Genomic DNA, 51,241 nt, shown 5'->3' with positions numbered 1-51,241 from the left:
ATCTGTATAATACTGTGGGGTTTTTCCACCATATTCCAAAGCTGCAGTTTTGACACTAATAAGACACTATTATGCTTGTCATTTATGATCTAAATAAAACTCTATGCTAATTTTGTACTGCTTCTGTTACATTTGTCACCTTTTAAATAGCCTTAAATTAAACCTTCAAATGTTTTTTGGAGAAGTTTCTGTACAGCAGATCATTACTGCCACCTGCTGTCGCAGTGCTGCTGAGATTTTGTATATACATTTCAAGGCTGCACCACAAAAAATAATCCTGTTTAAGAACCTTTGCAATAACCTACTTAATAATCTGAGATGAAGTTTTGTTAGATGACCATTTACAGGGTTTAGAGGTCAAATTAACTTGATGGAAGTGTCCAAAAATTGATCAACGGCCCTAAATGTTACTGCACACACCAGCAAATTATTATTATTTGCCAAAGAGAGTTTTTCAGCACAATATTTATTATGTTATATATTATGTTTATTACTACATAAAATATAGCAAGAATGATAATCATAGAATACCTATGCATTGCTGATTTCCAGTGAACAGGAAGCCAGCCAGGAAGCGATATGACTGAAAAATCATAGTTCTAGGTTCAATTCCTATTTACTGTCATTGTATTTAATGCAAAATTCTTTAGAAACTATATTTGTGAAATTTAACAGTTGATTTACAAGCCTCACCAAATGGCCTACATACAACTACATACAGAAATATTCATTCTCCTTGTAATGCAAGTGACGACTATAGTGAAACATGGATGTTGCATGTGGTAGTCAACAAGGGCATGTTAACAATGTAAAAATCAGGGGTAAAGGAAATCCTTATTTACATAGAAAGGGAAGTGATTGTCCTTTTGTAATATTTTCTATGTGCCTTGTACTAGATTTTATTTCACTTTGTTCTAGCAGGTCAAGTCCAAGAAAACAGTGCTGTGATGAAATGTGCATGTAGTTATACGAAATTATTATGATATAGAAGCCTTATGCTGTTATATTGACTATTTACAAATCTATTATAGTTACATATAACCAAATAAGTAAATAAAAAACTAAATAAAAAAGCAGTGTTTCCAATGTGTTGTCCATGTGACAGAACAAATATCATATAACATTAAACATAATATATTTTTCATTTAGTGAATATTTAGTACATTTCACTACTCCATCCACCCACATCAAGTGAAGTCAAGAAGCTTTTATTGTCATTTCAACCATATATATCTGTTGCACTACACAGTGAAATGAGACAACGTTTCTCCAGGACAAGGGTGCTACTGTACGTAAAGCAAAGACAGAGCTAAGGACTTAAGTAAGTAGTCCTAGATACATAAAGTTCATCTGTACAACCTAATGCAAACAGAGCAAGACAAGAGAAAAATACAAGACATTACACAAAAGACAATAAACAAAAACAGTGCCGACCAGTGTAAATACTGTATGTCAAGGTCCAATCAATATTGCGTGTGCAGAAATACTGGAATGAACACAGTATTATAGCAGCAATTACCTGAGATATTGTAAAATATTGTGCAAAACAGCAATCGACTGAAATGTGAGACAGTGTGCAAAACAGCATGTAAACAGTTTGATGGATGTATATTGGAAAAGTGTGTAACTGGTGTAGGTCTTTGCAGTCCATACAGTTGATGTATGTATGTTTTGTGCTCAGTACAGTTCAGTTATTATGGAGTCTGATGGAGAAGAGTAAGGGGGGAAAATGACTCTCTATCACATATAAAGATGGCACTTTTTGTGAATAGGACACTTACTATAGAGATATAGTGCATGGTCACCTGTACCACGGGGTACCTGCTGCTCACATATCCTGGTCACCGCATTATGCAGTTCATTATGCATGTATTATTTATTGCCATTAAATAGTAACTAAATAACTTAATAAGTAAAGAGAGATGATTGTTAAATTGATGTGTTTGCGTTTTTGTGTCCAAATTTTGCTAGTTAAACTAACAGGGTGATAAAGTGCGGTGTATATACATTTGTTTTCTCATTGCACGCGCGTGTAAAATAAATACCTACAGTATAAATACACAAAAGCAGATTTTCACACTTATCACGAGTGCGCACGTGTAAGTGCTCCTCTGCGCAGGTCTTCTGAACATGCGCAGTAGTGTGTAAACACAAAGGCGCTCCCTAGCTGAAAAAAAAAAATGACAGGCGTGAAGTCATGAGCAATGAAACAAACATTATTTTTTTGTTTTTACGACAACTTCTCCATGCGACTTCATTTCAGATAACCAAAGTATACGTTGTTCACACGTCTGTATCCGTCCGACTCTGAGGTACGGTTTTAACTCGTTTGTTTAAAACTTTTGTCTGACTTCTGCATGCTAACTGCACATGCTAACTGCACATGCTAACCGCACATGCTAACATGCTAACTGCACATGCTAACTCCAAAACAAACCATGTGAATGCTTCCTAAAACTGTATAACAGTTGAACAGTTCAAAAGATGTTTTAATAACAGCTTAAGAAACACTTCTGGAATATAACAATAGGTTAATAATAGTTTAAGAAACACAGACTAGCAATTTTAGAGGGATTTCGATATGATCCAAACGTTTTAGAAGATTTAGACTCTTATTATAGGTTGTTTCAAGAAGTATTTATTAGCATTTATTGTCTAAATGACGTCTTTATTGTCTAAATGACGTCCCAGTGCTTGTCCTGCTTATTGTTGGCTTCTTGTTATCATCCACTAATCATATGTTGTGTAATAATATGACTTTTCCTTTAATATTGTTTAGGTTTGAATATAATGGACACAGTCTTGAGCAGGCTGGCAACCCTGAACCCAGATGAGCTGCGAGAGGAGATCACAAGGGCAGGATTAAAATGTGGACCCATAACTGCGACGACAAGGGGCATTTTTGAGAAAAAGCTTGCCCGAGCTCTTTTAGGGGATCAGCCTGGAGCCAGGCCAGAGGTCGATGCTGGAGATCCCAATAGCTCTTTGGATAAGAATCAGTCTCCAGCAGCAAGTTCAGATGTGCTGAGGACGGATGAAGACGCTACCCAACCGGCGTCTTCTGAATCTCCCACTTTATTTTACGGGGTTTTGCCTCCTCTAGATGATTCGCTGCATAACAATGGTGTGTACTCAAGATACAGTATTGAAGCCCATACCTATTTTTACACATGTAATATAGAGGATGTTATGATATGCAAGCAGGATTGTATTGTTTTTCTTAACAGGTGTCATCCACGTTTATGACAACAAGCAGAAAGCACTAAAAGCAGTCATGACGATGAAAGGTTCGAGATTTAAAGCTTTTTATAACAGAAACGATGCTGAAAACTTTGCCAAGGGCTTGTGTGATGGTGCCGTGACACCCAGCAAGAATTCACCAGACAAACACCATTCTACATTTACAGGTGGGTTTATTCCTCAGACACATCCTGAATACTGCAACAGACAGAGTAAATAGAGGTCTGAAAAAAATAATGTTAATTAATAAACATTATACTTTATTATTATGGAAAACTTGCTGACTAATAATACAAAAGGAATTAGTCTAGGAATTAGAAGGACCTTACTAGGTTTTACTTATTGTTAAATACATTAATATTTTTATTAGGTGCCCAAAGCCACAGCATAATTAACTTGTGTTGTTTGCAACTAATTATATCTGTCATGTGATGAGAAACTAATTTGGTAGGGTGAAAAAATAGATCTTTAAAAATAATTGTTTCATTTGCCTGTCTATGCTTTACACGAACACACATTATTTTTTTTTTGCTTGTTTGTTTGTTTTTTTCAACTCCGGTTGAAAATATTGGCAGTAGACAGGAGAATTTATTTGCATAATGCTTAACAGACCCATTAATATAGCTTTCAAAAAACTTTGATATATATTTGCCAAGGAAAGATGTTCATTAATTTAATCTTTGCTATGGCCTGGTATCAATTTTTTTATTATTAGACAGACAAGACGCATGAATTGGCAAAGTAGCTAAAATATAACGTTACTTGGCAGTGTGCAAGATTTAATTGTCAAAATATTAAATAGTCAAGAGACAGATAAAAACAAAAAAAAAAAGTACAATAGGGTGCAAATTCTTCTTAAGACTATGAATACATTATCATCTGACTTTGCCTTTAATGAATACAAGCAGCTCTGGTTAGCGTGGTCTCATTTGTGGAATGCTTCAAAAGCCTTCTAGTTTTTGTTTATCAATAGCAAACTCAGCCTTGCTGTGTAACATCCATTTAATTAGCAGAGAAACTGCCAACTCTGGAAACAGCCTGTTTGGAAAAGGCTAATGAATTCAGAAGTCCACGCATACAAGACCTGACAACGAAACTTAGAAGAGCTGTGGAGAAAGGAGACGAAGAGGCTTTTAAAAAGCTTGTTTGGGAAAACCCAAGATACCTTATTGGATCTGGAGACAACCCAACTATTGTGCAGGTAGAGGGTAGTGTTTTTAAAAACCCACACCACTTTTATACAGGTTGTGTAATGGTCTTACAGATGTAATAATATACATTTTGTAGGAAGGCTGCAGATACAACGTCCTGCATGTAGCAGCAAAAGAGAACCAAGCAGAGATGACGGGCGTAATATTGGAGACACTACAAAATCCAGAGTTCATGCGTCTCATGTATCCTGATGATCAGGAAGACATGCTCTGGAAACGAATCAGCTACATCTTGGACCTGTACCTTAACACACCTGATAAAGGAGTTAGTACTTTACAGATATTGTGTTTTCTTTCTGAATGAACTCTGGAGTTATCAGGCTTTGTTTATGGTGGTGTTTTTACAGAGCAATGAAACGCCGCTTCACTTTGCTTGTAAATTTGGATGCCCAGACGTAGTGAACGTTCTTTGTTCACATCCAGACATTGATAAGAACTGCAGGAACAAGTATGGACAGATGCCGTTTAGTGTAAGTAAAGAATATTTTTTCGTGTTGAAATACATCAGAAAAGATCCCTGTTCCAGTTCCATCTGTCATATTCATAGAGATTTTATATATATATATTATATGACTTGTCCATATTCACACACGTCACTGCAGCATATAATTTTTGCCTATTTTTATCTCAAGGACAGTCGTAGGAAAGCATTTGACCACATGTCGCACTGCGCATGATCGTACAATGTGACAAGTAAAATTTGAGGTTATAGTTGAGGGAAGATTTTGTGAGAGCTTTGTGTCTTTTCTGCTGTCTGTCACTATATTGTTTTTACTGTAACAGGTGATCTGTGAAAGGAAAAACAAGAATAAAGAAACTAAAGAAAAGATTCAAGAATATTTGGAGGGTAAGTTTGGAAGTGGTGCTAAGCTTATACTACAATATGTTAAAGAAAAGAAAAAAAAAACATTTACTGATTATTATTCTTTGTCCCAGATCGTTTTTTCGTTCCCTTACTGAGAGCCACAGATAACACTCTTAACCCAGTGATCGGTGCACCCTGGGTTCCTGGCGCCTCTAAGTATCGGGATGTGTCAATAATCCCTGGTCTGATGGAGGATCCTAAAAACCCATTGATGACTATCAGGGCATTCGTAGGCCCTCTGAATTTATCAAAGGTTACTTCAGCCCTACACAGCCTACTTCTTGCTTCTGGTCTGTTTGGAGTTGTCTAACCAAGCTCCTTTGTGCAGGCAGAAGAGTTTCACAAGCTGTGGAAAACACCGCCTCGTGATCGAGCAAAATACTTTCATCATATTTTAAAATCCGATCCTGATCGAGGAGCTGAGAGAGTAGGACGGTAGGAATGTGGTTTTTAAAATATATATTATAGAGAAACCATTATTAAAGGGAAAACTCCACACTGACACACACGTATATGTCGAAATTTTTGTTATATGCCGTGTTTTGTTCAATTCTTACGCAGTGTATATATGACAGAAAAGTGAAGGGATCGTAATTTGAACGTGTTCACTCTGGTGAGCTCTTAATCCCTTAGTTGAAATGATTTGAATGCATATTAATGTCATTTTTGTTGACAGGGAATTAGCGCATGAGATGGGGTACCCCTGGGCTGAATACTGGGACTTCCTGAATTGTTTCACTGACCTCTCCACAGAGGAAGGATTGAACATGTTGGAGGATTACTTGATCAGATCCACCCAGCAGAAGCATGATACAGAGAACAGCTTTTTACATTTAAAAAGTCCTGGTGCACCTGCTGGTGAGCGACAAATTCACTTCTGTTCTGGTGTTCACGCGTTAGACGCCATTTTCCAATGGTTTGTTTAGGATGTAACTGAAAGCGTCTCTCAGAACATTTTGGATTTGTAAAACTGTACGTGACCAAAATGCTGACAGTAAAAGGCACTCTATTAAAGAAGTAACTATTCTATTAAAGTAACTTGGTCTAAATGCATGGTCACACAACTATTTGTAAAATCTTATAGAGAGGTTGAACTTTGAGGTCAGTGAGGGAGCAGCTGTTTATAGCCAACACAGGATAAGTGATAAGAAAAAGTAAAACGTCGTTCAGTGAAATGAGTCAAAAATATTTTGCTTTGGTAAATTGCTCTGGGATAAAAGGAATAACAGTTTAGGACATATTTTGGAAAACAATATTCAACCAATCTGTACCAGATACAAGAACTTCACATTCAATCAATCCATCACTGATTAGTTCCTTTAACAGCACGTCTCACTATCTCTCATTTTTCTCTCTCATTATAAGGAACAATTATTGTCCAAATAGTTTTACTTTTATTATAATTTTTTTCCCTTTTATCTTTCTTTTAATTTTTAATGTTCCTTTTTCCCACAATTCCATTGTTTTTCCTTTTCTTTTTTTTCGTTTCTTTTTTGTTCTTTTCTTTGTTCTGCCCCTTATTTTGCCCATCGCATTTCTTTTTTTTTTTCTTTCTTTTTTTAAAAATATTTTTCAGATTATTATGCAATCAATTTAAATTGTTTACAGGTTAATATATTTACCATAGACGTATATATATATATATTTTTAAACAGCTTATGAAAAGCCATCTAATATCAACACACTGCTCGATGATCATCTGCCTCCTGGGACGCCAGCATGTCGAGACAACTGGACTGAAGGAAACAGGTTTCCGGTGTGTGACCTCAGGAATGAATTTGAGAGGGTTGCCTTGGATCGGTCTTCTGGTGCTGAGGATACGGCAGATTCGGGATTAGGTTGTCTCACTGCGTCTGGTTCTGACGGATCTGACGGAGGCTCTTTAGGAGCATGGGATTGGACAGAGAGCGAGGAGGACGACTCCAGCTCAGAGGAGTACCACACAGCTGACGAGGACACTGACATCATTCGCCAGACCAACAGCAGTGGAGGAACGTGTACACCAGCACATGAGTGTCTGGACCACACCAGTCCCTTGAGCTGTGAGGAGGAAGATCTGTGCAGTTCTGTGTCTTCCTGCTCCTCTTACAAATCCTCTCACAGTACACCTGAACACATCAAGGAGTTTCAGCCACAGGTTTTTCTTGCCGAGTGAGTTATTGACTCATACGACTAATCTGTGTAGTGTTCTGAAAAAAAAAAAAAAAAAAGAAAGGGAAATAAAAAAGATAAAAAACAATTTAAAAAATATTAATAACAACTAAATTCCTTTACTTTTCCTGGTCCTATTTTTAAGTTGTTGTTTTTGGTGGTGTTTTTATTTTTGTATTATTTATTTATTCTTTTCCTTTCCCTTATTTTTTCCTACCTTAAAATGTAAATGAATTTTGTAATCTTTAAGTAACACGAGTGAGTGTGCGAGTTAGAATGCGAGTGTGTGTGCGTATTTTAAACACTTGTAAGGGAACATCAGAGAATTTACTACAAAATTGGTCGTGCTGTTTTGTTTAGTGAATCTCCCAGTAAGCTGGACAGCGAGGTGTTGTTAGCAGTGACCGAAACTGACATGGACGAGCAGCGTTTTCCCCTCATTAACAGATGGAGGAACATCGTTTGCTCTTATCCTGAATCTCAGAGGCACCGGTATGTAAAGTCAGTAGAACTTATTTTCCTTTGTGCAATCATCTTTGTTAAACCATAGAGTTTAATTCTGGTTTTGTCGCCTAGATGGCCGAGCGTTACGGTGACGATCAGACACACAGGGAATCAGACGTCAACTCCACGCAGACTTACACACAGCTGGCTAACGGGCTCGCCCAGCTTCCTCAGCATAAACAAGTTGATCCCTGCTTCATGTGTGTATAGCGGCTCACCCAACAAACACTAAACATGCACTTAAACATTTATCCTATAGCGCACTTTCTGCTTTGCTTATGCAAGACGAGTTATTTAATCGCACTGGTTCAACTCTTCTAGAAGTATTTGTTTAGTTCAATTATGATATTTTTGTCCCCATTACCTTTGAACGTGGTCTTGGCAAATCCTGCTCACCTCTCCTGTGGCACCGGAGATCTACCATCCAGATCAGTTGGTAGCTCAGCTCATTAAATACACACACTATCGAGTTATCTGGCTGTCTTTCGTAACCTGTACCTATTTAATAATCATTTTTTCTAGTAGGTTCTCTACTGTGGTAGGTTATTCAAAGCCCCGTGCATAACTCAAGAAGTTTCTTTGCTGAAATGTTTGTATTGCAGAGTTCATGTGTTACACTTTATTTGGTGTTTTTGTATTTAATGAATAATTCACGCCACATTGCCTGACTGTTCACTGTGTATCATAAATAATATATTGGCTTGAGGAATTGCACTACAATTTTTCTACTTTGTCAATATTTTCCAAAGAGAGTAAGCATTATATTAAATGAAAAATAAACTGATTACACAGGCTTCCTTTGTCACAAGTTATGTATTTTCATGTCCTTTACAGTACAGAGTTTTATCCAGATTGTAGGCATCACTATGACAGATCAAACATTGAGTTCAGCACATTTAGCTGAAGAAAGACTTTTATATGCTCATGAGTCTAATAAGATTCTATTAGATGTGATGCTGGAGCTTGCTATAAAATTAATGTGTACTGTGAGAGTCTTCACCATTCTTTAATGGACTGGAAACAAAATCCAGAGCACTGGACATAAGGTAAGAATAGCATTTCACTACATGTTGTACTGTGTATGGTTGTGTATGTGACTTTGAATGAAACTTGGATGGGAACAGACACATTTACATCTAGAGTAATTAAGCTTGCTTAATTAAGAGTACAGAGGGGGTAAAAACATGTGAAACTATGCACAAAGATAACCCTGGAGTTGATGGTGCCAGTGCTGCCTGCTATTAGTAGTTGTTATTATTATTATTATTAGTGGTGGTAGTAGTAGGAGGAGGAGGAGGAGGAGGAGTAGAAATCTCCTAATGACTTATCTAAATGATATATAACAGTGAAAGCTATTTTCACCCACAGGTTTTGAGAATGTCTTGCATATTAAGACACAATCTGGCAACCCTTTTCTCCACACTGCAGTGCTGCGATTTGACATTTGAGCCGCCAGAGGGCGCTAAGGGGACCCATTCTGCTCATCAGCTTATATAATAAAGACAAATGTACAAAAATTGAACGTAACTTAAAGACAAGGTTTTATTTCCAATTCAAAATTTATTTAAATGATTAAAATGAAACATTTGCATATATTTCAATGCTTGTTCATTTCAAATTAAACGACGAGCATGGATGTTCTATTCTATTCTATTCTATCATGTTATATTGTATAATATTGCATTCTACTTTATTATTGTAAAAGTTGTACAGTTTGTTTCATGAAAAGATCCTTTATTCTATAGACGATGTTATTACGTCATAGCTCTCTGCTCCGCCCCGGTTTAGGTCTAATGAGTCTATTTAAAGAATCAACTCTCACTGATTTGATTGATCTAGAAGCTGTTTCTGAATGAAGCGAATGTTCATTATTTTAGATCTTTTTTTTAAAGAATTCTAAACGCGCTGAAACCCTAAAAACGTAAGCATCAGCACTGTGTTGTCGTTTTCTTTTTCAGTCCCGATTTCAGGCCCGTGAATCATTTCAGTTTTAAAGAGTCGTTCATAAGGAATCGACTCGCTTGAGAATCGTTTGTACTTGGCAGTAGCGCCAAATTAAATTTTTGTTCGTGGGACGAGGAGAAGGTTTTTTCAATGGTTTTACAGACTTTAAAATTATTTCCTGGTGAAAATATATTGTATTTTTGGAATTGAGTTGCTGAACTGTTTGGAAAGGGGCCGGAATGGATACCGGGAGCGGAGAGCGCGTGAAAGCGCGCGTGGGAGCGCGCGTGTACATCCCCGTGTCCATCACCGTCAGTCTGCTGCTGGTGACGTCCACCGTCTTCTTCACCTTCACGTGAGTCTTTTTTTTATTATTTATTTTTTATTTTTATTTTTATTTTTTTGTTTAACTTTATTTATTTATTTTTGTATTTGTTTATTTTATCTTTTAATTTGTATTTATTTTTTATTTAAATTTTTTTCATTAATTTTTATTATTTTTACCTTCACGTGAGTCAGTGCAATGCTGCAGACTTTATGACGTCATAGTGTTACACTACAGTCACATTGCATCATTCAGCTGAACTTTATCCTGTTGTGTTTACACTAAAACATCCACTCTACTGTTTACTAGCAATAAAGTTACCTGCAGTGAACAACTATCAAACATATTCAAAATAACACACACATTTGCTCATATGGATGATGCTCAAGGTCTTAAAACTCTTCAACTAACTTAAAACTCAACTACATTCATTTTTTATTCATTTCTGCCAATTAAGTTTCTTCTTCTTCTTCTTCTTCTTCTTCTTCTTCTTCTTCTTCTTCTCCTTCTTCTTAATAATAATAATAATAATAATAATAATAATAATAATATTATTATTATTTAGGGCTGTTAGAAATTGTATTCCTGAACATTGCTTTGACAAAACTCTTTCTCACAATGAGCATACAATCTACACACACACACACACACACACACACACACACACACACACACATATATATATATATATGAAATTTTGAAGAAAAAAAAAATTTGAAAAAAAATGTGTAATATAATCCTAGTTATCACAGTTATATATTACTGTTAGATATAAGTTAAAAGAAAAAAAAAGGTCAGACTCCAGAATTATTAACACCGTTAGCAACCAAGGATATAATGAGATGACTGAAAACCCTAAAAACACTCTTACATTAAAAAAATAAATAAATAATTCTTCAATAGAGCAAAAGATGTTTCTTTCTCTCTATCATTATGAATGAATTCAGTAGCCGAATGGTTTTTGGCCAATTTGCGCAAACTCTCTATTATTCAATATATAAAATCACACCCTGCATTTTGAATGTATAATTTACTCTGAACATGCAAAACATGTCGTGTGTTTAGCTCCTTAGGGTTAAAACGTACATAGGTTCTTTGTTGTATGTAAATCTGTCCTCAGGTTCTAATGAGTATTCATGGGTCAATCTGCACTGCAGAAACTAGGCCAGTGTACTACAGTCTGGAAAAGATTAAATCCAGCTGAAAGGATGATTTTTTTTTTTCTAGCAGGATGATAAGCTGGTGTGGAATGTTTTACAAAAGGCATGTCACAACATTTTGGACCGACGTTAATTCACAGTGTGGCCTTTAACTCAGCTGGTGTTGATGCTGAGCGAGTAGAAGGATAAAGCAGCATTTGCACCGTGACCTTTGCTGCCATGTTTGTCCCACTTTGGGTTCAGCATCATCTGATTCGCTGAACCGTCTGATGGCTCCAGCAGATGGGAAGTTGAGGATTAGGATTTGCATGCAGTAATTTTGATTTTCTGACTGGAGCGTCATCATGGAGTCTCTCTTACTAAACCCCTGCGTCCTAAAGTTTAGATCACTGTGGAAAGCATAAGTCGTGTCTCATCTTCAGTTCAAATGGATGTCTCTCTGACACTGGGCTTCTTTTTGATTTTAGAGTGATAGAGTTGTACATACATCGCAGCAGCGATGACGTCTCAATTCTGATTGGTCAGTAAGCGTTGATTCAGTTTCAGTCTCCACTGAACGTAATTTGTTCCAGTCAATGGTAAAGCTGTAATTTTAACATTTTCCACAATGGGAAAGTCAGAAGAATTAAAAAGAGTGAGGTGAAAGGCTGGTTGTTTATAGCCGCCATAACGTAATTATTAACTGGATCTTGTTTTGCAGATACCACTGATTTGAAAACATATCCTGAAACCAATATAACCTTACAACTTGCTGCGGTATAAGAGGAATAAAGGTTCAGGGTACATGCTTTAGTAGAAAAATAATCAGCTCTGGGGTGATGACAGTAACTTACTTAATTACTAACAAAATAAATAAAAAAAGAGCTCAGACATGAGTGTAAATAAAAGAGCAGGGAAATGTGACCAGTTTTATTTCACTTCTCAGGTCAAAGCAAATTGAACATAAACTCTGTACCGTTAAAACTCGATTGTTTTACACCTTTGTTTAAAAAAAAAAAAAAAAAAGTCATACAAGGTGATCTCTAGATCGTCTGCTCTTCCTGAGGCTTCGGTTTATGACATGAACATAAAAGTTGTAACTATAAAAAGTGACGAGCGTGCAGAGGAATTTAATTCTATATTTAATTCGTACAAATTGCTCGTATCCTGGAGCAGTCGGCATTGGATGTTAACCTTGATGCAAATGGTTTTCCTCTCACATGAATTATCCCTGAGACCTCGGACGAGAGAAGCCGCTCGTACATCACTTCACGTTTCACATCATTCTAATTAAAGCACTTCATCTAGAGAATAAATAGTCTCGATAGGGCTGGGTGTGTTCAGTGAAATAATTACACTGGTGATAAATAGCTAAATGAGAGAGATTTATTATGATAAGTTTTTTGGTCAGACTGCCAAGCCAGAGGTTATGATGGACTAAATATGGAAAAAAAAAATAAAATAAAATAATTCAACAAAAATACAGTAAAATAAGTAATAATAGTAATTATTGGTTGACACATTTGAGTTGGGGGTTTGATTCTCCATACTGCCTCAGAGTACTTAGAGTTTGCGTGGTGTTGTTTTTTCTTTGGGAACTCCGGTTTCCTCCACCTACATCTGTTACAGTCCAGTCGCCATCTTTAAATTGGCTTCTTTTCCAGGGTGTATCCTGTTTTGTCCGATATTCCTCTGGGATCATATCAAGGCCCCTTGTGACCCTGTGTGGGTTAAACGGTACAGAAAATAGATAGATGGATATTGAAGCCTGAACGTGTTGTGTGAATTTCTAAGTAAGAACTGATGAGTCTTCCAAAAAAAAATCCTGGTGTAGGTTTAGATCTCTATCGAGCAGCGGCCAAAACATGAGCAATTCACGACCTAGGGAGCTAATTGAGACGCACCCAGTGAGCGAAACGACGACGATACCTAGAAGCGCATATTGTCAGTAGCTACAACTAGAAAATACAGTGTTACCCAGGAGACTTCATGATTTTGATCCACAGCCCTGTCTGAGAGGCAGGAACAAGAAAGTACTTATTGTCCTTTCCTCTCAGGGAAACGGCTGTTCGGGGCCTGTAAATAAAATAACCCGGGATTCTGAGCTGAAGTGGAGCTCAGCGGAAATGTGCCTTTACAGTAAGAACCCATTTGAGCCGAGCCAAAATTAGATTTATAAGCACCTGTAGAAAGCTGTGATACAAGCAACACGGAGACGACGTTAATTGGAATTTATAACCTTTTTGTTCTCTGGGACGCTTTGTTTTCTACTGAAACTAGGAAGTCGTTCTGAAAAGAAGGTGATTGGAGTCAATCATGAGAGACTTCTCTTACTATTTAATATTATTATTCGCATCACTTTGGATGGCAGGTGACAAAAACAGTGGCAAGCTGCGATAACGCAACCTTTAAACACTCACTCATTTATTAAATGAATCATTTGAGCTTGCCATTAAGACGGATTGTTAAGTGCCGATGTTAATTCAACGACTGAGAGCACTGGAGTCCATCTGCTCAGCGTGTGTGTCCCCATCACTCCTCTTAATGTCGAATTACTGTTGCTTTCTGTTTTGTTTTGCTTGGAACTTTGCTTGTCCTTAACAGACCTTCTGCCTTTGAGTCAGATCAATGCATCTTCCTAAAATCTCATTTGTTAGTTAGTGTGTATATTTATTAGGCGAAGATAAAAAACGATTTAACTCTTAGGAGCTGTCATCAGCTCTGGACTCTGGACAGTCCTACAGACATTTCCTATTCATTTCACTGTATTAATGTAAACATGTTAGAAGAGAAATAACTGAATAAGCTGAAATGTTAAGAGGTTAAAAATTAGCTGTGCATTTTACTACGCTATTTTTAGATTTTGTATTTAAAGACCCTTAACCTTCATCGTTTCAGCTCTCTGCTTTCGTTGAATTCGTGTTTCTACTCGCAGTTTGCATGGGATAAAAATGACTACAATTAGAAATGTGCTAAATAAATAAAGTTGAAGTAGTTTATTCACTGCAGTATTCAGGCTTGCACACAGGCAGCAAAGGAAGCTTCGGTTTAAAGCTGCTCTGCTGTTTCATTTGGAGCGGGATCTCGTCAGGACACGCTGCACATAATAAACTCTCTTTGCTATCCAGATGGTCAGAAATCAATGTTGGTCCAGTCTTGTAGAGGCATCCTGAGTAATCCTTATAAGTTCTTAAAGGGAACGAAGCTTTGCACTCGTGATACAGTGAAAAGAAATACGTTATTTAATAAAGTCTTCGGTGTTGTGGCTGATCGAGAATACACTATATTAACAATATATACATAGAATTTATCATGATATGTATAAATGGGGGGGGCACGGTGGCTTAGTGGTTAGCACGTTCGCCTCACACCTCCAGGGTTGGGGGTTCGATTCCCGCCTCCGCCTTGTGTGTGTGGAGTTTGCATGTTCTCCCCGTGCCTCGGGGGTTTCCTCCGGGTACTCCGGTTTCCTCCCCCGGTCCAAAGACATGAATGGTAGGTTGATTGACATCTCTGGAAAATTGTCCATAGTGTGTGATTGCGTGAGTGAATGAGAGTGTGTGTGTGCCCTGCGATGGGTTGGCACTCCGTCCAGGGTGTATCCTGCCTTGATGCCCGATGACGCCTGAGATAGGCACAGGCTCCCCGTGACCTGAGGTAGTTCGGATAAAGCGGTAGAAAATGAACGAATGTATAAATAGGAACTATATTTTACTATAAGTTCATGATATATTTTTTTTAAGAGTTTTTTTTTCCGTTTACTAAAGTTCTCAGGAACAACCTCGGATTATTAAACAACATCGGAAAGACCTTAAACACATCACTGCAGTGCAAATGCTTTGAAAACACAAACGACGATTAATCCTTCCTGCACTGAATTTTACAACACGCTCTCAGACTAATGCTGAGGAAGGAGAAATAAGTCAGCCGTCATTGGAAATGAGTTGCAGGACGAACCTGAAAGCAGCAGTTAGACAGAGAGCAATAAACTTTTTCCACAGTCCACGACTAAGAACTTAATTATTATCCAGCCGTCCATCCATTTTCTTATCCTACATTGGGTTACTTGGGGAGAAAATGCCAACTCAGGAATCAGATTTTTTTTTTAATGTGCTATGACTTTTTAAATACGGTGTGATTTAGTTCCCGTCTGTAGCCAAAAAAACGAATACAGACCAACTAGAGAAAATAAGTCAGAATTAATTGGTGGTGCAGGTAACGTATATGAGCAGCAATGCCTAGAGAACGCATTCTTAGTGAAGGGATTAAGCTGTACATGAATGCCACTAACATTAACCACAAATTCAGGAGGATTTAATAAGCTCTCAGACCACTGGGACATCGTTGGCCCTGTGCCATTGTTTACTTTCCTCTATAATAAAGTCTAGAGCGATAAACAGCATTAGTCGGATTTTTGACTTTATGAGGATTCATGAGGTTCGGTGGCTCATTATGTCCGTCCCCCAGATGCCAGAAGGAGTCTAAATCCCAGCACAGAGGAAAGGACGGGGGGGAGGTAATAACTTCAGGAAATGGATGAAAATGTGTGGATGATGATGATGATGATGATGATGATGAAACTGGTTTCCTGTGGAATTTTGATTGGCAGTTGTTTTTTTTCCCCTAATGACACACTGATTTTGAAATCCAGCATTCAGATATCTCACAGAAAGCGGCGATGCTTTATGTTTTCCACATCCACTTCCACATCGCCTCTGATAAGCGTGATATGTGTGATCCCTGATCCCAAATCGGTAATCTGGGGATTATGGAAATGCAGCTGGCGTAGCGCAGACATTTATTTAGTCTCTACCCCCAACCCCCCTTTCTGACCTCCATTCCTGCACACAGCCACAAATAACAAGGTGGACAACAAAGGAGCCGCTGTCTCTTGTGGATGCTTCATCATTCATCGTGATCTCGATTCACTTTTATTTGCACAGCACTTTTAAGGGTCAAAAAACAGTTGGATGGATTTCCTGGGTTTAGATTTAAATTCATAACGAGTAAATGAGAGGAACACTGGAGAAACAGAACGCGTCCTCTTCAGATAGTGAGATTACGCCTCAATATAATGGTGTGTAATCAGAAGGTACATTATGTGCTGAAATGAGGCTCAATATGGGTGTATTGTGCGAGTCACATAAAGTTTTAGGAAGGTGTAGATCTGTACAGAGAAAGTTTGTACTTTAAATCAGTACAAAGACCATAAAATATCTCTTGGCTGTAATTTACGATGCTTTGTGGCACTGTACTATAACCTGATGTCATGTATTCTGTAATAAATACACACAGCTCTATATAATCCCAGTGTTTAAACTGTGTGCATTTGATCTACCACACCATCAGTTGTCCAGTGGATTTGTGATTACTTTTTCATTTAATCTTCTTCTGCAATTGAATCGTCCGCTCGTCTAATCCGCCGAATGTCATCGTCATCCTTGGAATGTATATTGTACCCAGAGGCTTTAAGGGCAGATGAAGTGTGAGATGGCTAGAGATATATGTTTCCACCATCTGATCAAAAGAAGGATCATCTGAATCAAGTCTAAGCGGGGTATTTGTGGTTGTGCCCATACGATGCCGCTGCACACCTCATCACATGGCTCTGAAGTAGCCATCAAGGCACACTTGTCTGTAATTGTAAGCACGACTCTCATTCTTCTCGTGTCTCACAGGTGTCCTTGGCTCGCTGAGAACGTGTCTCTTGCTTTCCCTCCATGCGTCGGCATCACATTCCTTTTTGTCCTGGCAAATTTCACCATGGCAACGTTCACAGATGCCGGCGTGCTGCCAAGGGGTCAGATCACGTTAAGATGCATTTATAAAAAAAAAAAAAAAAGGCTGATTATGATTAACAAAAATGCTTGAGGCTGATGAGATTTGTTTTTATTAAAACTCTCTCCTGTAGCTACCGAGGATGAAGATAAGGACGATGGCATGCGTGCTTCTCTTTATAAGGACGTGGAGGTCCGTGGAGTCCAGTTTCGGATGAAGTGGTGTGCTTCCTGCAGCTTCTACAGACCCCCACGCTGCTCCCACTGTAGTGTGTGTGACCACTGTGTGGAGGTGTGTGTGTGTGTATTTGTGCATGACATAATATTGAAATGGGAAAATTATAGTTGTGATTGCATAAGTAGTTTAGGTACAAGAAAATATAATGCAGTTAAAGTTATTTTAGCCCTTAAGCCTTGGTTTCTGTCCTTGTTTAGGCAAAGATGGACTTTACATTTGCCACAGTAGACATGCAGAAGTGGATAAATCCCCCATGGGGTAGAAGTCGTCCTAAGTCATAGTTGGTTAAAGAAGTTAGTTTATAACAGTACACAATGTGGAAAAGTTGAAGAGGGATAAATACTTTGCATAAGTCTATTTGTAGGAATGAAAGAGGAACAAAAGCAGGTTAAGCAACTTTGCCTTTATCATGTTTTTCCTTTTAAGATAGCATCTGTACAAGGTCAGCTGTATTTAGGAAGCCGAGCCAGTATTATGCATTGTGTGCCATTCGTTATTCGCTGTGTGTGCTTAGGAAAAAAAAAAACCTGCTGCTGCTTAAGATTCCACACAGCGATCTGCTGTTTGCCTGCATTAGAAATGCAAAATAAGTGAGAAACCGATTACAAATACAATTAGCTTAGCATTATTTTATTATTATATTATAATAATGCTAATTCCTGAATTTTTCTTGCGACAGCATCCGATGAACATGAACATTGGCTGTGTTTTGTAACTGTCTTTTATTTACAGTGCTTCATGGTTGCATACGACATTGGATTCTCACTCCTTCGCTAAATAAATTATTCCTAGGACTTTGACCATCATTGCCCCTGGGTGAACAACTGCATCGGGAGACGGAACTACCGTTTCTTCTTCCTCTTCCTGCTGTCTCTCAGTGTGCACATGGTGGCCATTTTCTCTGGGGGTCTCCTGTATATACTGGACCACCTAGAAGCCTTGTGGGAACTACATGCAACCGTCACGTATCCTGACTGCATACAGCTCCATGAGTTAATGATCTTTTTACGAAAGTGACAGATGAACATTTCCGCAAATGGCACCGCTCTGCATGCATAACACACCGGTTTAACTGTTAACGCACACAATTAAGCTCCCAGGATCCATCTGTGCAGCCAGACTTACAACATTCACATGAAATTTCTGTTCGTTTCACTTTAAGTTAGAAGAATTTAGTGGCTAATGAGAAGTTAGCAGTTCAATAATAATGTTTTCTTGTTATAACTGAATGATTCCAAATGGTAAACTGATTGATAATGGTTCATCATCTGTGTTTGAAAAGTTTCAAATCTTTAATGCAATGGATTAGATTTTTGCCTGAATTTAGTCTACTTGTCCAAATGTAACAAGTGCGAATTGAAACGAACTAGCCGATGTTGCTAGCTAACAAACCGATCTAATAAAACTCAGGTTAAAGCTACACACAACACATTAAGAAGTTTTGAACAGTTATTAAGCTTTAAAAGCTCTAAAACCTTTACATTGTGAAATCTACCATGTCTACCATTTCTTGAAGACATATTTTCAGTATCATCCTATGCATAGAATAACATGTTCAGTCATCTTGGCCTCTCACATGTACTGTACCTACCTCAGTGGTCAGTACCCTCAGTGGTGGTTAGCTGAGTTAGTACCATTTGGATCAGTTCATCAGTAGTGTGAGTTGCTCCTTGACATCACTGGGGCAGTTTGTCCATCATGAGCCTGTCAGGGCTGTTTTTCATCCCTGTTATGGGATTGGCCTGCTTCCATATAGTCCTTGTGGTAGCAGGACGAACCACAAATGAACAGGTAAGACGAGTGAAACGTGTGTTCATTATGAATGTAAGATCATTGATTGGATGCTGAGAAATAGCAGGTTTTCCAGATATCCCTTGTTGCGGCGATAATGATAATGAGTCTTTCTTCCAGGTGACTAGAAAGTTCCAAGGAGGATCAAATCCCTTTACACGTGGCTGCTGCGGCAATGTGGAGTTTGTTCTGTGCAGTCCTATCACCGCAAGGTACAACATTATCCTAACTTGGCTCTCTATAACGTCCAGTCCATCTTTGGTCGTGTGTCATGCTGTAAATTAGCATTTTCTTTTTTGTGTCTTTTTCACTGGAAGATACACCAAGAAGTTGGGAAACAAGCAGACCGTCCACATCCAACCACCATTCCTAACACCAGAGTCCATCGAAATGTCAGCCATAAAAGTTGAAGACAATGGGATCCGCACTGAAATACTTTCTGTGAAGGTAATACACATCCCCTATCCTATTTTAGTGTACAATTCAAAAGGGAAAATGAGCACGATTAACCCAATGAGCCAAATTAAGAATATGAGTGGGCAAATATGTGAACTGAAACCTCTAATTTAGCAGATATTTACCACTTCTCTTTTTTGTCCTCTCAAATTACACCTTATAAGCCAGTGAAGAGCCTATTTAAAGACTTTAATCAAGGCATGTGAATGTGACATGAACATTAACCATCTGCCTGACTGCTTTTGCTTCCTGTGTAACTGCAAGAGAGAGATATCTCATTGTCTGTGATGGTGCTTAACTGTAGAAGTGTAGAAGTGAAGGCCCATTCAATACTCTGACACTTGTAATGGATAGGTCCGTGTTTGTCCTCTGCTAGCGTGCAGGAGAACTGGATGTCTATGAGTATAAACAGATGAACACACCCGAACCCGACCCAGTTCTGCTCAAGAGTCAGCCGCAAGGTGGACGTTCGTGTTTCTTTTGCACCCGTCATGTTATTTTAATCAGTGTGAAGTGTGATGTTTTAGAATGCACACCTAAAATCATATTCAGGTTATAATAGAAAGTCACAGATGTGTTTTATTCTGATTTAGAGCGCTTACTGCAATCCAAAACCATATTACCGTCTACCCCGAGCAAAATCGGTCAGATTGTAGAGTCGTCTTTCAGAGTGCATTATCGAGGTCCTGTGGAGCAAGTGAGTGGACAGTAGGGCTCAGGTCAAGAATAATAATCTGAAATGTGACGAAGACCAGCGAAGTCCAGGATAGACAAATATTGAGTCCTGTCATAGACCGGGCCTTAAAAAGGACAGTGGGAGCTTTAAGGTTTAAAGAATTATTGTTTGGTAGCTTGTAAGCTCATATCCTGATGCTGCAAATCTGTCCAAGTGCACTTCAAGACAAGGAAAAGAAAAAGAGCTCAACATTAAGCAAATCCTTAAAGGTGGGGTCTCGGATATTTGAGAAATGCTTCAGAAAACTGTGTTGGCCACCAAACAAAACAAAAATTAAAACAAACGTGTAGCCATTGAGCAGAAAGGGGCGTGTCTTGTCAATATGGGCGGAGAGAGTGTTCGGTGCGCATGTGTGACATTAGCAGAAAGCGGTTTTAGCATTGACATGGAGGATAAAAACAAAGAAAGAAAGAGAAGAAAGTCTTACGATAAGGCAAGAAGTAGGACGTGTTAATATAGGATCAGCTTTCCAGCGCTGGAGAGAACTGAAGGAGCAGGAAGTTGGCCACATATTCAAAGATTGGAGTTTCCCGAGTCAATAACTCCTGAGCTAAACACTGTTACTAGCAATAGCAAGACACGCCCCTTTCTGATTATTGGCTACATGTTTGTTTTGATTTTTGTTTTGTTTGGTGGCCAATGCAGTTTTCTGAAGCATTTCTCAAATATCGGAGACCCCACCTTTAAGCCTCAACTGCTCAGTTATACAAGTCACTTTGGATAAAGCATCAACTAAGCTTTATCCAAAGGTAAATGGTTTTGGCCTTATATTTACTACAATTGTTGCATAGATCTGATTTGCTTCTCAAACAGAAATGTTAACATACTTAAATGCACCAAAAAAATTAAAATCTACAAACTGTCTATGGGATAATGTTTGGACCTGGCACTGTCCAATCCTTATTTTTTTTTCAAGTATAGACCTTCTAGTAATTCAATTTCATTCTTTTCATCACATCACCTGGTTCTTTGTTCATTTCCAGTATAAGGTTTTTCTTTGATCTTAAAGCATTTCAAGGATTCACTGGATTACTGAATTGCACAGACTATATTCTGCCCCAGTTCACTTTGAGCTGCATTGAAATGTGTATATCCTTCATTTACTTTGTGCTGTGCATTTCACCAGTGTTGGAGTGGGGGTATAATGGTTAGTGGCATTTTGTCAAGAAAAGATATCCAGAACATTTTTACATTAAAATGGGAAGTTACAGATATATGTAAATAAAGATGTTGGTTTGTAATGATGCTCGAAGCCAAGATACAAGATTGAAATGGTCCTGATTAATACAACCTCTTCTTTTTAAATTCTGTGTTAATGCAGATGGACTGCACAGAGAACCCCCAACTCCACATGAGTGGTTTTGCACAGGGTCTATTTTCTGAAGCTGGAAGACAAACGGAGAAGCAGATTCCCACCTCTACCATGCAGTCCAGCACACTTCCCATGAACACACTCATTCTGAACTCCCGCTCACTCACTTTGAAACACGGCCACTCCAGAGGAGACCGAGCTCATCAGTGTCCCGATTCTGTGGCATCTTCTTCCAGCCAGGGCATCCTGAGCCTCTCCTATGATAGCCTCTTCAGTCCAGCACAGCGTGGGACTTTCAAAGTGAACTACCTGGCTCCTTTCCTTCCTTTAGAGCTGGGCCTGGCCATCAGGTGCCCACCAGATGCCCAGAATGCGCCCTCACGTACCTGCAGCCCGGGTTTCACTGGCATGAGCAGGCAGTCTCCTGTGCACTATGACAGCCTTTCCAAACCTGCCATGAGCTCTATCCAGGAACGTCATGAAATGGAGGAGCGAGAAAAGCAGTCGTCTTTGCATCCCATTCAGGATGTGTCTGTCTACGACACGCCCAGTGGGTACAGCTTGCCATCTCGGAGGCCAACTCCGCCCGCCTATGGCTCTCGAGAGTTCCTTATGAGCAGCGCAGCGTACGGCTACGCCTCTTCGCTCCGACGGGCATCCAGGACTTCCAGCTCATCCATGCATGCCAATATGGCCCTTCAGAATCGCTCGGTCTCACCCTCAGCCTGTAGATCTCTGGAGCATCATGCTCAGCACTCAACCTCGTCTATTCCCTGCCCGATGCCCTGCTCCTCCTACACAGCGCAGAAAGCGCTGGCTTTAATCACCACCTCAGAGAGAAAAGACTCAGGTCCGTAGTTTGAGCCCCAGATCCTTCCAGTCTGTCTATATTCTTCCAGTCTGTCACATATTTATAATGTGGAAAACGTCCCATTTATCATTGCTTGATTTCACATGCTCATATTGATCCATATATGTCTCAACCTTTATACAGATTTATTATAGAATTCAACTTTTTCATGTATTTGTTATCAGGAAAAAGCACAAGCTTCACTGATAGGATGTGAAGAACATCTCCATGCTGTGTGACAAATTCATTTTGTAGTTAGATGTGCTTAGTTAAATCTAATTTGTAATTTTGTTTGTTTTAAACAGTCCATGAATGTTGAGTTAAAATGCATTCTGTAAATTTTGGCCAAATTTCTTATCACATTTTTATAGCTGTCAATAAAATATATGCTCAGAGATTAAACTCTGGTCTGGCTCTGTGGCATCACGGGCTCTGCAAACAAGAGATAAAATGAATGTGGATTAACAACATCCAAACAATCAGGCTAAAAAGACATCTCTCATAATTGCCTGTCAAATATATCGCCTGTCGTTTCAGGACACACTCCATCATCCAGTAACACTGAGGTATTCCGTCTGCATGTGACTTTAGTGAATTAGTTTGAATTCATCAACTAACTTCTGTGAAAACTACTCGCCATAGTTTGACCTACAGCAGAGTGGATCTTAACTGCATTATTTAGAATCATTAAAAAGATATTTGCATATTAGCAGTAACAAGCAACTTTCACCAAGTAGCTACATCATGTTCACCAGCTCATTATTTCTGTATAAAAATAATCACGTTTTCTGAAACGACGCTTATCGTTTAGTCGTTTCGTAGCCTTTGCATGTTTAGAGCTCCCTCGTCTGTTCATGGGAATGAGCACATGTTCATTATGGCTTGTTTTAGGAAGCAGGATGCTCATTAGTACACAGTAATGCTCATTATTAGTCTTAATGCATATTTCTTTCACTTACCTCTAATATACCGTAAATTGCTATTATGTCTAAGGATGATGCATCATTTTGCAGTAAGAGCTGCCAGTTATTGGAAGATAGTATCACAAAGAAGACTTTTGGGTTTCAGTGCTATTTGTCATTATAAAGCTTGGTGTTCATCTGCATAACATCAAAGTCCCATTGTTTCTCCAGGAAGCAGCGGTTACAGACAAAAAAAAAGCTTCTGGTCCACAGATTCTTGTCTCCGCTCCATTGTGATTGGTAGATTGGTAAATTATTCAATCTAAATGGTATTTACCATGGCTTAGCTGTCAAGAAACTGCTGTCCTTTACATTGACTATTTCCTTACATGTGCAAATACACAGATGCAATTTCCCAGTACGTCTTTCATCTCTGTAATCCAAAATCTAACCAAAGACAAAACAGAGCGCTCAGCAAAGCTGGAGCAGAGTACACAGCGATGAAAAGACTAGATCTAATTAGTCCGTAGACAGGCGCTGCATTTGAATCAATTTTTTTCCCCTCAAAGACAGAAAATGTAAGAGTCTGATGATTTAAATTGTCAGCTTGTGTCTGTAGTTTTTATTATATAGAGCCGTAGGTGTCACATATGCAGTCCTGGAGAGCCAGAGATCATTAGCATTAGCATTTTTTCACCCGTAGCTCAACTTAGCTCATTAGTCAGACTTTCATGAGATGAATTGGATATGGAGGAAAAAGGAAAAAGCTCTGCTGGGATTTTGCCCCTTAGTTTCTGATAAAAGTGGTTAGATATACATATTCATATGCACTAAATAGATGAAGTCAGTGCTCCACAAGCAGGATTGAGAAACTTATATATATATATATATATATATATATATATATATATATGGAATGATTTTGGAAATTAGTATCATGGTTCTTGCTTGTGTTCGTCTGAATACAAAACCTACTTTACTTAAGGCTTTGTATTGCATTAAAAATATCGTACATTGCGAAAGAATTCGTTAAGTTTAGATCAGAAGTCTTTAGTGCCAAAGGCAGCAGCTGATGACGTTCTGGCAGTGTCAGAAAATTTGCTATTAAAATCTCAGAGTGAAGCTGCCAAGAAAAGTGTTTGCTCTGACGTCAGAAGATTGCACAGTCCAATCCTGACAATCCTGCAGCCATCCGTGGCCAAAAGTTAAAAGAGCAAAAACTTGTCATGCTCTCCAAGTATGAGAGCAGACACTAGTCAGTCACGGGCACCTTCCTATAATGTGAAGAGCATTAGAAGCAGTAAAGGGGTGTAAGACTTGGTAGGAGTGTGACAGAAGATTCATCCATCAAAATAAGGACTGCAAAGGATTATTCTAAACGTATAAGACTGGTACAAAAAGGGTAGTGGCAGAGGCAAAATATACAAGAAATGTTCTGTTTACTGTATGTGACTCCATTTTCTGCATGTTTCTCCAGTTCCTTTATCTTCTCACAAATGCTTCTAGAAAATTTTATTGGGTTGGTTTAGTACATTGTGACAATTAATCATCTTAAAAGGCCGTTAAAGGTGCACAGTGTAAATGAAAAAATAGGTACATACCATAACCTCAGCTAAATGGCATTAGCAATTACTGAAAAAACAGCAGAATCTGGAGTTCTGTGTGACTTCATGCTAGTTTCCTTCAGAGGGACCTAACATGAAAGACTCATGGGCAGGAGTTATAGAATACCAGAGAGAGATAGATAGTGAGACCGAGAGATAGTGAGTATGGAAAATGTACCAGTCTTGGATAAAGAAGAGAATTTGTAGGATGTTACCTAGGAAGAAGGTGAAGCTCCAGACATGATTTCTCCCAAAGTTTGTATTATGTGCCTTATTCATTCTACTCTCTATCTCTGTATGGTGATCATTGCAAAAAATTATCATTGCAAAAGCGTCCCAAACATGTAAAGATATCACCATAATGTAGATGTAAGGAACTGTGATGCCCTCCAATGAGGACAGCAGGGTTTTAGGAGGTTACAGTTGCATTGGATCTGCAGCAATATCTGAAGTTAAGACAAGTCAGGAGGCGGGAGAGTGCACAGCACCACATAAACCACCTTTGATCAAATATTAAAAACGGTAGGCTCACTCGCAGCCAGTTATCTGCTCATTCAAGAGACTGTTTTTTTAAGGGGAGCCAGTCTGATGAGTGAGCACCAGGCCTGTGGTGAAATGATAATGAAAGGAACTGCAGGTGCTCAGGGCAGTCTGAGGTTGGAGAAGTGTTAGCATGCTCAGCCCTACATAATCGATGGCATTGCGACTGTGCCTTTAATTACCGGGATTGTTGGGCCATGTTGTGGAGTGTTATTTCAATGCATACGTGCTGCACATGCACAGCAAATCCCTGGTGATAAATTAACAGCTACAATGCTGAATTAACACCTCCAGCATACACTCCATTCCAGCTGGACACAAATGAACAGTGCGATAGTTCATTGAACATTGCAAAATTTGCTGTGTGGTTAGGGGATTGTACTGAAAATTAATTACCCTACTGTGGACTTAATTATTACATAAAAGTTTCCAAGACAGTCCTAAAGGATGTAGTGCTGCGTATCCACATGTTTATTCCCTGCACACGTTAACCAGGTAACGCTGATTGTCTTGCTCTTCTGTTTTGGATTAAGTGTTGGAATGGGACCAGATATATGATATTGGGAAGCAATGCTGTGTATCAGAAAAAACAGTAAGTCCTGGCTTAATTATTGTAAAGGCCATAGGGCACTGATGTCAGCAAAAATAATTTTAGACATTTCTAGCTTATGTACTTCTCCCAGTGGATATCTTACCAGTGTCTAGACAAATGTCAAGACATTTTACTGTTTCTTTCTTTTATATATATATATATATATATATATATATATATATATATATATATATATATATATATATATATATATATATACACACAGGAGTGCTGTGGATTTTATATATATATATATATATATATATATATATATATATATATATATATATATATATATATATATATATAAATATATAAATATATATAAGAAAGAAGCATTATACCTGTGTGTGTGTGTGTGTGTGTATATATATATATATGTGTGTGTGTGTGTGTGTGTGTGTGTGTGTGTGTGTGTGTGTGTGTGTGTGTGTGTGTGTATATATATATATGTGTATATGTGTATATATATATATATATATATATATATATATATATATATATATATATATATATATACATACACACACAGGAGTCCTGTGGGTTAGTCATAAGGTGTTTTTTTTATATTTCCTATAACAGCAGCTATGGCACTAGTTCTGCCTGCAAGACAAATTGCAGGTTTGTAAAAATGCACATGGTCTAACATGTTACTGTTTCTATAGTAACAACTCATTCACAGGGACTTGCATGGTGGATGATCCATACAACCTAAATCTAATGACACAATAAACGATTAAACATGTAAAAAGAAATGTATAATGGTTGATATGTATAATGGTAATGTTGTTTTCAGATGTATGGAGCCTATTTTGTAAGTAACAGTCAGAAAGTGTTCCACCACGTTAATGTCCACCATGTCTTTAGCTTCCTGCCTATGTAATAAACAACAAATTATATTTTTTACCAAACAGCTGTGACATAAGAGGAATAAAACACCACTAGACGAACAGCTCTGTTAGATTACATCACACCATCCTGTCATTGATTATTTTAGCTATAACAAGAGTTATATAAAATATAAATATAAATATCAATTTGTCATGACATGTTTGTTAAAGAAGGTCTCTCTCACACACCTTCTCTCCTTCCTGATACAGGAGCATCAGGGTCATGACACCTCCTACAGCGTCAACTGACAGAAGAAAAAAAAGCAGATAAATCATCATCATCAGTAGAGCTCTACAGGGAACAGTGTCTTACATGCATTATTAATCACAATTCAGGGAGAATCTACCCCATTCATTATTCATCAAATAAATGCAGTGGGCTACTGGTCCAGCGGTGCACCACGCAAGGGAGAAACTGTTCCACTAGTATCTTTAGCCTGCTATTATCTGTCATCAAGTCCATTTTCTATTATGAGTCAACTACTTTACCTTGATCACGACTTAACCCTGGTGCTCTGTTCAGGTCAAAATGAACCTTTTTTTGGGAGGGCAGAAGGGCATATATTTAAAACCTGAATCACATTTGCTATTTTTTATGATGATGATGATAATTAAGCACTCAATGCAACATTATTCATATCCGTCTACCAGTTAGAGCATTTTAGGCTACAGAGGCATCATTAGTACTATCATAGCTAGCATTAATAACAGCAAGTTACATTTTGACTATAGATTTGCTCACATTTTAGTTTAAGTTTGAACTAAAAACACTAAACAAATTAACCTCAGGCTTTTACACTAATATTCTAGTTAAAGGGTGAAATTTTTAAAGATAGAATGCAGGAGTTTTATTTCAAACTGAATCAACTGTTTTATTCAAAGATTAAAACTAGCATATTATATCTATCCTGCTGTATACATGGCTGACATGATGACTGGTATATAGTCTAAGGTCTAAAAGTTTCCTCCACAGGGACAAATTTAACTTTTTTTTTTTTTTTTTTTTAGATATCATCATCATCATCATCATGCACTCATCATATATTAATGATTCATTCTGTTCTGTATTATTCCAGAACAGGTTTTTGTATATAAAGTAGTATATAAACATATGATAGCTGGTTATTTATGTTTTTTAATAGCATACAATTAAAATAAAGAACTCAAAAGTGGTTCTTCAGTTTGTCCTTCTGGAGGAAATCTTCAGGTTCTACATCCATCCCTAAAACAAAGGGATTTCCTGCTAGAAAGAAACTAAAAACATTTAATTATTAAAGATTAAAGATCCTTGCTGAACCTTTTAGCACAGTAATAAATCTTTATGCGCTTGATATTTTATTAATATTATTTTGTGACTAAATAAGATGAAGATATATAGCATATTTAAATATGTAATTGGATCGCTGCTGAATATATTGTTTGTGAATGATTCAGAGCCTCAAGGTAAACCATGGTTAAATCTAATGTCAGCTCCTTTATACAGAAAAGAAAAGAAAAGTGCACACAGGTCTTGAAATGCTAGGAAGCTAAACATACATGAGATCTGTGTTGGTCTAAGGGCTGTAATGGCTTGAATGAAGTCGTGTGTGTGTGTGTGTGTGTTTGTGTGTGTGTATTGCATGGCCATGTTATATTTGTATTGAAGCAGCTTAGGTTTTTTTTTTTTTCTCAAAGAAAATAGAAAAGATCTCAAAGTAAAAGTAGAGGATTGTATTGGACAGCACCAGCTGAGCCACCCTGGCCCACCAATTGGGAGGCTAATAAATAAGGTATTATCACATAAAAGAGAAAGATGTCGAATGTTGGAACATAACACATTTGCCATGGTAATAGATCCATTACTCTACGTGTGGGTGTCTGTTTACAGCTTTCAATGTCGGTTGATTTTTTTCTAACCTTACCCCCTGTAGTTCTCTTCTCCTGCTAATATGAACATATCTCTTTCAGGGATGTTAATATTACAAAAGAAGACATTTTGGGGAAAAAGGAGACAGGCAGAGAAAGGGAATGATGCAGAGACTGTGTATAATTTTAATTGCTATTTTGATAAGTAGCTTACTTAACATATGTGAATGTGCCATTCGAGGAGGATTAATCACCATTTGAGCAGAATTAAATTACAGGCTAAATTATTCTGTTGGTGGTAATTCTTCTCTTGGGAATGGTGAAGGATGAGTAAATAGTTGTGGCTGGTGTCTTGAAAGCAAAAAAAGCTTGGAAGGATGTGCATTTTATTATTTAGGCTAATTCAAGGATCACTTTTGGTATAAGGAAGAATAAACCTACGAACAAGCTTGGTTATTACCACAAAGTTCCACCCAGAAACCCTGTGGAGACGATTGATATCCAATGAAACTTCTGAAACCACACTGTGGTTTATCAGGAAGATCAAACCATACCTGTCAGATCATCACAACACCTCATCCAAGCTCTCATCATCGAACAGCTTGACAAGAGCAAATCTCTGCTGGCTGATATACCAGCCTACACTGTTGCATGAATAAAAAGCAGCACCGTGTTTGGTCTTCAATCACCCTAAACGAGCACACATGTCTCCACTCTTAATCTTCCTCCACTGGCACCCCGTAGCTGCTCAGATCAAGTCTTTGAAGCTTGCCTACGGAGTAACCATTTAGTTTTATATTTATCCAAATAACTTGCAAATGAGGTGGAATCCAATCAAAGCATGGAGCTATGTATTTGAGACTCATGGTTGTTGCTCAAAGGCGTACCTCTCCTTCTGTGCAAGGATTTGAACGAACAACCTTGCAGTTACTAGCGCTGAATCTTACTATATGACCTTAAAAAGACTATGGCTTTCACATCAAGAACTCTTAATGGTCTTAATGGTTGTTGGTTGTAAATAAGTTAATAGCAACTCTTCGTAACTAAATTGTAGCCTAACTAGTGTCTAATGAGAACATAATATTATTCAGATACACAAATGCACAGTGTTATAAGTTAATTGATTGATTGTTTCATCTGTTAAGTTAACACTTACCTAATCCAAGTCAGGGTTCGGCAGATCTTGATCCTATTCTGGGAGCACCAGGGAATACACCATCGAAGGGATGCCAGTCCAATGCAGTCCACCCACTGGCATGTTTTTGGGAGGTGGAAGGAACCATAGAACATGGAGAAAAGCAATGAAGACACAAGGAGTACATGTGAGAACTCTTACATTTACCTGATCTCAGGACTAAAGAGGGGACTCCGAGGCTGTGAGTCAGCATTGCCACCTACTGTGATACTGTGCCACCCTATATTAAGTATAATTATCCCACTTAGTGTGCATCTAGTTATAAAGAACCTAAAATGGTTGTTGAGATTGTGCTCTCTTTAAAGTCCTGTACATGATGTGCAGTTATTTCATTTTCACCTGTTCTGTGAATTCCCAGTGTGCTTGGAAATTCTGTAGGTAACATACGGTACAAGTTAATTCACCACTCAGAAGAATAGAGAAAATCTCAGCAATTTTGTGCCATGTCATCAGAAATAACCAGGATTACAGCATTGTCACAACAGTAATAGCTGATGGTGTTCAAATAAACCAAAAAGAAACATTATTTTGGTTCATTTGGCACTTATTGGATACCTGATTGGATATAAAGCAATACATTAGCCCAAATATACATTATGCAAAAAGCCTATAATATACAGTAGGGTAGCATTTTGTCAAAAGCTCACGGGTGATGACCATAATATAAAATATTATCATTGTAGTAATAATACAATAATGCATAATAATGACTAATTATAATATCATAAACTGCAAGATTTTGCTGAAGTCTGTAACTTCCTTTGACTGATTATTGACATACATTTTGTCCTACAAAAGTGGGGTTGTTATCCCTGTGATGCTCTGTGACACTGTACAAAGAGAGTGTTGTCTCTGGTATATTTATTTAGACAGTAATTCAATCGAAGAACCTCCACACATCCTAAAAAGCCCAATATATTCACTAGAGCACAACATTTTGGCATCTAAGCTGAACAGAGTAATACATTTTTGGACCTTATAACCAAGGGTTGTCTATGACTTTAATTAGTGGACAGTATTTCTCTGGGATGGACTGAGGAGGGTTAGCTGGAGTGTGACTGTGGATTTGACTTGGCTTACTTTCATCTGTCCTTCACTCATGTGTGTTTGGTAAGGCTAAGCTTGAGCTGAGCTATCTCTGTCTCGCTCTCTCTTTCTCTCTCTCTCTCACACTCAGTCTCTTTCTCTCTCACTCTTTCTCACTCTGTCTCTTTCTGTCTCTCTCTCCCTTTCTCTCTCTTTCTCACCCTCAGTCTCTCTTTCTCACTCTCTGTCTCTCTCTTTCTATCTCTCTCTCTTTCTCACTCTCAGTCTCTTTCTCTCTCCCTCTCTCTCTCAGTCTCTCTCTTTTTCACTCTCTCTCTCTCTTCCTCACTCTCTGTCTCTCTGTCTCTCTCTCTCTCTCTCTCTCTCTCTCTCTCTCTCTCACACACACACACACACGCACACAAACACCTTCTCCTTCTCTCATTACTTCACGTCTTCAGAGAAAGAGAGTTTAATCCACATGCACGTTTCTAGCATAGAAACGCTTCTTTCTCATTAGCTCTGTTGGATGCTGCTTTCTTTTTACACTAATGACTACACTTACATTTACGACTCACTTAGCTGATTCGACTCTTTTGAACAAAACCCGTTCAAATGAATCGAGCTAAGGGAATTTTGTTTGGTTTCAGAGCCAGTTTCCTTCGTACCTTCCAATCATGCAACTCATGGGTTCATTGACAATAGCTTTTATTAAATTACAGACCTCTTACAGATCCCTGGGTACAAAAGGAAACATAATGATTTTACAGTGTTGTCTTTATCCTAGTTAATATTGAGAGGGTTGTGAATGGAGGACAGATTGATGTGGTCTTGTGCCCACACCCCTGTCACCTGATCCTACAGGCTCATATATGCATTTTTTTGTATTTTTCGTATTTCTGTATATATTTTTTTTCATCTATGTTTTTTTTTTTTTTTTTTTTGACGATCAGGGCTATAAACGCTTCGTCTAATTACGAGCAAGCAGAATAGCCACAACTTTGAATTCGCTCAAAAGAGTCGTTCAAAAAGAACCGATTCGTTGCTGAGGACTCTAATGTGTGAGCGCATCGGAGCGCGTGTGGACGCACGCACGAGCCGCACATAGGATGGCTGCGCTCTCCTGCGCCGTTAGCGCTTAAAAACTCTGTCCTGAAGAGCGGAACGGATTAAAGAGGTGACAGAAACACAGACAAGGAGGAAAGACAAACGTTAGCTCGCTACAGCCGACGCCACTCGCCTCTCATTATGCCGGCGGAGGTGAAAGAGGTGAGTTTTTTTCCTGTTTAACGGTTTTCCTTCGACCTTTTTCCCGCATCGCATGTGCCGCTTTCCCCGCTTTTAAAAAACGAGCCAGCGCGCGCGCGCATCACCGATCTCTGGATTTTTCTATGACGCGCGCACACACACACACACACACGCATACACACATGCACGCACGCACACACACACACACACACACACAACACGCAACGATTTGCAAGATGTTCTAGTTGGTTATGGATCTTGTAACGAGTTGTAAAAACACCCTTTTGCATGAGAACGGGACCTTCTGTGGGGAAACGCACATGCGCGCGCCAGCTTTCCACAAGCCGATGTAAATATGCGGGTTTAGCGCGTGATTAACTATCCTCAGGCTGCAGGGCGTGTGTGTGTGTGTGTGTGTGTGCAGGAGATGCTTTTAGCTTTATGCTGAGGCGGTGCTCTGCTCAGCTCTGGGGGGGCGGGGGGGGGGGGGTCTGTTGGGATGATGGATCCTGCTAAGACTAGAAAGCAATACTGCAGAGGCATAGGTGTGTGTGTGTGTGTGTGTGTGTGTGTGTGTGTGTGTGTGTGTGTGTGTTTTCCAGATGAACTGACAACATGCAGAAAAACTTCTCAGCTTCTCAGTGCTTACAGGGAGAAGATAAGCAAAATTAAAAACGAAGAATATTCACATGGATGTACTGTGGAGGACAAAAAACGTGGTGCTTCTTTATCATGCATCAGCTAAGGTCCACAGCTGCCCTGGCTGAGGCTTGGGTTGATGCAAACAGTGTATGTCAGTTTATCTCGGCTTGGTCATCAGTGAACGGTTCATCTTTCAGACTCGGGTTTGTGACAAGACGTTATGGCCGGCATGCCTCCGATGTGCCCTTGAGCGGGTCATGCTCTTTAGGAACGCTAAACTGTGTTGTCCCTCGGTGTGTGCAGTTAAACTGATAAGTGTGTTTGACGGGGTGATTGAACACCGTGGCCAGTTGAGAGAGAGAAAAGGATGAGGGGATGATAGAGTTAGTGCTGCATTTACTCAAGATGATTGCAGGAGCACTATTACAGGGTGTCACAAGATTGCAGGGGGGGTGACAAGTGGCGCCGTAATCGTGTCACATTTTGGAGTGTTACAAAGCTTATGCAAAGGAGGATTGGGAATTAATTCTGCAAAGGGGGACTGCAGGATCACATGAATCCCATGGCCCATGGGCATGAAAGTATGGAGGGCTCTAATGCAAATCCCATGTGACAAGCTCCTATACTTTGCCATCCTTTTTTCAGACTTTCTATTTCAGACAGTGAAAGTGCATTGAAAGCATGGATGTTCCAAGTTGACATAGTTTGAGATCAGTGATGAGAATTTCGGAACGGCTTGAAACTGAAGGAATACTAAAAACCTAGAAACTTAGGTTTTCTCACTGCATTTATAACATATGTGAGATATCAGTTCAAATAACTCTGATACATAAATACCGATAACTCAAATCATGCTTACAATAGAAGTATTCTTGGATATTTATAATGTGAGAACATACAATTTTAAATCTACGGCCATCGCACCTTATTAATATTACTTAAATTTTAATTCTTTCCCTGAAGGCTGTTTTATGTGTTGACATTAGTCATGCATAACTGTAGATCCTTTTCTCCAAAAGTACAAAATAAAAAGATTTGGTTTTTGACTCTGTTTTTGTTTGTTTTTTTTTTTCTTCTTTTCTTTCTTTATTTTATTTTATTTATTTTTTGTTTTTTTACAAACCCTCCACTAAAGTACTCATAAAAGTGTTGTTGTGAAATACTTGTTTTGCAAAAGCTGAAGTCAACAAATGCCCTTACACTTTGATAAGTGAGTGCTGTGTACAAATGCACATAGAAATTGGCTTGAAACACATAATCCTGTTTAAATTATTTTAGCATAGTACTTTTAACAAGAGACATTGACACAAAGCAGCTTTACAGAAATCCAGATGTGGATTTAGATACATTTGGAGAGGTGATAGTGTCAAGGAAAAACCCCCTGAGACTAAATTAGTAAGAAAGCTTGAATTTTGAAAGAGAACCCATCGCCTTCTTGGTGACACTGGATAGGTGAATTATAATTCGTTACTCTTCTACAGCTGTGTACTGTAAAGTTAAGCGGTTAAGATGTCTTGAATCCTGGATGAGCACAGGAGACTTTATTACAGTAACAGCAACCCTTAAGTATCCAGATATGATGCAAAGTCACATATCCACACTGGGCGTTGTGATATAACCTTCAAGCAAAAGTATATCATCAGGCAGGTTGAGCAAGAGGAAGCACACTTTTATAGAAGAGTTCAAGGATCATGGCGGTGGCATCAGAAGAGTACAGGTGCATGTACATTTCTTTCTTGACCTTGTGTTGCGGTGTGCAAAGGTCTTTTCTTCTTTCTTGGAATGATTATTTGCATCATTGTTGTCACACCAGTCTGTGGATCTTCAAGTTGCATTGCTTAGCATAATATGATGGTAATGGTTTAGTTCAAAGAGAAAGAGGATCTCATTGGCATGCTCAGTGTGCTGTTGAAGGGCCGATGCTTGTTTCCAGAGCAATCAGTCGTTTGTTGCCACACTGTCATGCTCATAGTCCAGCCGTCCTTTTTATAAATGCATGGCTGCCTCCCTTAAATGTCTCATCATGCACTGTAATTTAAAAGAGATTGCTTTAAGATTTGAAGACAAAGCAACTGTACTAGAAGCTACAAACAGCTCGACAGTGCGGTAATTACTTTAATCGTTGTGAGAAATATGACCGCAGCCAAGGAACTGGGATGGAAATCGATGAGATATGATAGAACCTGCTACTCTTATTGATACTGCTGATCAGTTTGGTAGTGTAGAGCTTCTCAAGTGTTTTTTTTTTCCCTTTATCTGCAAGAAAACAAGACAACTAACTAATAATTTATGCAAGAAATAATTGACAAGCTATGAATCATGTAGAATAATAATACCCACTCAGGGTGGTACTGCATTATTTTCCAAATAATTTAACAGACCAGAGTCAATTATTCTGTTTATGTTACCACACCTCAAGGCATTGTTTAGATGTTTTACTTTAAGACATTTGTTAGAATCGTGTCATTGATGTGCAATTACTAGTATGAGAGAGAGAGAGAGAGAGAGAGAGAGAGAGAAGGAAAGAGAGAGAGAAAGAGAGAGGGACAGAGAGAAAGAGAGCGTGAGCGTGAAAGAGAGAGAGAATGAGAGAGAGAGAAAGAGAGTGAGTAAGAGAGAGAGAGAAAGAGAGTGAGTAAGAGAGAGGGAAAGAGAGAGAAAGAGAGCGAGAGAGAGGATGTGTGATGCAGTAATGATACAGAAATTCCTGTGTACAAATCTCAATATTTATTCATTATTCATCTGTAGTAATAAACTGTTAACCCTCATCAGTATTTATTTATTTATTTATTTATTTATTTCAGTAATAAATCAGTTAAAACACTGTGAACAAATAGGTCTTTATTTATTTATTTGTTTGTTTGTTTGTTACAGTAATAAATCAGTTAAAACACTGTGAACAAATAGGCCTATCAATATTTATTTATTTATGTTGTGTGCTGTGGTGGACAGTAATTGTAATGCGGTTAAAAGCTGGCTGGAACTACATTAACTGAAAAATAACTGCATCTGTCAACCAATCAGATTCAAGCATTTAACATTCCTGAGGTATTATTTACATTTACGGCAGACACCCTTATCCAGAACAACTTACATTTATCTCATTTATACAGCTGAGTAATTAAGTGTTAACAATTACCAGTGGCAACTTGGTGGCCCAGGGATTTGAACTTACGATCTTCTACGATCTTCTACGATCTTACGATTGAACTTAGACCTTCCAATCAATGGTCTAACAACCTAACCACTGATGTACCATATCCCCTCTGTATGTGATAGAGTATCTAGTACTGAATGAAGCACCATGTACTCATCTGGACACTTCCCATTTCTATCCATTAAAAGACATTACTATTATATCTAATAAAACAAGTGTTTGTAAAGAAAGAGAATATTCATCTTGTGTTTTTAACGAGATTTCAGTCATTTCCAGCTTAGCGAGAAGAGTTTCTTTGGTCGTTGAAAACAACATAAAATGTATGTACGTTTCTTCCCAAGATTTTTTACTGACTGTTTTGCATCCTCGTTGAATGTCTGACGGATATTAAATGCCCATCCATCTTACACCCTATTCCTATCTCACATCCCATTCAACCTCTGATTATTTCTAATAAATCAAAATCCATTACATTTTCTGACATGATGCTTTTATTGCATGAGGAACAGCTCGTGACTCGAGCCTAGGTTTTAATCAGCTCTAGAGGTTTGTATGATGATTTTTTTCTGCTATTTAACAGATTATCAAAAGAGTTTCCAGGGTCATTTAGTTAGATAGAAATTACATTCAAATTGACCTCCATTGGTTTCATTTGACGTTTTTCATTCTGATAATACCTATCTACAGTAACTGAGTTTAATGTTTATTACTATAACGCTATATAAAGCACCTATAGTACGACTGTGTGAACTACACTGGACTGTACAATACCTCATCAAACTGCTGCTATTACATAAGTATTTATATAAATATTCCAGATGTTTCAAATACGTCAGTCGCTAATGAATTATCCTCACTTCCCCACACTGTACAGTTCTTCCCAACCCATTGAAATGACTTTAGTTTTCCTCAATAAAGACTTAGTAATGTCAGTATTATCCTAGCAAACTCGATACCAGTGTTTCTGGTAGTCAAAGCACATCCACGTGATGTTCTGCAACATTGGCAGTATTACATTAGCAGCAAGGGTTTTATTGCATGTGTGGCAAGAACATTGTCTTCATGAACTTGAATAAAATCTAACCATACTTTCAACTGCTTTGTTCTTTCCACCATTAGTGAGTGTGTAGGCGAGAATCTCTCAGGTTGTTCTGTGAGAGTGTATGTGTGTCGAACGCTTCAAGCGCACGGTAAACAGAGAGAGAGAGAGAGAGAGAGAGAGAGAGAGAGAGAACATTATGTTTGGATTTTCATAAATTCCAATATCTCTGGTGCAGACAGAGACATATTATGTCACAGCATATTGATTTTATGGTTTTTTTTTTAATGATAAACATCTATACCTGGGAAGAAGAGATATTTTTATCTCTGTAATAGTTAATCTAAGGATCCTCCACATTTTGTAGTAATTAAAAAAAAAGTAAATATGCTTAGGCAGGTCATTGGAGACACCGAATTAAGCACCTTTATCTAAGACTGTACTTATAAACTAGGTCGTTTCTATATTGACCATTTTCCTGTGCAATTTGTGGACTTTCTCCCCGACACACACACACACACACACACACACAAAATATATTTAAAGATTGTTGTGTCTAGAAAGTTCTGACTGAAAGAATCTCATGCATTATTCACTAGTCCTAAATGTACTGAGAGGAAGCTGTGCTTATTTTTTAATTTATTTATTTATTACATTTTATTTATCTTTTTTTTTTTGAAGAATGTTTGTGAGTTATCATGCAGTGAGATGAGAGTCATTTCACAAACTTGCCTTAGGTCCTTTTTAAGAATTTATCATGATATATTCCGAGACACTTTAATGATCTCAGACATCTTTTTTGCTTACATCCACGTAAAGAGTTAGATAAAGCTTGGAAATATTCCTTTTAAAGAAACCTCGGCTTTTAGACCTGCTAAGGTCAGCGTTTTACTCAGGTTAGCTTCTGTTCCTCTGGCCAGCATCTGTTATTACTAAAGCACCTTTTAACTTTTTCTACTTTTGTCTTTGGACCAAAGGAGCAGAGCCCGGAAGATCATGTAGCTTTGCCTTCAGTGAAGCAGACCAAAGAGCTGACTGAAGAGGTGCCTTCTGCAGAAGACATCCCGGACACACCATCCTCTGACCTGAGCACAGTCACGTCCACCAACATAAGCTCACAGAACACGGAGACTAACGTAGGTCCCGTGGCTGAGCAGTGAGTTAATGGAAGAGTTGCTATGATGGAGATTAGGGATAGCTTTATGCACGTTGCCATGTGGTGCTGTTCCATTAGCTTAATCACTTTCTGCTGGGTGAAAAGTAGTACGTGATATGTCAGAATATGATTTATGTCTTGTTTAGTTTAGTTAGTATCTATCTATCTATCTATCTAGCTAGCTAGCTAGCTAGCTAGCTAAGTATCTGTCTAGCCAGTTAGCTAGCTAGCTATCTGAGGCGGTGCTGTTATATACACTTATCGGCCGCTGTACTAGAAATACATTTACTCATTAACTTTACTGTTCATTCATGAAATAATCTAATCAGACAATTCTGTAACAGCTGTACAATACATACAATCTTAAAGATACAGGTCAAGAGCTGGTTCGTGTCTTTTAGAAACTGACAGAATACAAAATGAGCAAACTGACACTGATCACAGACTCAACAAGTATCAAGGCTTGATGTGGTGTGCATTCTGTAATGCTGTTCCACTCACCATGGCCATAAAGAGTGCTTATTTGGAGTTATTTTAGCCAACCTGTCCGCTGGAACCAGTCTGGCCATTCTCCCTTGACCTCTCTGAGATCGCATTTTTCCACCATTTCCATCGTTCATGTGAGCATTTAAATCTAAAGCTTGCGACCCAATTTTGCATTGATTGTACTGCTGCTGCACAATTGAATGAGCATTTATAAATCTGTTCTTATTAAAGTAGATGATGATTGTATATCATTCTGAGTTTCATATAGTTTTGTTTCTATAATTCATAAACACATAGAATTCATTGAATATCTATAAAATACCAATCATTAATTGATATATCATATTGTTGATTAAGAACTTGTCATGTTAATGAAGAGCAGTGATTAATTCAGCAATGCTGTGATTGTATTGGGATGGTGTGGTGCTGCAGAATGATGAGAGTTCAGGGATTGGGACAGAGAAGTCCTCCAGCCCTGACACTGAGTTGAACCCTCTCAGTGCCTCCAGCTCTCATGAGGAAGTAGTGCCAAAACAGCTGGAGGTAAGGATGCCAATCTAAATAACCTAGATTTATAAATAACTAGTAATAACTAAATAACTAAATAACTAAACTAAATAACTAAATAAACTAAACTAAATAACTAAATAACACAGATTTACATTTATTAAAAACTCTTAACTTCTCAAATTCATGCTGTGATGATTTAAGCTTCGGTCAGTTCGACAGTCTTCAACTGTCACTTTTATTCTAACAAAATTTGTATTGATTCTAGGTCATATTTAGTTCATAGTATGTGCTTGTATGTGCAGTCCTGTATGTGTGTGTTTTGTGGATATTGTGGTACATTTATATGTCCTAAGATTTAAACATAACACAACAGATTTGAGCAAATTGCTCACCATATATATAGGATCCACTTCATAGAATCAAACCATCCTGCTGCTGGCAAGTTACCAAGCACAATAGGAGCTCCTCTGAATCTCATTTCAAAGTTCACATTAAACTAATTTTCAGCTGAGTGAAAAATTGTTTCTGTGTAAGTTGTGCATGTCAAGTACTGAGCTAAATATAAATTCAGCTCTTGTTGCCAGCACAGCAGAAAATCGTTACAGAATTAACAGGATAATAGATAGAATCCCTTGTCTTTCATTTAGGACACTTCCATTCATTTATTATAAAAATGTAATGGATAGATTTAAGAGTAATTGAAAGGGTTGATAAATCAATGGGTATGCATTAAAAATCAAAGATTGAGAGAATAATTTATTCACTGTATTTTTCTTCCTTCTCAGGAAAATATAACTGTTGCAGCAGAGGCATTTCCGACCATTCTTGCTTCCAATGCCTCAGTGGAGAAAGAAGATGAATGTATTTCATCTCAGGCTGCTACAATAACCCCCAATTCTGACACCAACACACCGTCTGACACTCCTGCTGAAAGCATAGACCAGCCTGTCAGGCATAGCACTCTTCAAAGTCCTCGGGTCGACCTGAACAATCATGCCACCATTCCACTTGGTTTCCCATTCCCCCCTTCTTACACAAACCTGCCAACCAGGAACTACTTGGAGAACTGCTATACCCTCCCACTCCACAGAGACAGCTTTGGTCGAATTGGAGGTCCACTGTGCAATGGTGCTGCCAAAGGAGATCAGGATGGCACTGACCTGAGGTCAGGAATCCCTGCAATCAGTCATCCAATAATGGGAGGAACGCTCCCCTTGAGACCTACTTTGGATCTTGCAGTTGATGATCACCTTGGTCCATTAACGCATCCCTTCCTACAGGATCTGTACAGGATGCAGACGCTGATTCCTCATAAACGTGCCAGCATGGTCAGCCTGGACACCATTCGCAAAGACCCTCGGTGGAGGGACCCTAATTTGCGGGAGGTCATTGCCATGCTTAGCCACCCTATGGACCCTGTCAAGTCTAATGCCGCCGCTTATCTGCAGCATCTCTGTTATGAAAATGACAAGGTGAAGCAGGATGTGAGGCAACTCCATGGTATCCCTATATTGGTGGGATTGCTGGACCACCCCAAGCCAGAGGTCTACCGCAAGGCCTGTGGAGCCTTGAGGAATATTTCTTTCGGCAGGGATCACTTCAACAAAGTTGCCATCAAGAACAGTGATGGAATTCCCACATTACTGAGGCTGCTGAGGAAAACCAATGACTTGGAAGTCCGAGAGTTAGTTACAGGTTTGTTGTATTTGGCATAAACCCATCATTCAGCTGCTGATAGTGCTGTAGACATCAAGGTGTACATAAAAAGAGCATGTTTGTTCAGTTCATCACTCAAAAGTGAAAACCATAAATCTACTCTCCCAGGAACACTGTGGAATCTCTCATCTCACGAACCCCTGAAGATGGTCATCATTAACAATGGGCTTCAGACACTAACTGATGAGATCATCATTCCACATTCTGGGTTAAGAGGAGATCCCAATGATCCATCCAGACCAGGAGCTCCAGAATGGACCACAGTTTTCAAGAACACATCTGGATGTTTAAGGTAGTTTTTGTGGTTTTAATATATTATGAAGGTTTTTTTTATTGTTTGCTGTGCCAGTCCTCGAATACCTGGATGTGTTCATTGTGCTGTAGTTTTGAGATCTTCTCTTATTAATGGTTCTGTGTTGCTATTTAGTTTACAAGAGCACTTTCCCCTACAGAAATGTGAGCTCAGATGGGGCTGAGGCTCGTCAGCAGATGCGTGACTGTGAGGGACTTGTGGATGCTCTGCTTCATGCCCTTTACTCTGCTGTGGCTAGGAGGGATATGAATAACAAGGTAAAATCACAAGAACAGTGCAAGATGCCCAATAAAAGATTAGGAATAGATTAAAAAAAAGATGATCCACAAAGACATGATGAAAATCTATACTGAAATCTATCCACCTGGACCTGGATATTGTGTCTGTAATATTACTTTCTTATCGCCTTGCAATATAAAGTCTGTACTCCCATGAGGAAACTTTCTACTATACAAAATGAGATCAAAAGGCTGGTCTATCTATCTATCTATCTATCTATCTATCTATCTATCTATCTATCTATCTATCTATCTATCTATCTATCTATCTGTCTATCTGTCTGTCTGTCTGTCTATCAAATATTATTTTTTTTCAACCTGCTTACTTGGTTCAGTCTCTTTTCTGCTTTTCGCAGTCTGTCGAGAACTGCGTCTGCATTCTACGTAATCTATCCTACCATGTGCACAAAGAGGTACCAGGGGCAGAGAAATTTTACAGCACCCCAAGTATTCAGACCACCAAGCCAAGGAGCTACCAGAAGAAAAAGGACATGCCCGATTGTTTTGGTGGACGTAGTACTAAAGGTTAGGTATTAAATGGAAACGTCTAAACGTCTTTGAATATTAGTTCCAACAATCCCCTTATGCATTCCTCAAGGAGAGCAAATGATCCACATAAGGTCACAGAATGTTTCCTTCTACTGTATACTGGAATATGACTAGAATAACAATAAAGCTCTCAAGTGTTTTGTAATGATATATTGAAACAGGATCTGTTCAACAATCCTATTTGTTGTAATGTCACACTTCAACATATATTCTGCCATTGTGAACGTGTCTTTTTTTTTTTTTTTTTATGTGTTTGCTTTCACACTGTTGGTCCGACTGTCTCCATCTGCAGAGGAGTGGTTCAATCAGTGTGAGTGCGCTTCTGTTCCTGCCTTGCTTTGAGTGTTCAGTAGACAGTGCTGCAAAACCTTGATGCTTTATTTCCAGTCATGTCACATACTCTTGATTTTTTTTTTCAGCACTCCCACTCTAACACCCACATTGCCTCCCACACATATACTCAAGCTTTGGACAATGTGAAATGCTTGATGCTTGAGATTTTTTGAAACACACCACCTTTGCAACGCTTATAGTGGTTTGCCATTTCAGGCCGGAAACACGGGCCGAGCGACAAATCAAACAGCACTTTGGATATGCCCAAGCGCACACTCCCGACAAAAGGTGCACATTTACCTTAGATTCATCCTTCAAATAATATCATATTCAACATTCAATATTCATATCCATATTCCATGTGGATCCTCTCATCTTGTGGACCATAAAATGTTTCAAGAGCAAAACTTTTTTTTTTTTTTTTTTTTTTTTAAGAGAAGGCATCGTTTTTTTAACATAATGCATGACTGCCAACAGACAGACCCGAAGGTTAAGCAGTGTGTTAAATTCAGGGCTTAATTTGTGGAGATGTAGGCAGCATATGTAGTGTGCTAGCCTGCATTCAGCCTGAAGTCAAATGTGTGTTAAGTTGGCAGATGGAGAAAGTGTGGGAGCAGCTTTGCTGAGGAGAGCAGGCGGGTCACAGGAAGACGACAAAGCTTCTGAGGGAGGCCTTGAGGGAGGTGAACCAGTGAAACGCAGATAAGCTGAGGAGAGGGTTCCGCACCAAATGGAGATGGAGACCAAGTCAAGACAGCGTTCGTTGTGTGTAGGAGGGTAATTAAGTGTTTTTTAGCTGCTGTGTCAAGTATGCAGAGAAAGGTATTTTTAAGGCGAGAGAAATAGCATTGCAGTGATGCAGCGATACACTTGTGTTACGCTTGTGTTTTGTGTCAACACGTCAAGCTGGATTTTGCATTTGCATGAAAACGGAAAAGATTGGTGAGATCGCTTTTTATATAGATGGAGAAAGGATCGCTTTATATTTAAGGAGTTGCATAGTATAATTTTATGTAACTGGGTCACTGAGTGTAAGAGTGACTGTATCACTGGTGCACTTGAATATCTAAACATACTGTTATCTAAATCCTTTCTGATACTATCCCAGAGAAAATGGTATCAGGCAATCTCTCAAGGTCTGTTATCGAATTCGGTGAAGTGTTATCTGTGTACTTTTATTTGCCACCCTGTCACCACACAGACGCTCCTTTATCCTAGTTTTCTTGGTAGCTATTAAGGTTTGTCTGCGTCAGATTTGTCATCCATTCAAGATAACGTCAAAGTGGTTCTTGAATAAAATAAATAATATGTTGGTTGCACAGAGGAACTTGACAGCATGAATAAGGTAAAGCATAACTTATATATTTATTGATTAATTGGGACCAGCGGGTGGGTTGAATGGATGTTGACAAAGGTAAATAGCATTTTCTTTTCTTTACCAATGGAGACTATGGTCCCTTGAGTCACTCTTACATGTCCTTTGAAAAGCTCCAGAGGAGATAAGTAGATTTGGTTCAGAGGATCAGAAACTAGGCTCATTGCTGTGCTGGTTGAATCGTTAAAGACCCTTGAGGGATTGTAAAAAAAAGGAGTTCTTAAGAGTTTCAGCTCTGTATTCATCTGTAGTTGTGGGAACATGCCTTGGGTTGTCTCTTGCCACTCTGCCTTTTGGATTTTGCTTATTTTGTCTGGGGCATCATACGTTTGATAGAAGGTTCTGTAGAGCAGGAAGACTTTATACAAGGGCAGCAAAGATGGAGCTCACATAGCATATTAATGACATTATTTACATCATACATATTGCCATAAGGTCTTGAAATTCCATCTGATTTTCTCTGTGCTTTACCATCAGGTAAACTGTTGTATACTGTGTTTACTGCACATGCTCAGTGTCTCTCACATCCATCTCATTCAGAGGTTCACATGTTGGATTATGAATCATTCATGCCAACATTCTATGCTGTTTGATGTAGTGTCAGTGTGTATATCTGTGCAGGTCTGGAGCTGCTGTACCAGCCGGAGGTTGTGAGGCTGTATTTGTCACTCCTCAAGCTGAGCCACAACCAGAACACTCTGGAGGCAGCCGCAGGGGCCCTCCAAAACCTGTCTGCAGGACTCTGGGCTGTGAGTAGGACGCTTAAAAAAAACAGAACAAAATTATTTTTGGAGGAATTTTAACTCTTGGTTGAATGAGAACCTGTGTTAAAACAAAATTAAATTATCTTCTAAGACCCACGGATGTAAATGAGACTTTTGCATGTTTTAATAACTCATTATTCTGTCTCTCTTGTTTTTTCAGTGGTCTAATTACATCTGGGCGACTGTACGTAAAGAGAAAGGCCTGCCTATTCTGGTTGAGCTACTCCATTCAGATGCAGATAAAGTGGTGAGGGCCATTGCAATAGCCCTCCGTAACCTGGCCATTGACCATAAAAACAAAGATCTCATTGGTAAGTATGCAATCGGGTACCTTTTAATCTTCTCTCTGTAATTTACATCTACTATCTAGGTTCCCCATATGGCACAATAGCCTCACTGGTAAATACAAACTTACAGGAACGCTGCATAGAAAATGCAAGAGAGGCACATGATTGCCTACAATTGCTCTTGACAGTAAAAAGGGATAGTCTCATGCTTTTAAATCATCATCTGTTGTCGTTTTTAAAAAGCATTTTTGTATTCATTCAAACTGTTTGAATGCACAAATTTAAATCCACTGCTCTTGTACTGTATGGTGTGATTGATGCTTTTCAATGTTCTCGCTGTTTGATTTTGGTAGGGAGCTACGCCATGAGGGACCTGGTCAGCAATCTGCCCAGCGGCCAGCAACGACCTGCCAAAAACCTGGAAGAGGACACAGTGGTGGCAATCCTCAACACCATACACGAGATCATCACTGACAACTTGGAGAATGCTCGCTTCCTTATTCAGGGTCAGGGGATCCAAAAGCTGGTTGCCATAAACAAGACAAGGTATGTAGCTGATCTGCTACCTTGACAGACTTGGAAGGTCTTTGGGTTAGCAAAACGGTAGACATAAAGACATTAAAGGTGGGGTCTCCAATGTTTGAGAAATGCTTCAGAAAACTGCGTTGGGCCAAAAACTAAACAAAAATCAAAACAAACGTGGAGCCAATGAGCAGAAAGGGGCGGGTCTTGTCAATATGGGCGGAGAGAGTGTTCAGTGCGCATGTGTGACATTAGCAGAAAGCGGTTTTAACATTGACATGGAGGATAAAAACAAAGAAAGAAAGCGAAGAAAGGCTTACGATAAGGCAAGAAGTAGGACGTGTTAATATAGGATCAGCTTTCCAGTGCTGGAGAGAACTGAAGGAGCAGGAAGTTGGCCGCATATTCACAGATTGGAGTTTCCCGAGTCAATAACTCCTGAGCTAAACACTGTTACTACACAAATAACACATCTTTTCTATCGTAGTAATGTAGAGACGCAGCTACAGCCGCGTTTTGTGTAGTAACAGTGTTTAGCTCAGGAGTTATTGACTCAGGAAACTCCAATCTGTGAATATGTGACCGACTTTACTTAAGACGCCGAGACGCTTTTTTCCTTCTCGATAGGTGAGTAACGTTGGTTTTGCTTTGTTACACAGAACTAATATATGCCTTTGTCCTTTACATGATTATGCTTGTGTGTCATTTTTGCTTGTTTGTTTATCTGCAATCGTATTGTTCTTCACTTCAGCTATGCTAAAGACACGTTTCTTTCCATTAGTTGCCTGGGTTACGTATGTATGTGTGGGCGGAGCTAACAATACAGGGGTGGGACCCATTTGGGTTAGGGGCGTGTTTGTTTTGGGGATTGTATATGTCAACATTGGCTTTCAAACAACGGAGACCTCACCTTTAAAGGAGTCTCCAGTTTCAGAGCTTTACAGTCTCGAGGACAGAGGACTTTCTCTACAGAATGTCAAGCTGATACTTTTGACACAAATTAAATTTTATAGTTTACGTTTAAGAAAGATAAACGATGCTGGTGAAGAGCAGCCGTTTACAGCCGCTTTAGCATAATGGATAACAGGAACTAATTTGTATTGTGGTTGTTCCACCATGCTAAATGTGACAATATACCCGAATAAGCAATAAAACACTTCATAACATGCTCTTTTCTGAAAATAATTAACGTTCATTTGGTAGTAGGATGATGGATTATTTTCCTGTGAGTCCATGCCCTGCCATGTCTCCAAGGTGTCTATCTAATAGTATTCATAGAACAGCAATATTCACTGAGCCATTTTTAGGTACAATATTCAAATTTTAATGGGAAAAAAGCACATAAAATATTGTTATTTAATTTATTAAAAACTGTAAATGTTTTTTGTCATAGTACGGTGCCATCCTGCCGTGAATTATTTTCCTATAACAGAACGCCCCTGTCATGTTTTCTACAGTTCATTAGATTCTGCTCTTAATCTCGATTTGCATTTTCACTTCTACAGCCAGTCTGTGAGAGAAAACAAAGCAGCATTGCATGTTCTCCAGACTGTGTGGGCCTACAAAGACTTAAGGAACACACTGATCAAGGGAGGCTGGAATAAATCTCACTTTAAGGTATCACAAGTTGAATCATTTTACGTATTTATATTGAAGAAAAAAAAACTTCAGTACAAAAGCAATAGCTTGTCAAGTAATTCAATAAATTTGCAGTTAGCTTGGATTTCAAGGTTGGATGTGTTTATTTCTTCAGCCAACAGTGTCTGGAGTCCCAAAAAAGCAGAAGAATTCGAAGCTAGGCAACGATGACATCACACTGCCCTTAATGGAAAAAAACCAAGGTCAGCGCTATCCTTGGGCTTTGTCCTGATTGCTTTCAGAATGCACACTCATGATGCCCTACTTATAAGTAAAGTGTGTGTGCATGTGTGTATTAAATACATTTAGCATTTATATAAGCCTGTGCTTGCTTGCCTAGACATATATGCTTGTTCTGTAGATGGATACTGCTGCACTGATCAGAGTGACAGAGTTGGAGATGGACCATGCCATATGATAGAACGGGAAACCTTCCAGGTAATCGTGCAAGCGTTCTATGGTAATAAGATACTATAAGTGACCATATGTCACAAGGTAAAACAATAGAAATATTGTCATGTTCAATTCTTAGAATAAATATGAACATCTTGCAGGGCTTTATGTCTACAGGGAATCTGTAGCAGTTTTAGATTTGTGCTTCATTTTTGTTTTTGCAGGGGGTAAATGATAAGCGACATTTCATCAGGACTAGTAGGCCAGCTGTTGGCTTAGTGGAACGCACTCCTCAACCCTTGGACTCTTGGGTCTGATGCCCCATCTGGTGAGCTCAATTGCCAAATTTACAGATAAAATGGACCCTTCTGTGCGCTTTTCCATTAATTTTGTCACCAAAGATGGACCTAATCTTTTTGTTAAGTCTCTCCTTGGTGGCAAAACAAATACATGCCGTTCCCCACACACACCAAGCATTTCAATTAAATTCTTGACCAGTGTGTAAACACATATATTCAATGAGGCCTAAGAAATCACTTCTAGTTTCTTCTCTCAGCACATGAACGATGTTTGAAGGAATCTTTACCCAAACTAAGATTTCAATATTATTATGCATCTGAAGCAGGGGCGGTTCTAGGGTTTCATCTTTAGGGTGTTTTAGCCCTCAGTGAGAATTTAAAACAAGAAGAGTTTTATATTATATATTATATGACTACATAGTAAGCCAAAAGTTATGGGATTATTTAATGGCAAAAGTGGACAACAAAATTTTACGCATGATGTAATGATGCAAATCAGTTCATGTATGTGTGCATTCTCTACAAACAGTGTGTCCAATGAATACAGTCATTAATAAACAAATATTCACAAGACAAAGACCAAATCAATAAATGTTCTTTTTATTTAGTATCGAATGGATTGTTTGCATTGTTTGCGGCTTTCCGCCGATTAACGTTATACAGTCAGGTCCATAAATATTGGGACATCGACACAATTCTAACATTTTTGGCTCTATACACCACCACAATGGATTTGAAATGAAACGAACAAGTTGTGCTTTAACTGCAGACTGTCAGCTTTAATTTGAGGGCATTTACATCCAAATCAGGTGAACGGTGTAGGAATTACAGCAGTTTGCATATGTACCTCCCACTTGTTAAGGGACCAAAAGTAATGGGCCAATTGGCTTCTCAGCTGTTCCATGGCCAGGTGTGTGTTATTCCCTCATTATACCAATTACAATGAGCAGATAAAAGGTCCAGAGTTAATTTCAAGTGTGCAATTTGCATTTGGAATCTGTTGCTGTCAACTCTCCATGATGAGAAGAGCTGTCACTAACAGTGAAGCAAGCCATCATTAGGCTGAAAAAACAAAACAAACCCATCAGAGAGATAGCAAAAACATTAGGCATGCCCAAAACAACTGTTTGGAACATTCTTAAAAAGAAGGAATGCACCGGTGAGCTCAGCAACACCAAAAGACCCGGAAGACCACGGAAAACAACTGTGGTGGATGACCGACGAATTCTTTCCCTGGTGAAGAAAACACCCTTCACAACAGTTGGCCAGATCAAGAACATTCTCCAGGATGTAGGTGTATGTGTGTCAAAGTCAACAATCAAGAGAAGACTTCACCAGCGTGAATACAGAGGGTTCACCACAAGATGTAAACCATTGGTGAGCCTCAAAAACAGGAAGGCCAGATTAGAGTTTGCCAAACAGCATATAAAAAAGCCTCCACAGTTCTGGAACAACATCCTATGGACAGATGAGACCAAGATCAACTTGTACCAGAGTGATCGGAAGAGAAGAGTATGGAGAAGGAAAGGAATTGCTCATGATCCTAAGCATACCACCTCATCAGTGAAGCATGGTGGTGGTAGTTTCATGGCGTGGGCATGTATGGCTGCCAATGGAACTGGTTCTCTTGTATTTATTGATGATGTGACTGCTGACAAAAGCAGCAGAATGAATTCTGAAGTGTTTCGGGCAATATTATCTGCTCATATTCAGCCAAATGCTTCAGAACTCATTGGACGGCGCTTCACAGTGCAGATGGACAATGACCCAAAGTATACTGCAAAAGCAACCAAAGTGTTTTTTAAGGGAAAAAAGTGGAATGTTATGCAATGGCCAAGTCAATCACCTGACCTGAATCCGATTGAGCATGCATTTCACATGCTGAAGACAAAACTGAAGGGAAAATGCCCCAAGAACAAGCAGGAACTGAAGACAGTTGCAGTAGAGGCCTGGCAGAGCATCACCAGGGATGAAACCCAGCGTCTGGTGATGTCTATGCGTTCCAGACTTCAGGCTGTAATTGACTGTAAAGGATTTGCAACCAAGTATTAAAAAAAAGTGAAAGTTTGATTTATGATTATTATTCTGTCCCATTACTTTTGGTCCCTTAACAAGTGGGAGGCACATTTGCAAACTGTTGTAATTCCTACACCGTTCACCTGATTTGGATGTAAATGCCCTCAAATTAAAGCTGACAGTCTGCAGTTAAAGCACAACTTGTTCGTTTCATTTCAAATCCATTGTGGTGGTGTATAGAGCCAAAAATGTTAGAATTGTGTCGATGTCCCAATATTTATTGACCTGACTGTAGATAAATGCCTCCTTCTTCTCCGTTCAAATAAAGCAGACAGCTGAAGACACACTTTTGAAAGTCTACAATGCACGTGTGTAAAAGCAAAGTAAAAAAATCGCTCTTGGATCAAACTGATAAATAACTTTCTTTCCCATCGACGACACGTCCTGCATTTTAACGTAATTTTTATTTTTGATTTTTGAAAGTAAAAATTATACTTACAGTTTTAGGATGGCTGAGATCACAGACAGGGCGGCTGGAGCCACCCTAAAAAAGGTCTAGAACCGCCCCGATCTGAAGTAATATCTTTTTTCACTCTTTTTATAGACAGAAGTACAGCACTGGTGAGATATTGACATCACTGAATCTGCACTTGACCTGAAAATAAGTTGAAGTCATGGTTTGTGAAAGAGAAGAAAGTAAATCGAATGACAGATTTTATTCCAGCATCTTTAGAAAGCAGAAAATTGACTTTTCTTTTTCTTTTTTTTTTTTAACTAATTGTGCCTGTGGTATTTTTTTCTTTAAATGCAGTGTTTTGGTCTCCTGCTCAAATCTTCTGTTAGTAGCACCCATGACTCCATTATTCTCAAATAACATACAAATATTATACGATCCCAGTACTGGTTAATATTTGATTACAAACCATGTCCTTGTATTATTTAATTTTTGTCAACAAGACATATTGTATAATAAGACATAGTGCTAATATTCTTTAAATGTATGCAACATAGACCAGTATTCTTTCTTTTTTTTATGTACAGCAAAGAGATGCAACCAGCGTATATTATGGATATTAAATGTGACTAGCAGTCTATGAAACTCACAGACAAAAGTCATTGTGCCATATTAGTCAAACAAGTAATTCTTACTTGAATGAATTGCTTCTTCATTGTCAGTGTTTTAACTGCTTGACAATAAAAAGGCTTTTTATCATTTTCTCTTTTTGTCTTTTCTAACCAAAAGGATCACCAGAAAATTTGCTTCAGAGCAATAAAGAGATCATTTTGTCTTTAAGGGTCTATGGTCTACATATTCCCTAAGCCCTAATTCAGTATCTCATATTACCTCATGAGCCATAACCTACAGTATAAGGCCTTAATCCACCCC

At 38.6% G+C, this 51,241-nt stretch overlaps 3 protein-coding genes across 5 annotated transcripts; all 3 read left to right on the top strand.

Annotated features, from left to right (window-relative positions):
* Positions 1-2,152: 2,152 nt before the first annotated feature.
* Positions 2,153-8,765, top strand: LOC132863352 (ankyrin repeat and LEM domain-containing protein 2). Of its 2 annotated transcripts, none has more exons than XM_060896121.1 (13): positions 2,153-2,312; positions 2,780-3,124; positions 3,228-3,407; positions 4,254-4,441; positions 4,528-4,716; positions 4,799-4,921; positions 5,235-5,298; positions 5,388-5,569; positions 5,645-5,751; positions 5,993-6,174; positions 6,972-7,467; positions 7,828-7,959; positions 8,044-8,765. In XM_060896121.1, exons 2-13 carry the CDS (start codon positions 2,791-2,793, stop codon positions 8,201-8,203), a joined length of 2,337 nt encoding a protein of 778 aa, XP_060752104.1. In that variant the 5' UTR covers positions 2,153-2,312; positions 2,780-2,790; the 3' UTR covers positions 8,204-8,765. The 2 variants fall into 2 exon arrangements, with proteins under 2 accessions (XP_060752104.1, XP_060752103.1); XM_060896120.1 differs by having other exon boundaries at positions 4,251-4,441.
* Positions 8,766-9,976: 1,211 nt separating this feature from the next.
* On the top strand, positions 9,977-22,880 carry zdhhc8a (zinc finger DHHC-type palmitoyltransferase 8a). Its single transcript, XM_060896040.1, has 8 exons — positions 9,977-10,270; positions 17,058-17,179; positions 17,291-17,448; positions 18,187-18,359; positions 19,083-19,185; positions 19,306-19,397; positions 19,503-19,632; positions 21,699-22,880. The coding sequence occupies exons 1-8, from the start codon at positions 10,155-10,157 to the stop codon at positions 22,545-22,547; spliced, it is 1,743 nt and encodes a 580-aa protein (XP_060752023.1). The 5' UTR covers positions 9,977-10,154; the 3' UTR covers positions 22,548-22,880.
* A 9,324-nt stretch (positions 22,881-32,204) lies between these two features.
* arvcfa (ARVCF delta catenin family member a) lies at positions 32,205-50,984 on the top strand. Of its 2 annotated transcripts, XM_060896500.1 has the most exons (17): positions 32,205-32,402; positions 38,197-38,355; positions 39,294-39,404; positions 40,157-41,066; positions 41,196-41,379; positions 41,540-41,657; positions 42,035-42,203; positions 42,520-42,537; positions 42,777-42,848; positions 44,557-44,684; positions 44,860-45,010; positions 45,340-45,532; positions 47,014-47,125; positions 47,262-47,349; positions 47,508-47,584; positions 47,764-47,867; positions 50,459-50,984. In XM_060896500.1, exons 1-16 carry the CDS (start codon positions 32,382-32,384, stop codon positions 47,854-47,856), a joined length of 2,604 nt encoding a protein of 867 aa, XP_060752483.1. In that variant the 5' UTR covers positions 32,205-32,381; the 3' UTR covers positions 47,857-47,867; positions 50,459-50,984. The 2 variants fall into 2 exon arrangements, with proteins under 2 accessions (XP_060752483.1, XP_060752484.1); XM_060896501.1 differs by lacking the exon at positions 42,520-42,537.
* The last annotated feature ends 257 nt before the right edge of the window (positions 50,985-51,241 follow it).

This window comes from Tachysurus vachellii, chromosome 20, assembly GCF_030014155.1.
Source record: "Tachysurus vachellii isolate PV-2020 chromosome 20, HZAU_Pvac_v1, whole genome shotgun sequence".
NCBI lineage: Eukaryota > Metazoa > Chordata > Actinopteri > Siluriformes > Bagridae > Tachysurus > Tachysurus vachellii.
Note: the sequence above shows the minus strand (reverse complement) of the source record. Positions and strands in the feature narration are given on the sequence as shown.

What these genes read in the sequence shown, in the direction of transcription:
- LOC132863352 (XM_060896120.1), top strand. Translation starts at nt 2,791, where the DNA reads ATGGACACAGTCTTGAGCAGGCTGGCAACCCTGAACCCAGATGAGCTG. An exon ending in TTAACACACCTGATAAAGGA is followed by an intron (nt 4,717 to 4,798) that starts GTTAGTACTTTA and finishes GTGTTTTTACAG; the next exon opens with AGCAATGAAACGCCGCTTCA. An exon ending in AAGTCCTGGTGCACCTGCTG is followed by an intron (nt 6,175 to 6,971) that starts GTGAGCGACAAA and finishes ATTTTTAAACAG; the next exon opens with CTTATGAAAAGCCATCTAAT.
- zdhhc8a (XM_060896040.1), top strand. Translation starts at nt 10,155, where the DNA reads ATGGATACCGGGAGCGGAGAGCGCGTGAAAGCGCGCGTGGGAGCGCGC. An exon ending in TGCCGGCGTGCTGCCAAGGG is followed by an intron (nt 17,180 to 17,290) that starts GTCAGATCACGT and finishes TCTCTCCTGTAG; the next exon opens with CTACCGAGGATGAAGATAAG. An exon ending in GACGAACCACAAATGAACAG is followed by an intron (nt 19,186 to 19,305) that starts GTAAGACGAGTG and finishes TCTTTCTTCCAG; the next exon opens with GTGACTAGAAAGTTCCAAGG.
- arvcfa (XM_060896500.1), top strand. Translation starts at nt 32,382, where the DNA reads ATGCCGGCGGAGGTGAAAGAG. An exon ending in GTTGCCATAAACAAGACAAG is followed by an intron (nt 45,533 to 47,013) that starts GTATGTAGCTGA and finishes TCACTTCTACAG; the next exon opens with CCAGTCTGTGAGAGAAAACA. An exon ending in TAGAACGGGAAACCTTCCAG is followed by an intron (nt 47,585 to 47,763) that starts GTAATCGTGCAA and finishes TTGTTTTTGCAG; the next exon opens with GGGGTAAATGATAAGCGACA.